Consider the following 72,089-nt stretch of genomic DNA (forward strand, 5'->3'; position numbering starts at 1 on the left):
GGTGAAACAATCTGGTTTTTCTTTAGGGTTTCTCTCTCAAAATTCTCTCTGGAAGCTCTCTTTCAATCGTGGGTTAAAGGGGTATTTATACTGGAGAGGAGAGGAATGTGAAACGTCAGGTTTTTCCAAAACAGGGGTGGCTCGCGGCTTGACCTCGCGGCTTGACCAAGTCGCGAGATCCAGTCGCGAGTTAACCGTATGGCCAGTTGTCCTGTTTTGTCCTGTAGTGCTCCAGCTAGCATGACTGTTCATCTTCCAGCATGCTTGGCACGTGTGCAGCTTCTGGCGGCTTGCAGCCGCGAGTCCACCCGCGAGTCCCAGCCACGACACTCTGTTTTCTTGCACACTCTTGAGCAATCTTCACTCTATCTCACTCACTACCCTTACAACAAACCCACCTAAATACAGGGTTACTAAATGCTGAATTACAAGCAAATTTGGCACGGAATAAAGCCAATTAGATGGTTGAATAAATTCAACCTTACAATCTCCCCCTTTGGCTATTCCGTGACAAAACCCTAAAACAGACTCTAGACTTAACATGTGAGTTGGGAACAGTTGAACAAAACTCACTCACACCTAACTCTAGAAGCTGTGAAGCACTTGAATCATATGAACATAAACTCCTGAAATACAACAATACACCATGATCATTGTAGGCAGAAAAATTATAAATGCATATGAAACAGGCAATATGAGATCAAGCAAAGATGGAGTTAATAAACAAACCATGGCTTGATCAACCAAGTGAACACCACAAGGTAGTGATCACAGTGCTCATTCACACTTGGAATGAACACAAGGACATACAAGTTAACAAGCACAAGGCAAGACACTTGTATGCACAACACTCAACCAATGCATAGCACACAAGGCATATGCGTCTAGGAACAATCCTACAAGGGCACAAGAGTGACAGTACATAAACCAAAATGCACAACATTTAGATTAAAGTACTGATTTCAACATAGCATAAAGGCTGCACTTAAGCAAGGTACATACCATAAAGCCTACAAACTATGCATAAAGCAATAACCCTAAAAGCTTACAAAAGCACATGGGTACAAACCAACAAATACCTGAATAACATCGCAACATATATTAAAGTTTAAACCAAGAGTATAAGTTTAGAGTTAGAAACAACTATACACCAAAACACAGTGTATCAAAACCATAAAAACCATAAGTTTAGAAGATAAGACTAAAAAAATATGACAAAAGTATGTGTGTACTCCCCCTATCACTATGCACACTTCCCTTTGAACTTTTCTCCCCCTTACTGAATGCTCTCCCCCTTTTTGTCAGGAATAGCTAAAGACTCTCGTCCAACTTTCATTGAATCTCATCTAGCTGATTCTCCATAGTCTCGAGGCGCATTTGGACATGGTTGTTTGTGGAGTAGAGAAGTGCCACAAGCTCATCAATGCGTTTCTGAATATGCTCAAGTACACTACCAACTCTGTCAGTATGAGAAGCAGTTTGTGCTTGCGAAATACCAGCCGGTGAAGCTTCAGGAACAGCACGTGATGCAGATGTAGTATGTGCAGATGTCTCTGAGTCAGGGGCAGATGAAGTAACCGGAGAGATGTGAGCACTTCTTGGTGATTTAGAGGAGTGACTTCTGCTCGCTTGAAGAGTGAATAAGGAAATGGGACGTTGACGAGTCAACATTTTACCATCTGCAGGAGGAGTAATGCCGGCACTAAGAATGAGTTTCATGACGAGACTGCAAAACGGAATGATTCCTCGAGCTGTAGATCGACACGCGGTCTTCCTCAAGTTGTAGTAGATGTGAGCACATATATCAATGGGGGCTCCGGTAATGAGATCACACAGAAATATAGCTCTCCCAAGATTGATGAATGTAGTGTTGGACAGTGGGTAGAGATTGGTGAACATGATCAACTTCAGTGTGGTCAGCTCAGGTGCAAACTTTGCGGTGCTGATGGAAGTTCCTGCACTGGATACCTCATGATCGTGTCCTAGGATTTGTAAAATTTCTCCAACCTCTGGATTTCGTTCATCATAGGGAGTTAAATTCACATTCTGAGGTCTGGTGATGCCGAGAAGATCTGCGATGGAGTCTGGGGTAACACTAAACTCTGTTCCTCTGACCCAGAAAATGAGGATAAGTCCAAGATCAGTTGCATTGGAGAAGCATTCTTTGACCAGCTCATCCATTGGATCATCAAAGTTTCCGAACAAGTTTGCCCAGTCTCGTTTTTCAAAGATTCGAGGGATGAAAGTAGTCCCTAAGGTGTTGAACTCTACTACCCGTTCCACTATAGTTGTTGACTTGTCAAACACATTTGAGTAGGCGTGTGAGTTAAGGGGAACTCTGAATCTATCCTCATTGGGATCTTGAGATGCTTGAGATGATAGACGAGTCCTTTTAGCAACTGGTGTTGCTGGTTCGTCAGCAACAATGTCTTTACCCCTGGAAGATCGACGAGACATCTGCAAGAGAACAGGCCAACAGAAAAGAACCAAGCAACAATACCCCACAAAAAGATTGTCAACAAGATTCAGTGTAAACAATATTTCAATATATAAACCCAGACTGAAGATAGTGCAGACCCAACCAAAACTTCCAACAATACACAGAAGCACAAACTAATATGTGCATCAAACTTGGTGAAAGTGCACCAAGACAAAGATAGACATTACAACTGACAAAACTGTCATCTAGACAGGTTAACATGACCATGATATGCAATAAGATACAGCATATGAACATTTAGAGCAGATAACATAAATCACTCCATCAGAGACATGAACATGGGGAAAATATTTCAATCATGAAGAAACCAAACATCCACACTGGAGCACGTGGTTGAGAAACATACATTATGTTATCATATCAACTCAGTAACCAAAACCAAACACCAACATCAATATTCAGGCAAATGTAATGAGTAAGTCAAATAGACAGCAAACCCATTTCAGAAAAGATTCTCAGATTCAATAATAGGCAAAAAAAAAAAAAAACAGAACAATGAAATACACATTGTGACTGCTCAGCATGAAAACAGGTGAGGACAATATCAAACAAGACACTCCATACCCATTACACATAGAGATAAGTATAACGAATACAATACCAGTCCAAACAGTAACAGAAATATGCAGGAAAAGGAAAATGAGATTGAGAAGACAAAACCCATACCTTTTCTTGATGATTTGGATAAGAAACGAAGCACCAAAAGGGTTTGACAAATGGATTCACGAAGTGTTTGGAAGGAGAAAAAAAATTTTAAAGAGAAGATGAACAGTTACAAAAGTTCGAGGGAAAACTGAAAGAGGTTTAAAAACTGCTCCTGTTTCTGCAAAACACGCGATTTTCGCGACTGGATTAAGTCGCCACATAGTCGCCAGCTAGTCGCCAGCTCAAGCCGCCAAAGCACTCAAGAACAAAATTTTGAAAAATTTTTCTAAGTGTTTTTCGCGACTGGAAGGTCTACCCGCGAGTGAGTCGCGAGCTGAGCCGCGAAAATCTCTGAGTGAATCTCGCGACTGAACCTTCCACTCGCAAACAAGTCGCCAAAACTGACCAGGGAAGATGCGACTGAGGCTCGCGACTTGACATACCCGCGACTGAGCCGCCAAAACAGGGCAAAACTGTATTTTTGAAATTTTCAGATTTTTCCAACAAAATACTTTCCAAAAACACCTAAAACACTCAAAAATCTTTTTGTTCTTGAATTAACAAAGATTGAGCATGTGAAAACACATTCTATCAAGTACAATCACACAAATGAATATGGCATTTATTGAACATAAACTTGTGTGTTGTGTGTGGATATCAACAATGAGATAGTCCTTTGTCTAATGTGAAGCTTCAATGATCAATTCAACCAAGGCATACACAATTAGCACTAGATCATGTGACCCATCTCAATTATAGAAATATGTATATATGACCTCCCACACAACTTGATAACATAACTTGGAGCTTTTCATTTGACTCAACTTTCAATCATAACATTTGATCTTTTTGATCTTTTTGAGGCAATCATCTCTCATTGTGAGAGGGATATATAACATTTCTCTTTGAAGAACAGGCCTTTGGCCTTTTTGAATGGACATTCACTTTTAATATAAGGTCGCTTACCCTTTTTCCTAGTCAAATACTAGAATGTGCGACAGGCTTTTGCAGCTCAATATCTCTTTTCATTTGGAGATTTACAATTGGAGAGCTCTTTTACGCAAAACAAAAAATAAAAAGTGGGAAGATATATAGACACAAGTCTATGCATGTCTCAAGATCAACATAACCATTCACTAATCATTCATGACAAGTTTGAAGATCTATTTACAACAATCACATAGATTTCAAGATTTTTCCCACAGAGATATAGGTGCATGAAGACAAGCAATGCTCGGAAATGCACAAAGCCATTAGCACAAAGGTACAGGGCAAAACAAGTTTTGAGACAAAACCCAACAAAGTCAATCAAGCTTTTTGATTTTCTAATTTTTATGTGATTTTTGGATTTTTGACACAAGAAACAAAAAGATTGATAAAACAAAAATTAAGAGATATTCACAAGAAGACAAACAAACAACCAAAATCAAAAAAACAACAAGCATACCAAACAAACATAGTCACAAAGCATAGGAAGTATTAATGCATGGACATGTTGTAATGCTTATGCATGAGTACCCCTTTTCACCCACACGTCACTTGCGTTTGGGGTGATTTCCTTATAGGATTGGGTACGGGAGTTAGGGCTTTCAAACCTTCGTGAGAAGCTTTCCAAGCAGTTGGTGAATGCACCAATCATCTTCATCACGTTCATCATTCCGGGATCTCCATTTTGCTCTCTAGATTGATCACTTGCCCAAGTTCTCCTATCAATTCTGGGTCCTCCTGACCTTTGAGGAGTTGCACTGTTCTTTGCTCTCAGGTTTTGGCAATTTGGTCGAGTGTGCCCTTGAAGTCCGCAATAATGGCACACATACGTTCCTCTAGGACCTCTTTGTGGTCGTGGGCGAGACTTGGCACGAGATTCAGACCTGCCCACAGACTGATTACGATGATTCAGCATCCGTTGGTCAACCACATTCTTCTTCTCCTCCACCTCGAGCTTCACACCAGTAAGTTCAGCCACAACTGGATCTTTGGCCTTTACAAACTTCACTTCTTTAGTGACATTTTCAGATGAACTACTTCCTCCGGTATATCCCAGTCCGGATTTTTCTGAAAAGCTCTTTTGAGAAGATATAACATCATCTAGCTTCTTGGTGGTGACCCTCTCTATTTTAGCATTTGCTTGCACAACCTCATTCTCAAGGAATCTCACTTTAGTGTAAGCTTCGGACAACTCACCATTCAGTGTTTCAATCTCGCATTTGGCCTCCCTATACCGGATTAGGAGACTTTTGTAGTCCTCCACAGCCTTCTTCATTTTTCTCACAGCAGCCTTGGCCATCCTTGTGTATTCACCCGACTTCTCCAAGAGTGAGTTATAATTCTCTTGAAGATTTGCTGTGCTTTCTTCTTCTTCAGCTTCTGATTCTTCAACAATTCCTAGTGATTCATCATCACTATGTTCTCCAAGGTCTTGTACAAGCAAATTCAACTCATCCGACGACTCAACATGAGCAATAGTCATAAAAGCTGAATAATTCCCCTCTCCATCACAGCTCTCTTCAGATTCTGAGTCAGACGAATCTGAGTCACTCAAGGTCGTGGCATACACCTTGCCTTTCGATTTCAAATAATTAGGACATTCCTTCTTAAAGTGTCCATGCCCGTTACATTCAAAACAAGTGACACCTTGTGTGGATTGGGATTCTTTTCCATCTTTCCTTTTGAAATCCCCCTTCTCCCTTCCAGAATTTTGGAATTTTCTCTTATCATCAAATTTTCCATTGTTTTTGAATTTCAAAAACTTTCTGAAATTTTTAACAAGATAGGCTACATCTTTGTCAACCACATCTTCTCCCGATGAGTCTTGATCTTCCACCTTCTCATTAATGGTCTTTAGAGCAAGGGATTTACTCTTCCGTTGATTGGGCAGCGAAATCTCATAAGTCTGCAGAGAACCAACCAGCTCCTGTACTTTGATGTCGTCAAGATCCTTGCTCTCTTCAATGGCTGTCACTTTAGCACGAAAACTTTCCGGCAATGAACGAAGGATCTTCCTTACAATCTTTGAGTCCTCCGTTTTCTCCCCCAAGTTAAACTTACTGACAACCACCTCATTTAGCTTCCCATAGAAAGAGTCGAAAGACTCATCCTCACTCATCTTGAGCTCCTCAAACCAAGTGGTCAGCATTTGTAACTTGGTATCTTTCACTTTCTTCGTGCCTTCATAAGTGGTTTCCAGAATCGCCCATGCTTCTTTGGCAATGGTAATGTGAGAAATCCTGTGAAATTCATCTGGAGACACACCACAGAAAATAGCATTTAGTGCTTTACTGTTAGCATTAGATGCAGCAAGTGCTGCCTTATCCCATGTGGTTTTGGCTGCCTCAGGTTTGGTCCAACCAATCTCAACAGCATCCCACACGGATTCATCAATAGAGCATAGAAAAGCTCTCATACGAACCTTCCAAAACGCATAATTACTTCCATCAAAATATGGAGGTGCATTAAGGGATTGAGACCTATCCATCTCAAAAGGGAGTCAAGGATCACACAAATGGTAATGAAACCAAACAGCAGTGTACCCGCTCTGATACCAATTGAAAGTTCAAAAATGTGTACCAATACACTTTTGAACGTTTAGACCCCCAAAAATTAACTTAACCAACACAAGCAATATGTCAAACAACTATTGTGCGGAAACTTAACATATGCTATAATATGAAATTGGTTAAACAACTATCTAAGCCATAACAAAATTAAACCACAGCAGATAATGTAAAGGCAGAGATAGAGAGGAAGGAAGATGCAAACACAAAGATAACACCCGATGTGTTATCGAAGAGGAAACCGAAGACCTCGGCGAAAAACCTCTCTGCCGCCCTCCAAGCGGTAATCAATCCACTAGAATATACAGCTGGGATACAAGGACAGCAATAGACCCTCCAAGCCTAATCTACCCAGTGCACCTAAGCCCTCCAAGCTTCTTGCTCCAACGAGGTTGCGCCGAACCTTTTTCTTTTCTAGCTTCCCGGATTCCGCTACTAGACCGTAGCATCAACCAATGAAGATTGGCTCCTTCCTAACTGCTTCCCAGAATTCCAAACGACTGTCTCACAGAGATGATAATGGTGAGAACCAGGTTTGGTATAATGCCTCTCAAGGTTTTGACAATGGAGAGGAAGATAGTGAGTAAATTTGAAGAGACTCTAAGGTATAGATTGTGGGTGAAACAATCTGGTTTTTCTTTAGGGTTTCTCTCTCAAAATTCTCTCTGGAAGCTCTCTTTCAATCGTGGGTTAAAGGGGTATTTATACTGGAGAGGAGAGGAATGTGAAACGTCAGGTTTTTCCAAAACAGGGGTGGCTCGCGGCTTGACCTCGCGGCTTGACCAAGTCGCGAGATCCAGTCGCGAGTTAACCGTATGGTCAGTTGTCCTGTTTTGTCCTGTAGTGCTCCAGCTAGCATGACTGTTCATCTTCCAGCATGCTTGGCACGTGTGCAGCTTCTGGCGGCTTGCAGCCGCGAGTCCACCCGCGAGTCCCAGCCGCGACACTCTGTTTTCTTGCACACTCTTGAGCAATCTTCACTCTATCTCACTCACTACCCTTACAACAAACCCACCTAAATACAGGGTTACTAAATGCTGAATTACAAGCAAATTTGGCACGGAATAAAGCCAATTAGATGGTTGAATAAATTCAACCTTACACTGACTATTTCCGACTTTCCGTCAGTTGCTTAAACCTGTTACATAGTCTACTATTTCCGAGTTTTGGGACATTTGGATTTGGGACTGACTGCCTTTGGTTGCATTCATACATAAGAAGGCAATGATAGAGATGAGCATTTAATGGTGGCAGCTCCGTAAGTATTTATTTGGAAAAATAGATTTCTTGTACCAGAATGTCGATACCTTAATTTAATCATCACCTTAGGAACCTTTGTCCAAATGATAATAAAATAATTGCCAGTGCAAAAGTGTGAACTCCATTGTTTCGTGGACTTTTTAATTAAATAGAAAATAGGACTCCAGATGCAGAGTGACCAACATTTTTTCCGCAAAAAGGCAGTGCTCCCTCTTTCGCTTGGAAGAGTATACTGTGGTCCAGGGATTTAATTGAAAAAGGATCCATTTGGAGAATTGGTAGTGGTGAATCAGTCCGGATATACAAAGATGCTTGGTTACCAAGTCTTGAAGGCAGAATCAGCTCCTCGGTTTTGCACCTAGCACCGGAGTCCACTATGGATTCTTTGAAGGCAGAATCATTGATTTGTGCTTTTATCCACCTGAAGCAAAACTTATTAAGTCTCTGACTTTGTGTTCTATCCCACAAACTGACACCTTGGTTTGGAGTTCAAAAAAATCAAGTAGCTACTCTGTGAAGTTAGGGTATAAACTTCTTTGCGAGCTTCATATTCTTGACATGAAACGCCCACAAGCCTCGGATTCTCAGAAAGGTTTCTGGAAAAGCATCCCGAACTTGAAGGTTCCAGGCAAGATAAAGCATTTTCTCTAGAACGCTTGCACTAATTCGCTGCCCACAAAAGAAAACCTATTAAAGCAAAAGATTCTTCATGAATCAGATTGTCCTCGCTACTCTAGAGATTCGGAGACTGTCGTGCATGCTTTATGGAGTTGTGCCTGCATCAAAGTGGTTTGGGAAATGGATTTCAGCTGGGTGGATAGGAGGTCAGTGGCTTTCAATTCTTTCTAGGATGTATTTCAAAAAATCCGAGCCAAACCTGCCTTATTATCTTTATTTGCAACAACGACTTGGTCAATTTGGTATCAAAGAAACAAATCTTGCCTCCAAGAAAATCCCCTGCCCCTTCTCAATATCGTTGGTTTTGCTAAGAACTACCTCAGTGAATTCAAGGGCCTGGACAGTCCCCCTACCCACAGAAGACTGGTTGTTCCTCTTAGGTGGATACCTCCTGCAGCAGGCTTGGTAAAGATAAATTATGGTGGAGCAATGTACAGAGAGTCAGACGAGGTGGGAATAGGTGTGGTAATTCGGAATTGTAAGGGTCAAGTGTTGGCTGCCCTATCTGAGCAAATTATGAAACCTCCAATAGTGGAAATCTTAGAGCTTCGTTTTGCCTGGTGAGCTATCACTTTTACTGCAGAGTCGAGCCATGCTCAATGTGTTTACAAAGGCGATTTTGAATCTGTTGCCAACTCCGTAAAGGGATCAAGCATGGAAAATTCTCGGGGAGGGCATCTCATCAAGGATATCATATCTCATTCAAACTCTTTTTAGAGTATTTCTTTCCCTCACATAGGTCGGCAAGGCAATGTAGTTGCGCATGCTTTAGCCTAGCGAGCGAGACTATCTCTTTCTTCTTTGTATGTTTTTAGACCCCTTAAAACACAATCAGATTAACCTAGTGAGTTAGCCAAGTGATTACTTATTCAAATTATCAAATCTAGGTTAACACAATTATATCATATCATTGTAAAGTGTGGAAAATAAATAATACAACGATATGATAACCCAGGAAAACTAAACCGGTAAAAAACCCGGGGAGGATTTAACCTAGCTATCCTTAAGGTAAAATAGTAGATCCACTATGAAAGAATTGAAGTTTACAAAATAACGACTTAAACAACTAACACCCTATTGCTACCTCAAGTAGGAAACTTACTACCACGACCACATGACAGCTCTGAGTCCACAGACTACCTCTTTCTTGGATTTACAGTAAGCACAAGCACTCACACTTGTATATCCTTAAGCTCTTAAAATAGCAAATGAAACGATCATCAAGCTCTTGACATAATCTTGATCCTTGATAACCCTAGCAACCCTAAAACGTGGCTAGGGTTTTCTGTTTTATACTTAAGGCAAAACATAAAACCCTACACGTCAAATGGGCTTGGGCTAAGTTGGAAAATTCTACAGAAAAACGATATGCACAAGATTTGATCATTCGAGTCTAATTATCGATTGATCGAGCCAGGCAGATTTACACAATAAATCTTGTAGAACACTTAATTCCAACTTTATATAAAAACATACTCGGAGCAAGTCTAAACAAGACTAAAACGTTTTGATCATGGTTTGCCAACATTACAAAATGAAGTTCTAATACATTAGTTCCTAATTTCTTAGAACCTAACATTCTCAAATTTGGTTGGAGTGTGTTCCAATGGATATTAAGTCTTTTGTTTTAGATGATTTTCCCCATTCTTGATTGTTAATACAACAAGTATTCACTTCTCAAAAAAAAAAAAGAAAAAAAAAGTGGGGAATGGTTACATGCACAATCCAATTGCATCTGCCTTTGGTGCAGTTCTAACTCCAACTGCTAAGCACTTGACACCCTTTGATGGTGTTGAATTCAACCTTCTGAGGTCTGTCCAAAGAATTTTATCATCTTTGATCTAACTGATCAACGAAGCCAAGCTATGTTCCACCCTGCAATAGCCCACAAATTTAGTGCTCTTAGTGTAATCATCGTTGCTATGTACGTTGAAGACAATTTTAAGGTAAAAGAAGCTGATCATATAGAAAGAGAAATATCCTCTCCACTAAAAGAAGATTCAGATGATATTGATGCGTTGTTGAGTTTGGAAGAGGATAAGCAAGAAGAATATGATGACGAAGTAGTTAGCATAGCACGGATTGATGAAAATTATCAAACTGCGTCTCCTAATTCTTTCTTGAACTATGGTTCAAAACCAAAGAAGAATAGATTGTCTTTGTTTAATCAGATATCCTCAAGCAGCGGTGATAGCTGCAGTAGTGAAAGGAAACAAAAGAAATTGAAGAAGATGGTGAGGGCACTAAATACTACCTGGTGGCGATCAAATGAATACTGTAGCTATACTAGATGAAGCTGTTAGGTACCTCAAGTCTCTCAAGGTTGAATTATAGAAGCTCGAAGTTAGGGATCTAAAGAATTTGTCTTAAGACTGCCATGGTAAGGGACTGAACTCTGTTTCTAAATTAAGCTTCATGTATTATGTGGGTCTCTCCTGCCTGTCTCATTTGCCTCAAGATGGTATTAAGTTAATAATAATTACAGGTATTCAATACTCATGGTTGTGTAAGAAAATCCTTTATACTTGTATTTTTGGAGTGTATCAGACTAAAGATGAGACCAACAAGATCAGGGAGCTAGAGTAGGAAGGAAAAAGGTTGATCAAGTCAAAATAGAGTAGTAAAATGACAGCTTAGTTGTATTAGTTTTATTGTATATACAATATGTACTTTAGTAGATGAATTGTTTTACTTAAGTGATGACACGTGAGAGAGTTTGTTAGTGGACGTGTGAAGATTGGTTTCAAGTTAGTTACTTATGTTTCTGTAGTTAGGTAGTTACTTGGTTCATTGCTTGTATATATATACAAATTTGTACTCAGTCTTTCTAATTAATGAAAATACAATTTTTCTCTCCTTCATTTCGTGATATGGTAACAGCCAAATCTTTCTAGGGTTTTGCATTTCTTTTAGTTCAATTTTCTTTCTCAATTTTTCTCAAGAAAGTCAGTCTATTTTTTATTCTTGAGAAAATTTTTATTCTTGTTACACAGCCTTTGACAGGTGGAGAAAATTACTCAGCCTATGCTCGAGCTGTGAGGAAATTTTTTCTCACTAAGAACAAGTTAGGGTTCATCGATGGGACTTTGACTCTCTCATCACCATTGGTATCTACTCTCTCAACTATACAAGCATGGATCAGGTGTGACAATATGGTGGGCACATGGTTAACCAACTCAGTCTCACCAAAGCTTCAAGAAAGTATCATTTATGAAGACACTGCCTTAGAGATCTGGAATGATTTGAAGAATCGTTTTGCTCAAACTAATGGACCAAGGGTTTTCAATCTTCAAAAGGAAATTTTAGAACTTCATCAAGGTGAGATGTCTGTCACTGATTTCTTTGCTCAGTTGAAGGTGTTTTGGGATCAATTGCAAAACCTTAGTCCATTTCCTTCATGCACTTGTGGAAAATATGTTTGCAATATTAACAAGTGGCTCATTGATTTACAAGTTAGAGAGTTTGTGATGAAGTTTTTCATGAGATTCAATGATTCTTACTCCCAAGTTAGGACTCAACACTAGCTTATGGATTCAATTCCTTCTCTTAGTAAGGTTTACTCTTTGTTAATTCAAGAGGACACACAAAGATCAGTTCCTAATGCTTCTATTGCTAAGGTTGATTCCACTGTTTTAGCTATCAAAATGTCAAATGATAATCATGGTACAAATCTTGCAAGTACTAGTTCTGGTGGCAAAGGAAAGGACAGACCAGTTTGCACTCACTGTGCAAGACTGATCACACAGTGGATAAATGCTATAAATTGCATGGTTTTCCACCAGGGTTTAAGTTCAAGAACAAACCCTCCATGGCACATCAAGTCTCTTCAGAATTCTTGCCTCTTACTTCTCCAACGCATCACCAGAATTCTACCTTCACACCTGAACAATGCCAACAACTTCTTGCTTTGTTTGGTGCTTCAAACTCATTTCTTGCAATACCATCTCAGGCCAAAGAAACCTCAGTGGCTAATGTGGCATCTTCCAATTTTGCAAGTGTGCCAATGACAGGTATTGATCTCTCACATAGTGTTTTTTCTACACAAGTGATCAATAGAAGGGCTTATGATAGGTGTACTTGGGTATTTGATACTGGAGATACTGACCATTTTGTCTGTTCAGTTGATTTGTTAACTTCAATTATTGCTACAATGCAATCCTTGGTTTAATTGCCTAATGGGGAATCAGCACAAGTCACTCACATTGGCACTGTTATTCTTTCTTCTTCCCTCACTCTCATTAATGTTTTTTGTGTTCCTTCCTTTAGTTTTAATTTGTTATCTGTTAGTACCCTTACACATTCTCAACCCTATCTATTAGTATCCTTTAGGTTTCCACTTACTGTTTTATCCAAGACCTTTTATCTTGGAAAACAATTGGGTGGGTAAGGTAGTTGATGGCTTGTACTTGTTGTAGTGTGACAGTCTCTAGCATACTCCTGCTTCTTCACTTGCTGATTTCTTGATCAATCACAAGTTCAATGATGCTTCTTCACTTGTAACAGTAGATGATTAACAAGTTGTGGGATGTCATGATAGTGTTGGGCTATTGGGGAAACACCACTTTTGGAACTTAAAAAGCTCTAAGCAATGGGTTTTATTTATTTCATTTTATTTTTATTTTTAGCCCCAGCAAGTAGTGGTTATTTTATCATCTTCCCCATAAATAGGATTAAGCTTCAACTTGGGTTGGTATTTTATATGATAGTGCAGACATAGTAGCATATTCCTCTTCCATTTATCTCATGTTCGCTTTGTTTTTCCCTCTACCTTTTCTTAAACTTACAATTTTTCGTCTTAAATGGGGTACAGGTTTTCTTCTCCAGAATCAGACTTGCAGGGTTGGGTAGGAAATGAAAGTTTTGAGAATCAGGTCCAACAGATGCAAGAACCTAAAATAAGGTTCGCACTAAACTTTCTTTTGCAATTTTCAAATTAAATATGGCCTCTTATTTGAAGATAATTAGTTTCCCGAGTGCCACCACATTCATTTGCCATTCACCAATTATCATAATCTTAGTTTGCTTATTGCAATATGAGGATATAATGTCTTCTAGATTTACTATGCTAGGCTTATATTCATTAACTAACTTGAAGAAGTTTTTCATCCATATTCCTTATCATTACCACTGTATCCTTGCACATAATGGATTTGAACCTTTTTCAATAATCTCATATAAAAAGGATTGTTCAAAGTGCCTACATGTAAGAACTTTGGAGTCACAATTGCTTAGGTAGATGTCAGGCTTAATTATCAAAAGTCAATTCATTAAGGGTAGTTATATGTTTATACTATGTAGTAATTCTTTTGTCTTCTAAAATTATTAGTACTTATCAGAGAAAATAATAAGAGAACTTTTATAGCAATGGATTTAAATATATATGTATTGCATTCATGTAGCCTAAGTTTAGTTATCATTTTCAAGTCGTAGTACCTTCAAGTAAACTAAATAGTTTTAATATTTATTTAACTATCCTGTGCATCACATGCGTTAGCAACAAATGTGTATATATATATATATATATATAGTCCTGAGGTTTATCACTAGTGTATTCCTATGTGCGATGTTGTTTTTTTGGTTTTTGGTCTCATAAAATCTAATGGACCCATAATAAGAAAGTGGGTTTGATTTTCAGATTAAAATTGGGTTGGACTTGGGTATGTGAGCACAAAGTTCTTTGTCCGTAATACAGGTATTCTGAGAAGAGAGAGACCCCTAGGAGCAGAGGCTGAGAGGCAGTGTTGGTTGCTGGAGACTGGAGTGAGTAGACTCATCCATAGCTGTTGGCTTAATTGTATTTTGAAAACTTAAGACTTTGAAGTAGAAAAGAGCTTAGCTTGAGACACAGAGAGATATCAGACATGGTGGGGCTTGTTGGGAGACTGTGGAACTTACAATATAAGAACATAGTGAAAGAAGCATCGGGAAAAACCCTTGCAGTGGCAAAGTTCTTCTATGTACTCCACGTCACCAACACCTACCTCTGCACCTTTACCCTCGTAAAACATTTTTCCTTAAACTTTACTAAACATGTTTTAGAAAGAAATGATAATAATTGAGTGGTTGCAGGCCTATGGTCCCAGCATGGTCCTGACCTTCAATCTAACCGGCAATATGTTCCTGGCGGAGCGGCTTTCCATCAAATTTGGCAAAGTGGGCCCCAGAGATATTGTCCTCTTACGCTTTCCTGAATCTCCTCGAAAAGTCATGGTGAAGCGCATGTTGGGATTGGAGTCTCATTCTGTCACCTATGTTGTTGACCCCATGAAAAGTGATAGATGTGACACTATTGTGGTATCTATTACCATTCATCACTTTAACTTTGTTCTTTTGGAATTTGGATTTTGTTGCTAAAGCTTTTAGTTATAGATTATGCTTTGTTATTGCTAGTGTTAGTATTGTCATAGGTTCCAAAGGGACATGTTTAGGTAGAGGGAGACAACATTTATAATTCCAGAGATTGAAGACAATTTGGTCCTGTTCCCTATGGCCTCCTTGAAGGCAAAGTATTCTGTAAGGTGACTACATTTCTTTCTTTAGCCCATTTAATGTTGAATTTTGATGCTGTTAATTGTACTTTGTCTTTGTCCCAGCAAGAAAACAAAAGGAGGGTATAATTTAAGTTATTTTTCTGTTAAGAAATTCTGTTCTTTTGGCAATGGAACGTATGGTAATCGCCTATGATTTTCTTTCAATTTACATTTGGGGGCAAATTGAAAGTGATGCTCAATTAAGTTCCTGTCAGTGCATATGGTTTTGTTGTCAAAGATAGTGTGATTAAGTGTACATTTTTTCTACATTGGTTTTTGATGAATTTACTAGGCCTAAATCATGGATGGTACATTTCTAATTGACAATTTTTTTAGGGATCAATAATAGGGAAGATTTATTAGCAAGATGAGAAACCTAGAATATGCCATTCTGAAATTCTAGTTGATAGAACTAGCATATGCATTAAATTTAATGAAAACTATGAAGATATAACTTAGCATTGAAGAATGTTTGGATAGGTGGGCTTAAAGATAGAAAACAGAAGTCAAAAGTAGAAGTGAAGAACTACTTAAAATTAGTAACCAATTAATACCTTTATTGTGTGTTTGGTTAGAGGATTTGGAAAGGGAATTTGAGGGAGAGCCAGAATTTGAGGAATGGAATTTTATAATTCCTTTGTTTTGCTTGATAAAACAATAAGGTGCAAATTAATGGGGGAAATAAAAATGGGGTTTGCGGGGGTGACAAATCCTGGGTTTAAATCCAATCAAAATAAGCGTAATTTGATAGATTCACTGAACGTGGGATTTTCTTCTGAGCGCACCAAATCTAAATTGCCTTTAAGCATGATCAACACATCCATCTTATCTATGGTGATCCTAACCACCTTATCTCTATTTATCCCTTGCTCTTCACTAAAGATTCATCGTAAGCCTCAATTATACAAATTTCGTCCTCATAGTTACTTGGGGTAAGTCTCAGGTCTTGTTATGTTGTTTGATTATATGGATCATTGTATTTTTTTTTTTTTCTCTATTGTGGTGTGGATTCTTTATTAATGAAACCTCAAAAGATGATATAGTGTAGATTTCTAGCACATGCAATATTTGTTCTGAATAGGTATTTTCAAAGGCGGTAAAAAAAAAGTACTACCTGGATTTTATGTTTTGAATGTATATTTTGGATCAGAATGGTTTGGATGGATCTGAAGCTTTTTGTCTGGAAATCATTCTCTTGTAAAATTTATTTTTGAATAGGTGTTTTTTTTTTTTTTTTTTAAATGGGTATATGTGTTCTTAATGGGTAAAATTTGTAAAAAGATTGTTGTATGATTCTTTGTTCTTGATATTCATTTTATCAATTTCAATCAATAGCAATCCTTGTACAATTTCAATTGTTATATATGGATTGCTGAGCAATCAAGAAAAGCTCAGAGTAGCTGGATAAAGATTGAGAGGATGAGAGGCAATGCAAGACGTATGTAAGAAAAACATACATGCGTCTTGTCATGAATTCTATGTAGCTTTGGAAGTTCACCAACTCAAGCAAAGATGGAGAAAAAACTTCTAGGATGAGGAAGCATCAACTAACAGAAGGATTTATGTAGTTGATTCAACATAGTTGAGATTACACATAAAATGCACTTGTCCACACTCTACACAGTATCAATATGAAGTGCATGGTAAATCATTGCATTCGGGACAAGAGAATTTGATATGATATATGTGCGAATAACACCAATAACCTCTTTAGCTCACTTTATACTCATGGTGTAACAATTATAATGCTAATGTTCTAGTTGGCTGGTTCTGGTCTAGAAAGCACAGACGCGGCTAGGAGGGTGACGCACCTGAGTCTGACGAGGCCCAACATGGGAAGCGGCGTCTGATGCGGTTGCCCGCGTGTTAGTGCCATGTCTGAGTTTTTTTTTTTTTTTTTTTTTTTTTTTTTTTTTTTTTTTTTTTTTTTTTTCTAGAATTCATGTCGACGCGGCTTGATTCGCGCCAAATCGGCTTTGATTCGCGCGAACTGGGCTGATTCAACCAGAATCGGGCCATATCGGCCGGCGACCAAAACGGCCAAAACAAGCCGAAATCGGCCTTGAATCTAGCCGAAAAAGCCGAAATTCTCACCTGAAAGGCATAGTAATGTGTTTCTTGCATTCTTCTTTCTTTGTTTTGTGAATGAAGGCATAGTAATGTGTTTTTTAAGAATATTTTAATAGTAAAAATATATAGAAAATATAAATAAAAATATTTTTAATAATTTTTTAATCACCGAGTCCCGCCACACCAGCACCCTACTTTTTCAAAAATTGCGGAGTCCCGCACCCGCACCCAAGTCCCAAAACGCATCTGTGCTTCTTAAGTTCTGGTTCACCTTAATGAAAATCAGTGAATTTGCAAAGTCTTGGTTTCTGAAGTCCTAAGCCTAGGAGGATGATTGCTTAAATTTCTACATGTATTTTATGTTTTGGATGGATATTTTGGATCAGAATGGTTTGGATGGATCTGAAGCTTTTTGTCTGGAAATCATTCTCTTGTAAAATTTATTTCTGAATAGGATTTTTTTTTTTTTTTTTTTTAATAAAAGAAAGGGTATATATGATGTTCTGAATGGGTAAAATTTGTAAAAAGATTGTTTTATGGTTCTTTGTTCTTGATATTCATTTTATCAATTTCACCAATAGCAATCCTTGTACAACTTCAGTTTTTATATATGGAATGCTAAGCTATCAAGTAAAGTTCAGAGTAGCTGGATAAAGACTAAGATGGATGAGACTTGAGAGGCAATGCAAGACATATGTAAGAAAAACATACATGCAGTCTTGTAATGAATTCTACATAGCTTTAGAAGTTCACCAATTCAAGACAAGATGAACAAAAGACTTATAGGATGACGAAGCATCAAGTGAAAGAAGGATTTATGTGGTCAATTCAACATAGTTCAGATTCCACATAAAATGCACTTGTCCACACTCTACGCAGCATCCATATGAAGTGCATGGTAAATCATTGCATTTGGGACGAGAATTTGATGTGATCTATGTGTGAATAACCTGATAAGATCATATACCTCACTTTATACTAATGCTTTAACAGTTATAATGCTAATGTTCTGATTGGCTGGTTCACCTTAATGAAAATCAGTGAAATTGTCAGAGTCTTGGTTTCTTGAGTCCTAAGCCTAGGGGGATAATTGCATAAAGTTGACAGCCAGTTGCAGAAGCCATTGGTTATAGCCTTTAATTGAAGTCCTGAAAGTATGGACAGCTAATGAAATATTTGTTATTATTATTCTTATTATCCCCAACATTTGAGTGGGTGATTGAAACTGTTATCAAGATGTATCAAGTTCATGTTCATGTCATGACCTGTAGGACTTTAATGTCACTGGTTGGTGTTTGATATTCAACCCTTCATAATTATCATCCTGAAAATATCACTGTCAATCTGTTAAATTTTATCATTGCAAAGTTGTAGATATGTGTTCATTTGTATGTAGATATGGCCTCCTAAAGAATTTGGATCACTGATGAAGAGCAGAATGAAGGATCCAGATTTATAAGGTACTTTTCTTGAGAATTCATGCTCTTAATGTTCCATTTAGGTGTACATTTACCTAAACTTGATTTATCATTGCTCATGTGCTAATTTATGAGAGCTCTTTGTAAAGAAAAGGGGCAAAACCATTTTATGTGCTTTGTCATAGTACACTTATTCCCTCCTTGTATAAGTGTTTGAGTGGTCTTTCGCCCTTGGCACAAGTGATATAAATTCTGTTGTAGATATATTGATTTTCTCTCTCTTCATACGTAAGGATCATGTAATTCTCTAGGGGAACTTTGTGTGCACACTTGTGCATAATGTTTCTCCACTAATATAATGGAATATTATTACTTATAAAAAGAAAGGCACTTGATTACTACATATCCTAATTCTAATGGCCTTTGCCATATAATCATTAACTCATTTCACAAAGTGGCCAAATTTTCTTTTTGTGAATAGCACATTGTGTCGGTTTGGGTTTTAATACATTCATGGTTGAGTAGAGTGAAGTGTGTGAGAGAATGAAAGGAGATTAGTATATCTTAATTATGTTACCTTATTAATTACATGAATTATGTGAAGCTATGTATATTCAAAGAAGAGCCTTATGTGGTTTCTCACTCTAAATTGTTGCTCTTATCTTGATCAGGCTTTGTGGTGGATGCTACTTAGCTTTACAATACTAATAACAAGTTACCTTTGGTGTCTTTTCCTGGACTTATGTCCTAATTAGCTAAGACTAAAAAAGTAAGCACTTCTACAGTTCAATCAACTGTCTTTCTGTGTTATAGAGCTTTTTTTCTTTTCCTTTTTTGGTCCTATGATATTCAATATCTTTCAGGCTTAAATATTTGGTTCAAACCTTAATTTTGCAATATATTGTCTACATTACCTAATGATTCATTTGCTGTTTTCTGTTTTTTCTTGTTTCATTCCAATTAATCCAATGAATTGCAACCTTGTGATTTATTTTATTTTTATTGGGTGGGGCTCTTTTTGGTTGCTACTGCAAAGATGTGTGGATGGAAACCGAAAAGTGATTGGAAAAAAAAAAAGGTTTTGGGGAGGTCTATCTAGAAATGGTGAGAAGTAGTTTATTTATGGCTTAGTTTGTGTCAAAATTTCAAGTCAAGGAAAACTTTAACAGAGAGAGAGAGAGAGAGAGAGAGAGAGAGAGAGAGAGAGAGAGAGAGAGAGAGAGAGAGAGAGAGAGAGAGAGAGAGAGAGAGAGAGAGAGAGAGAGAGAGAGAGAGAAAGAGAGAGTGATGTACAATTAACGATTATAGATACATTGTGATCTTGAAGTCCAGGAGGTTTTTGAAGTTGGTTTTCTTAACAATATTTTTACTTGTTTGGAATAAGGTTTAATTGATTGCAGTCATAATTGATTAAAACTTAATACACTGACTATATCCTTTGAAAGTTCAAAAACGTGTACAAAACACCTTTGAACGTTTAGATCCCCAAAAATACAACTTAACCAACTCAAGCAATATGTCAAACAACTAGTGTGCGGAAACTTAACACATGCTATAATATGAAATTGGTTATAAACTATCTAAGCCTTATCAAAATAAAACCACAGCAGATAATGTAAAGGCAGAGATAGAGAGGAAGGAAGATGCAAACACACAGACAACACGAGATGTGTTATCGAAGAGGAAACCGAAGTCCTCGGCGAAAAACCTCTCTGCCGCCCTCCAAGCGGTAATCAATCCACTAGAATATACAGCTGGGATACAAGGACAGCAATAGACCCTCCAAGCCTAATCTACCCAGTGCACCTAAGCCCTCCAAGCTTCTTGCTCCAACGAGGTTGCGCCGAACCTTTTTCTTTTCTAGCTTCCCGGATTCCGCTACTAGACCGTAGCATCAACCAATGAAGATTGGCTCCTTCCTAACTGCTTCCCAGAATTCCAAACGACTATCTCACAGAGATGATAATGGTGAGAACCAGGTTTGGTATAATGCCTCTCAAGGATTTGACAATGGAGAGGAAGAGAATTGAGGAATATGATGAGACTCTAAGGTATAGATTGTGGGTGAAGTAATCTGATTTTTCTTTAGGGTTTCTCTCTCAAAATTCTCTCTGGAAGCCCTCTTTCAATCGTGGGTTAAAGGGGTATTTATACTGGAGTGGGAGAGGAATGTGAAACGTCAGGTTTTGGCAAAACAGGGGTGGCTCGCGGCTTGACCTCGCGGCTTGACCAAGTCGCGAGATCCAGTCGCGAGTTAACCGTATGGCCAGTTGTCCTGTTTTGTCCTGTAGTGCTCCAGCTAGCATGACTGTTCATCTTCCAGCATGCTTGGCACGTGTGCAGCTTCTGGCGGCTTGCAGCCGCGAGTCCACCCGCGAGTCCCAGCCGCGGCTCTCTGTTTTCTTGCACACTCTTGAGCAATCTTCACTCTATCTCACTCACTACCCTTACAACAAACCCACCTAAATACAGGGTTACTAAATGCTGAATTACAAGCAAATTTGGCACGGAATAAAGCCAATTAGATGGTTGAATAAATTCAACCTTACAATCTCCCCCTTTGGCTATTCCGTGACAAAACCCTAAAACAGACTCTAGACTTAATATGTGAGTTGGGAACAGTTGAACAAAACTCACTCACACCTAACTCTAGAAGCTGTGAAGCACTTGAATCATATGAACATAATACTCCTGAAACACAACAATACACCATGATCATTGTAAGCAGAAAATTATAAATGCATATGAAACAGGCAATATGTGATCAAGCAAAGATGGAGTTAATAAACAAACCATGGCTTGATCAACCAAGTGAACACCACAAGGTAGTGATCACAGTGCTCATTCACACTTGGAATGAACACAAGGACATACAAGTTAACAAGCACAAGGCAAGACACTTGTATGCTCAACACTCAACCAATGCATAGCACACAAGGCATATGCATCTAGGAACAATCCTACAAGGGCACAAGAGTGACAGTACAAAAACCAAAATGCAGAACATTTAGATTAAAGTACTGATTTCAACATAGCATAAAGGCTGCACTTAAGCAAGGTACATACCATAAAGCCTACAAACTATGCATAAAACATTAACCCTAAAAGCTTACAAAAGCACATGGGTACAAACCAACAACATCCTGAATAACATCATCAAAATATATTAAAGTTTAAACCAAGAGTATATGAAATGAGTTAGAAACAGCTATACACCAAAACACAGTGTATCAAAACCATAAAAACACTAAAAGTACCCAAATCATAAACATATATAAACAAAGTTTCTGTTTTTGGCAACTCCCCCTCAACTAATTACTCCCCCTTAAGAGCTGCTTTTCTGCTTCTCAATCATCAATGAACTTCTCCCCCTTTTTGATAGGAATGGCCAAAGGGTCACTAGTCATGCTGAGTTGTGAAGCTGTCAAGTGTAGCAGCCAAGACATCAATCTGGTCTTGCATGGCTCTCATCCTGTCAGAGTGCTCAGTTTGGACTGCCCTGATCCCATCAAGCCTTTCCAGAATGATCTGGAAAGCATCTGGAGGTGTGTCTGTAGAAGTTGAAGCTCTGTGTCTTTTGCCACTCCTCCTAGGTGTTGAGGATGATGCAAGCCCTGCTGCCTCTGCTTCAGTCTTCATTGGGACAGCCTCTCCTTCATCACCTTCATCTTCTTCTCCTGGAAGCCTAACACTTATCCTTTTGCAGGTAAGCTTGTTGATTGCAGAGGGTGTGGACATGGGACTGATGTCTTGAGGGATTGGAACACCCTTACTTCTAAAAATCCTCATTAGCAAACTGGGAAAGATCAATTTAGGCCTAGAGGTTGTTCTAGTCTCATCCACAATGGTGTCATAAATGTGGGAACTTATGTCTATGAAGTTCTTTTCTTTGAGATCCATCAGAAAGACTGCTCTAGCACAATTGATTGTAGTCAATTTCTTAATGGGATAGAGGTTGAACATCATAATTATTGTAAGGCACCTCATGTCCACTGGAAAGGCAGTGGTATTCAAACATTTCCCTTCTCTCTGCCCACCTATCCTTTGTTGAACTGTATCAATAGAAACACTCCTATCCTTGTAATTGATAAATTCCTCATCATCTAATCCTTCAAGCCCTAATGCATCATCTATGACATGAGCATCCAAGACAAATTCTTTACCCCTCACCCAGCAACTTAATTCATTATCCTTTATCACAGCATTTGAGTAAAATTCCCTAATTAAGGGTTCACACACAACAGGGAAACCACCCAGAAGCTTTTCCCATCCTCTTCCTTCAAAACAGCTGGGAATAAATGTTTGCCTTAAGTCCTCCAAATCTACAAATCTCTCTTGAATGATTCCTGCATTCAAGAAGTTATCCTTGTATCTCTCAAAGTGGTGAACTGGCCTAAACAGTTTAGAATCCATCTTTAATCTTTTGTCAGCCTTCTTTGCAGTAGATTTCTTCTTCTGAGGTGAGGGAGCCATCTGTGAACAATCAGAAAAGGCCACAACAACATAGAGCAATATATGTGCATAACCAGTCAGTACCATGTAATTAACAAAGAGATATCAACCATACAAATGAACTTTAAAAACTTAAACAACAAGCTACTCAGTTCAAACACATGGATAAACCAAGCCTAGGATAGGAAACACATGAACAACATGGTGAAACTATCCTAAAGGCAGATAAATGACATTGAGATAGATAATGGAAAAATGATATGACACACAAACAGTATATTGAGCCTAACAGAAGCTTCCCACAGATTAACACACTAAAACATGCAAATATAGCACAGTAAAACTCACAACCTCAAAATGAACCAATAGAAACAACTCAACAGCTCAAAGTTCAGATTAAAATAAAAGAAACACTCAGCTAAGCACAAGATGAAGAGTAATAAGGATATGACAATCATCACCACAAACTATAGTAACAGCAACCACAAGCTAAGCATGAACAAGGAGCATAAACCGAAACAAAAACCCATTTCAAAAACACAATCATATGCGAAAAATCAAAGGGTAAAAGCACAAAATCAAGTAGAAAAGAGTGTAAAACAGAAAACCCATACCTGTAACTTGACGATTTTGAGCTACAAGAGTGCAACACTAGAGATTGGAAAAGGGAGCACGGAGCGTTTGGGAGGGAGAGAGTTTAGAGAGAAGATGAACAGTCACAAAAATTCGAGGGAAAACTGAAAAAGTTTAAAAACTGCTCCTGTTTCTGCAAAACACGCGATTTTCACGACTTGATTAAGTCACCACACAGTCGCCAGCTCAAGCTGCCAAAGTACTCAAGAACAAAATTTTGAAAAATTTTTCTAAGTGTTTTTCGCGACTGGAAGGTCTACCCGCGAGTGAGTCGTGAGCTGAGCCGCGAAAATCTCTGAGTGAACCTCGCGACTGGGCCTTCCACTCGCGAACAAGTCGCCAAAAATGAACAGCGAAGATGCGACTGAGGCTCGCGACTGAGCCGCCAAAACAGGGCAAAACAGTATTTTTGAAATTTTCAGATTTTTCAAACAAAATACTTTCCAAAAACACCTAAAACACACAAAAATCTTTTTGTGCTTGAATTAACAAATATTGAGCATGTGAAAACATATTTTATCAAGTACAATCACACAAATGAATATGGCATTTATTGAACATAAACTTGTGTGTTGTGTGTGGATATCAATAATGAGATAGTCCTTTGACTAATGTGAAGCTTCAATGATCAATTCAATCAAGGCATACACAATTAGCACTAGATCATGTGACCAATCTCAATTATAGAAATATGAATATATGACCTCCCACACATCTTGATAACATAACTTGGAGCTTTTTATTTGACTCCACTTTCAATCATAACAACTGATCTTTTTGATCTTTTGAGGCAATCATCTCTCATTGTGAGAGGGATATATAACATTTCTCTTTGAAGAACAGGCCTTTGGCCTTTTTGAATGAACATTCACTTTTAATATAAGGTCGCTTACCCTTTTTCCTAGTCAAATACTAGAATGTGCGACAGGCTTTTGCAGCTCAATATCTCTTTTCATTTGGAGATTTACATTTGGTGTGCTCTTTTTAGCAAAACAAAAATAAAAAGTGGGAAGATATATAGACACAAGTCTATGCATGTCTCAAGATCAACATAACCATTCACTAATCATTCATGACAAGTTTGAAGATCTATTTACAACAATCACATAGATTTCAAGATTTTTCCCACAGTGATATGAGTGCAAGAAAACAAGCAATGCTCGAAAATGCACAAAGCCATTAGCACAAAGGTACAAGGCAAAACAAGTTTTGAGACAAAACTCAACAAAGTCAATCAAGCTTTTTGATTTTCTAATTTTTATGTGATTTTTGGATTTTTGACACAAGAAACAAAAAGATTGATAAAACAGAATTAAGAAATATTCACAAGAAGACAAGCAAACAACCAACATCAAAAACAGCAAAACAAATCAAACAAGCACTGTCGCAAAGCATAGGAAGTATTAATGCATGGACATGTTGTAATGCTTATGCATGAGTACCCTTATTCACCCGCACGTCACTTGCGTTTGGGGTGATTTCCTTATAGGATTGGGTACGGGGGTTAAGGCTTTCAAACCTTCATGAGAAGCTTTCCAAGCAGTTGGTGAATGCACCAATCATCTTCATCACGTTCATCATTCCGGGATCTCCATTTTGATCTCTAGATTGATCTCCTGCCCAAATTCTCCTATCAATTCTGGGTCCTCCTGACCTTTGAGGAGTTGCACTGTTCTTTGCTCTCAGCTTTTGGCAATTTGGTCGAGTATGCCCTTGAAGTCCGCAATAATGGCACACATAAGTTCCTCTAGGACCTCTATGTGGTCGTGGACGTGACTTGGCACGGGATTCAGACCTGCCCACAGACTGATTACGATGATTCAGCATCCGTTGGTCCACCACATTCTTCTTCTCATCCACCTCGAGCTTCACACCAGTAAGGTCAGCTACAACTGGATCTTTGGCCTTTACAAACTTCACTTCTTTAGTGACATTTCCAGATGAACTACTTCCTCCGGTATATCCCAGTCCGGATTTGTCTGAAAAGCTCTTTTGAGATGATATAACATCATCTAGCTTCTTGGTGGTGACCCTCTCTATTTTAACATTTGCTTGCACAACCTCATTCTCAAGAAATCTCACTTTTGTGTAAGCTTCGGACAACTCACCATTCAGTGTTTCTATCTCACATTTGGCCTCCCTATATCGAATTAGGAGACTTTTGTAGTTCTCCTCAGCCTTCTTCATTTTTCTCACAGCAGCCTTGGCCACCCTTGTGTATTCACCCGACTTCTCCAAGAGTGAGTTATAATTCTCTTGAAGATTTGCTGTGCTTTCTTCTTCTTCAGCTTCTGATTCTTCAACAATTCCTAGTGATTCATCATCACTATGTTCTCCAAGGTCTCGTACAAGCAAATTCAACTCATCCGAAGACTCAACATGAGCAATAGTCATAAAAGCTGAATAGTTCCCCTCTCCATCACAGCTCTCTTCAGATTCTGAGTTAGACGAGTCTGAGTCACTCAAGGTCGTGGCATACACTTTGCCTTTCGATTTCAAATAATTCGGACATTCCTTCTTAAAGTGTCCATGCCCGTTACATTCAAAACAAGTGACACCTTGTGTGGGTTGGGATTCTTTTCCATCTTTCTTTTTGAAATCCCTCTTCTCCCTTCCAGAACTTTGGAATTTTCTCTTATCATCAAATTTGCCATTATTTTTGAATTTCAAAAACTTTCTGAAATTTTTAACAAGATAGGCTACATCTTTGTCAACCACATCTTCTCCCGATGAGTCTTGATCTTCCACCTTCTCATTAATGGTCTTTAGAGCAAGAGATTTACTCTTCCGTTGATTGGGCAGCGACATCTCATAAGTCTGCAGAGAACCAACCAGCTCCTGTACTTTGATGTCATCAAGATCCTTGCTCTCTTCAATGGCTGTCACTTTAGCACGAAAACTTTCCGGCAATGATCGAAGGATCTTCCTTACAATCTTTGAGTCCTCCGTTTTCTCCCCCAAGTTAAACTTACTGACAACCACCTCATTTAGCTTCCCATAGAAAGAGTCAAAAGACTCATCCTCACTCATTTTAAGCTCCTCAAATCGAGTGGTCAGCATTTGTAACTTGGTGTCTTTCACTTTCTTCGTGCCTTCATAAGTGGTTTCCAGAATCTCCCATGCTTCTTTGGCAATGGTAATGTGAGAAATCCTGTGAAATTCATCTGGAGACACACCACAGAAAATAGCATTGAGTGCTTTACTGTTAGCATTAGATGCAGCAAGTGCTGCCTTATCCCATGTGGATTTGGCTGCCTCAGGTTTGGTCCAACCAATCTCAACAGCATCCCAAACGGATTCATCAATAGAACACAGAAAAGCTCTCATACGAACCTTCCAAAAAGCATAATTACTACCATCAAAATATGGAGGTGCATTTAGGGATTGAGACCTATCCATCTCAAAAGGGAGTCAAGGATCACACAATGGTAATGAAATCAACAGCAGTGTACCCGCTCTGATACCAATTGAAAGTTCAAAAACGTGTACAAAACACCTTTGAACGTTTAGACCCCCAAAAATACAACTTAACCAACTCAAGCAATATGTCAAACAACTAGTGTGCGGAAACTTAACACATGCTATAATATGAAATTGGTTATAAACTATCTAAGCCTTATCAAAATAAAACCACAGTAGATAATGTAAAGGCAGAGATAGAGAGGAAGGAAGATGCAAACACACAGACAACACGCGATGTGTTATCGAAGAGGAAACCGAAGTCCTCGGCGAAAAACCTCTTCGCCGCCCTCCAAGCGGTAATCAATCCACTAGAAAATACAGTTGGGATACAAGGACAGCAATAGACCCTCCAAGCCTAATCTACCCAGTGCACCTAAGCCCTCCAAGCTTCTTGCTCCAACGAGGTTGCGTCGAACCTTTTTCTTTTCTAGCTTCCCGGATTCCTCTACTAGACCGTAGCATCAACCAATGAAGATTGGCTCCTTCCTAACTGCTTCCCAGAACTCCAAACGACTGTCTCACAGAGATGATAATGGTGAGAACCAGGTTTGGTATAATGCCTCTCAAGGATTTGACAATGGAGAGGAAGAGAGTTGAGGAATATGATGAGACTCTAAGGTATAGATTGTGGGTAAAGCAATCTGATTTTTCTTTAGGGTTTCTCTCTCAAAATTCTCTCTGGAAGCCCTCTTTCAATCGTGGGTTAAAGGGGTATTTATACTGGAGTGGGAGAGGAATGTGAAACGTCAGGTTTTGGCAAAACAGGGGTGGCTCGCGGCTTGACCTCGCGGCTTGACCAAGTCGCGAGATCCAGTCGCGAGTTAACCGTATGGCCAGTTGTCCTGTTTTGTCCTGTAGTGCTCCAGCTAGCATGACTGTTCATCTTCCAGCATGCTTGGCACGTGTGCAGCTTCTGGCGACTTGCAGCCGCGAGTCCACCCGCGAGTCCCAGCCGCGACTCTCTGTTTTCTTGCACACTCTTGAGCAATCTTCACTCTATCTCACTCACTACCCTTACAACAAACCCACCTAAATACAGGGTTACTAAATGCTGAATTACAAGCAAATTTGGCACGGAATAAAGCCAATTAGATGGTTGAATAAATTCAACCTTACATCCTTTGAGAACCTTTTCAATTGCAGGTGTAATATTCTTACCATCTCTAAAGTTCATAATGGCTTACAACTTACAAGTTCAGAGGGGGGAATTATCAGCTCTTTGCGTTTGGATTTTCTACCTTGTTTACTATGTCTAGCTACCAGCCTTGTAACTTAGTGATTGACATTACCTTTTCTCCTTTATGAGGAGAATCAAGGTTCCAATCCCTCTCTACTGCACTTGTTATAACAATTGGATTAAAAAAAAAAAAAAACACAATGTTTACTTTGTCTCTGTTTGCTAGAATGCTACTGCTAAAACGTATGAAGTAAATTAGATTTGTTATTATTGAACTCAATTGAAAGATTGTTGCTTCCTAGGTATTGAACTAATTCATGGCTTTTATACCTTTTTGTCGCCCCCATCTCGCCAAACGGAAGGGAAATGGGAACGTGAAAAAAGTAAAATATTTGCATTTGTCTTTATGAAAATGACATGCATTTGTTAATTTAAGACTTGGGATAAATTTTTTAGTTATTTACATATTGTCAGTAAAAGGCTACAATGAGAGTACTCTCGTTATATCGATGATGGACTGTTTCAACTTATGTACACCAAATACTTATGGGGCAGGAATATGGCGACAATTGTATCAAGATGGACTCATTGGAAAAAGTTAATCAAAGATATGCAACTTTGCATGCAATAATCAAATAATCATTCCCCTAATTATAAGATTTAAGAAAGCAAGCAAAATGTGGATGATATCAAATATCACTGGCCCCTTTTGTAAATCAATCAGTTCTTCATCAAACCTGCCTAAGGAGGAGTAAAACTGAAACTAATTATATTTCAACTTCGTATTCCCAGTTCAAGATTAGTGGTAGACATTTTGACAATGTTTTCAAACATCACTACTAGTTGGCAACTGGCAATCTCGAAAGCTATGGAAATTGTCAATGAATTGATTGATGAGAGATCCAATGGATGGGTAAATGAGCATATTTTTTCAAAAAAAAAAAAAAAAAAAAGGAGTGCCCAATCCATTTATAAAGATTGTCTACGATGTAGAAATTCATTAACGCAATGGCAAGAAAGGCTATTTCTTATAACAAAAGGCATTGACTTCCATATTTCTTAATTCATATTTCATGCAATGCGGAAAAGGAAGGACTGGGTTTGGTGGCAACCTTTATTTACAGGGGACCATTAACATTTTATGGACTTGGAAGGATTTTCAAAGGGAAAACTTCCAATAGTTGATTGCTAAAGAAAATATACTTTTTACGAAGAAATCTATGTATACTTGCAAATACTGAGAGAACATGCTATCTATTCTCTTGTACCTTAGTGCTTCATAACATATAAATAAACTCAAATTTAATTGTTCCTTATATTGCACTATTATTAATGGGAGGTATTTCACCGACTCTGATTGATTTTGGAGATATATGTCTTTATTTTGACAATGTTATGGAAGCAACTACATTCATATCAAAGTTATACCGGTCCATATAAAAGAAGTTTGATGCGCTTAGAAAAATATGAATAGCTTTAACCTAAACCCCAACATAACTTTAATATGATGGGCAATGTATACTTTGAAGTTTGAACTTGCAATGTTTACTTTGAAGTAAAAAAATGAAAAAAAGTTTACTTTGAAGAAGTAAATTATATTTTTTACTTTGAAGAAATATAAGTAAATCATATAGACCGGAATAACTTTGATATGAAATGTTTACTTTTAAACATTGCATCAGAGTTTTGTAAACTTTGCATCGACATATGATTTACTCATATTTTTTTACTTTCAAACATTGCATCAAGTTTACTTTTAAGAGTTTACTTTGAAAAAGTAAATCATATAGACCGGTATAACTTTGATTTACTTTTAAAAAATTATGATTTACTTATAACTTTAACATCGTATTTTTTTACTTTGAAGAAGTAACTCAAGTGCCGCACAGCTAAAAAATGAAAAAAGTTTTAAATCATCATTCTCACCATAAAATTGCCCCCTCCAGAAGAATTTGTTAGGATGATAAGGTTCAATAAAATAAATAGGAAGAGACCTGCATAACTAATTCTTTAATGATCATGTCAACAATAAATTGTTTAAATTCAAGTTTTTGTAGTTTAAAATAATACATAAAAGATGAGTTTATGGATTGAATGATAAATAATATCCAATTAACATGAAAATTGGTATAAATATAAAGAACATATAAAGCGTGTAATTTAAGGGTGAGATTTTTAAAACATGTATTTTATATCAAGTTATTCGATGTAATATTACTTAGAGTTATACTAAGTGTACTTGAACTCAACGCATTGAAAGATAGGTTTTTAAACTAGATCAATACTAGAGCTCTCTTTTTGCAAATTTCTTCAAGAGACTAAATGTTTAGATTAGGTTATTTTTCATGTAATTTGAGTAGAATATATTTTAGGACATTCAATTTACTCCTGTTGTTTTGTCAACAAATTATTAAATGGGGAGATTGTTAAGGTCATATTTTTGCATATTGGCAAACACATGATGAAATACACTTTATATGTAGTTGAATCTTAGTTTAAGTGTGTTCAAGGATTGTCCAATTGGTATTATTTGAAGACACAAGACTATACAAAAAACTATTCAAGAAAACAAGACTTTGATACCTCTCTCTACCTGTTGATCTATCGAGAATAAATGAATCTCGATACTTAGCTTGACACCTCTCGAACTATAGAGTTACGAGAAAACTTAATAGTAATTTTTGTTTCAACCTATGATAACTTGGTCCAACTTAGGATTCGTGCACTAGGGTTCCAGAACATATAATTTGATTGAGAGAGAGTAAGGGAGAGGATTGCTTTTAAATCAGAGTCTTGCATTTGTTCCTTAAGATTTTGCCTCTAAAGTTCAAATTTTAAATTGTTTGAAGACTGCACCAAACCAAATATGTATAGGGTATGCTGCTTATAGTCACAGCCTCTTCTTTAGAAATAATGAGATATACCATTATTGGTGTAGGTCAAGGTGGATATCCAATGTGGAATGAGAAAAATACATTCAGGGTAGAGCATCCAAACAAGGAGACCAATACAAACTTATTCTAAACATCATGGATAAGGACGCATTCTCTGCTGATGACTTCATTGGGCAAGCCACGGGATACATCATAACATCATGTCTCTTTGTTACATTCTATGTACCTTATTAAGAGTTTCATAAATACTTCTCCAAAAGGTATAATTTCTTATGTGGCTTGGAGCCATTAGAAAAGACATTTAGACTTAAACAGTGAGGTAATTGATAGGAGAGACTGGGGGATAATGTAGAGCATGAAAAGCAAATCTTGATGTGCAATATATATATAGGGGATATTGGGCTTTTGCCCTTATTTTGTAAAAAATCTAGCATAATGTCCTTGTTTTGAAACTATTTAAGTTTGTGTCGTTGTTTTAGTACTCAATTTTCGATTTTAAATAATCGAGTTACAAGTGGAACTCAACATTAGCAATGTTGAGTTCTATGCATATTTTTCCACTTAATTTAAAAAAATAAATAAATTAAGGTGAAAGTTCAAAAACGTGTACAAAAACACTTTTGAACGTTTAGACCCCCAAAAACCAACTTAACCAACCCAAGCAATATGTCAAACAACTAGTGTGCGGAAACTTAACATATGCTATAATATAGAATTGATTAAACAACTATCTAAGCCACAACAAAATAAACCACAGCAGATAATGTAAAGGCAGAGATAGAGAGGAAGGAAGATGCAAACACAGAGATAACACCAGATATGTTATCGAAGAGGAAACCGAAGACCTCGGCGAAAAACCTCTCCGCCGCCCTCCAAGCGGTAATCAATCCACTAGAAAATACAGTTGGGATACAAGGACAGCAATAGACCCTCCAAGCCTAATCTACCCAATGCACCTAAGCCCTCCAAGCTTCTTGCTCCAACGAGGTTGCGCCGAACCTTTTTCTTTTCTAGCTTTCCGGATTCCGCTACTACACCGTAGCATCAACCAATGAAGATTGGCTCCTTCCTAACTGCTTCCCAGAACTCCAAACGACTGTCTCACAGAGATGATAATGGTGAGAACCAGGTTTGGTATAAAGCCTCTCAAGGATTTGACAATGGAGAGGAAGAGAGTGAGGGAATTTGATGAGACTCTAAGGTAGAGATTGTGGATGAAACAATCTGGTTTTTCTTTAGGGTTTCTCTCTCAAAATTCTCTCTGGAAGCTCTCTTTCAATCGTGGGTTAAAAGGGTATTTATACTGGAGTGAAGAGGAATGCGAAACGTCAGGTTTTTCCAAAACAGGGGTGGCTCGCGGCTTGACTAAGTCGCGAGTTCCAGTCGCGAGTTAACCGTATGGCCAGTTGTCCTGTTTTGTCCTGTAGTGCTCCAGCTAGCATGACTGTTCATCTTCCAGCATGCTTGGCACGTGTGCATCTTCTGGCGGGTTGAAGCCGCGAGTCCACCCGCGAGTCCCAGCCGCGACACTCTGTTTTCTTGCACACTCTTGAGCAATCTTCACACTATCTCACTCACTACCCTTACAACAATCCCACCTAAATACAGGGTTACTAAATGCTGAATTACAAGCAAATTTGGCACGGAATAAAGCCAATTAGATGGTTGAATAAATTCAACCTTACAATCTCCCCCTTTGGCTATTCCGTGACAAAACCCTAAAACAGACTCTAGACTTAACATGTGAGTTGAGAACAGTTGATCAAAACTCACTCACACCTAACTCTAGAAGCTGTGAAGCACTTGAATCATATGAACATAAACTCCTGAAACACAACAATACACGATGATCATTGTAAGCAGAAAATTATAAATGCATATGAAACAGGCAATATGAGATCAAGTAAAGATGGAGTTAATAAACAAACCATGGCTTGATCAACCAAGTGAACACCACAAGGTAGTGATCACAGTGCTCATTCACACTTGGAATGAACACAAGGACATACAAGTTAACAAGCACAAGGCAAGACACTTGTATGCTCAACACTCAACCAATGCATAGCACACAAGGCATATGCATCTAGGAACAATCCTACAAGGGCACAAGAGTGACAGTACATAGACCAAAATGCAGAACATTTAGATTAAGTACTGATTTCAACATAGCATAAAGGCTGCACTTAAGCATGGTACATACCATAAAGCCTACAAACTATGCATTAAACAATAACCCTAAAAGCTTACAAAAGCAAATGGGTACAAACCAACAAATACCTGAAAAACATCATCAACATATATTAAAGTTTAAACCAAGAGTCTATGAAATGAGTTAGAAACAGCTGTACACCAAAACACAGTGTATCAAAACCATAAAAAAACACTAAAATACCCAAATCATAAACATATATAACCACATTACTCCCCCTCAACTAATTACTCCCCCTTAAGAGCTGCTTTTCTGCTTCTCAATCATCAATGAACTTTCTCCCCCTTTTTGACATGGAATGGCCAAAGGGTCACTTGTCATGCTGAGTTGTGAAGCTGTCAAGTGTAGCAGCCAAGACATCAATCTGGTCTTGCATGGCTCTCATCCTGTCTGAATGCTCAGTTTGGACTGCCCTGATCCCATCAAGCCTTTCCAGAATGATCTGGAAAGCATCTGGAGGTGTGTCTGCAGAAGTTGAAGCTCTGTGTCTTTTGCCACTTCTCCTAGGTGTTGAAATTGATGCAAGCCCTGCTGCCTCTGCTTCAGTCTCCATTGGAGCAGCCTCTCCTTCATCACCTTCATCTTCCTCTCCTGGAAGCCTAACACTTATCCTTTTGCAGGTGAGCTTGTTGATTGCAGAGGGTGTAGACATGGGACTGATGTCTTGAGGGATTGGAACACCCTTATTCCTAAAAATCCTCATAAGCAAACTTGGAAAGATCAATTTAGGCCTAGAGGTTGTTCTAGTCTCATCCACAATGGTGTCATAAATGTGGGAACTTATGTCTATGAAGTTCTTTTCCTTGAGATCCATCAGAAAGACTGCTCTAGCACAGTTGATTGTGGTCAATTTCCTAATGGGATAGAGGTTAAACATCATAATTATTGTAAGGCACCTCATGTCCACTGGAAAGGCAGTGGTATTCAAACATTTCCCTTCTCTCTGTCCACCTATCCTTTGTTGAATTGTTTCAATAGACACACTCCTATCCTTGTAATTGATAAATTCTTCATCATCTAATCCTTCAAGCCCTAATGCATCATCTATGACATGAGCATCTAAGACAAACTCTTTACCCCTCACCCAGCAACTCAATTCATTATCCTTTATCACAGCATTTGAGTAGAATTCCCTAATTAAGGGTTCACACACAACAGGAAAACCACTCAGAAGCTTTTCCCATCCTCTTCCTTCAAAACAACCGGGAATAAAAGTTTGCCTTAAGTCCTCCAAATCCACAAATCTCTCTTGAATGATTCCTGCATTCAAGAAGTTATCCTTGTATCTCTCAAAGTGGTGGACTGACCTAAACAATCTAGAATCCATCTTAAGTCTTTTGTCAGCCTTCTTCGCAGTAGATTTCTTCTTCTGAGGTGAAGGTGCCATCTGTGAACAATCAGAAAAGGCCACAACAACATATAGCAATATATGTGCAGAACCAGTCAGAACCATGTAGTAAACAGAGAGAGATATCAACCAAACAAATGAACTTCAAACACTTAAACAGCAAGCTATTTAGTTCAAACATATGGATAAACCAAGCCTAGGATAGGAAACACATGAACAACATGGTGAAACTATCCTGAAGGCAGATAAATGACATTGAGGCAGATAATGGAAAAATGATATGACACTCAAACAATATATTGATCCAAACAGAAGCTACCCACAGATAGACACACTAGAACATGCAAATCTAGCACAGTAAAACTCACAACCTCAAAGATCAAAGATCAGATTGAAATACAAGAAACACATAGCTAAGCACAAGATGAAGAGCAAAAAGCATATGACAATCATTTAACACACACTATAGCAACAGCATCCACAAGCTAAGCAAGAACAAGGAGCAGAGACCGAAACACAAACCCATTTCAGAAACTCAATCATATGCGAAAAATCAAGGGTAAAAGCACAGAATCAAGTAGAAAAGAGTGAAAATCAGAAAACCCATACCTGTAACTTGACGATTTTGAGCTGCAAGAGTGCAACACAAGAGATTGGAAAAGGGAGCACGGAGTGTTTGGGAGGGAGAGTGTTTAGAGAGAAGATGAACAGTCACAAAAATTCGAGGGAAAAACTGAAAAAGTTTAAAAACTGCTCCTGTTTCTGCAAAACACGCGATTTTCGCGACTGGATTAAGTCGCCACACAGTCGCCAGCTCAAGCCGCCAAAGCACTCAAGAACAAAATTTTGAAAAATTTTTCTAAGTGTTTTTCGCGACTGGAAGGTCTACCCGCGAGTGAGTCGCGAGCTGAGCCGCGAAAATCTCTGAGTGAATCTCGCGACTGAACCTTCCACTCGCGAACAAGTCGCCAAAACTGACCAGCGAAGATGCGACTGAGTCTCGCGACTTGACACACCCGCGACTGAGCCGCCAAAACAGGGCAAAACAGTTTTTTTTTTTTTTTTTTTTTTTGAAATTTTTCAGATTTTTCAACAAAATACTTTCCAAAAACACCTAAAACACTCAAAAATCTTTTTTTGCTTGAATTAACAAAGATTGAGCATGTGAAAACACATTTTATCAAGTACAATCACACAAATGAATATGGCATTTATCGAACATAAACTTGTGTGTTGTGTGTGGATATCAACAATGAAATAGTCCTTTGTCTAATGTGAAGCTTCAATGATCAATTCAACCAAGGCATACACAATTAGCACTAGATCATGTGACCAATCTCAATTATAGAAATATGAATATATGACCTCCCACATAACTTGATAACATAACTTGGAGCTTTTCATTTGACTCCACTTTCAATCATAACATATGATCTTTTTGATCTTTTTGAGACAATCATCTCTCATTGTGAGAGGGATATATAACATTTCTCTTTGAAGAACAGGCCTTTGGCCTTTTTGAAAGAAATTTCACTTTTAATATAAGGTCGCTTACCCTTTTTCCTAGTCAAATACTAGAATGTGCGACAGGCTTTTGCAGCTCAATATCTCTTTTCATTTGGAGATTTACATTTTGTGAGCTCTTTTTAGCAAAACAAAAATAAAAAGTGGGAAGAGATATAGACACAAGTCTATGCATGTTTCAAGATCAACATAACCATTCACTAATCATTCATGACAAGCTTGAAGATCTATTTACAACAATCACATAGATTTCAAGATTTTTCCCATAGTGATATGAGTGCATGAAAACAAGCAATGCTCGAAAATGCACAAAGCCATTAGCACAAAGGTACAAGGCAAAACGAGTTTTAAGACAAAACTTAACAGAGTCAATCAAGCTTTTTGATTTTCAAATTTTTATGTAATTTTTGGATTTTTGACTCAAGAAACAAAAAGATTGATAAAACACACTTAAGAAATATTCACAAACAAACAACCAAAATCAAAAACAACAAGCATACCAAACAAACATAGTCACAAAGCATAGGAAGTATTAATGCATGGACATGTTGTAATGCTTATGCATGAGTACCCCTTTTCACCCACACGTCACTTGCGTTTGGGGTGATTTCCTTAAAGGATTGGGTACGGGAGTTAGGGCTTTCAAACCTTCGTGAGAAGCTTTCCAAGCAGTTGGTGAATGCACCAATCATCTTCATCACGTCCATCATTCCGGGATCTCCAATTTGCTCTCTAGGTTGATCCCCTGCCCAAGTTCTCCTATCAATTCTTGGTCCTCCTGACCTTTGAGGAGTTACACTGTTCTTTGCTCTCAGCTTTTGGCAATTTGGTCGAGTGTGCCCTTGAAGTCCGCAATAATGGCACACATACATTCCTCTAGGACCTCTTTGTGGTCGAGGACGTGACTTGGCACGAGATTCAGACCTGCCCACAGACTGATTACGATGATTCAGCATCCGTTGGTCCACCACATTCTTCTTCTCCTCCACCTTGAGCTTCACACCAGTAGAGTCAGCTACAACTGGATCTTTGGCCTTTACAAACTTCACTTCTTTAGTGACATTTCCAGTTGAACTACTTCCTCCGGTATATCCCAGTCCGGATTTGTCTGAGAAGCTCTTTTGAGATGATATAACATCATCTAGCTTCTTGGTGGTGACCCTTTCTATTTTTGCATTTGCTTGAACAACCTCACTTTCAAGAAATCTCACTTTAGTGTAAGCTTCGGAGAGCTCACCATTCAAAGTTTCAATCTCGCATTTGGCCTCCCTATACCGGATTAGGAGACTTTTGTAGTCCTCCTCAGCCTTCTTCATCTTTCTCACAGCAGCCTTGGCCACCCTTGTGTATTCACCAGATTTGTCCAAAAGTGAGCTGTAATTTTCTTGAAGAGTTGCTGTGCTTTCTTCTTCTTCAGCTTCTGATTCTTCAACAATTCTTAGTGATTCATCATCACTATGTTCTCCAAGGTCTTGTACAAGCAAATTTAACTCATCCGATGACTCAACATGAGCAATAGTCATGAAAGCTGAATAGTTCCCTTCTCCATCACAGCTCTCTTCAGATTCTGAGTCGGACGAGTCTGAATCACTCAAGGTCGTGGCATACACCTTGCCTTTCGATTTCAAATAATTAGGACATTCCTTCTTGAAGTGTCCATGCCCGTTGCATTCAAAACAAGTGACACCTTGTGTGGATTGGGATTCTTTTCCATCTTTCCTTTTGAAATCCCTCTTCTCCCTTCCAGAATTTTGGAATTTTCTCTTATCATCAAATTTTCCATTGTTTTTGAATTTCAAAAACTTCTTGAAATTTTTAACTAGATAGGCTACATCCTTGTCCACCATATCTTCTCCCGATGAGCCTTGATCTTCCACCTTCTCATTAGTGGTCTTTAGAGCAAGGGATTTGCTCTTCCGTTGATTGGGCAGCGACATCTCATAAGTCTGCAGAGAACCGACCAGCTCTTGTACTCTGATGTCGTCAAGATCCTTGCTCTCTTCAATGGCTGTCACTTTAGCACGAAAACTCTCCGGCAATGATCGGAGGATCTTCCTTACAATCTTTGAGTCCTCCATCTTCTCCCCCAAGTTAAACTTACTGACAACCACTTCATTTAACTTCCCATAGAAAGAGTCGAAAGACTCATCCTCACTCATCTTGAGCTCCTTAAACCGAGTGGTCAGCATTTGTAACTTGGTATCTTTCACTTTCTTCGTGCCTTCATAAGTTGTTTCCAGAATCTCCCATGCATCTTTGGCAATGGTAATGTGAGAAATCCTGTGAAATTCATCTTGAGACACACCACAGAAAATAGCATTTAGTGCTTTACTGTTAGCATTAGATGCAGCAAGTGCTGCCTTATCCCATGTGGATTTGGCTGCCTCAGGTTTGGTCCAACCAATCTCAACAGCATCCCACACGGATTCATCAATAGAGCATAAAAAAGCTCTCATACGAACCTTCCAAAACGCATAATTACTTCCATCAAAATATGGAGGTGCATTAAGGGATTGAGACCTATCCATCTCAAAAAGAAAGGGAGTCAAGGATCACACAATGGTAATGAAACCAAACAGCTGTGTACCTGCTCTGATACCAATTGAAAGTTCAAAAACGTGTACAAAAACACTTTTGAACGTTTAGACCCCCAAAAACCAACTTAACCAACCCAAGCAATATGTCAAACAACTAGTGTGCGGAAACTTAACATATGCTATAATATAGAATTGATTAAACAACTATCTAAGCCACAACAAAATAAACCACAGCAGATAATGTAAAGGCAGAGATAGAGAGGAAGGAAGATGCAAACACAGAGATAACACCAGATATGTTATCGAAGAGGAAACCGAAGACCTCGGCAAAAAACCTCTCCGCCGCCCTCCAAGCGGTAATCAATCCACTAGAAAATACAGTTGGGATACAAGGACAGCAATAGACCCTCCAAGCCTAATCTACCCAATGCACCTAAGCCCTCCAAGCTTCTTGCTCCAACGAGGTTGCGCCGAACCTTTTTCTTTTCTAGCTTTCCGGATTCCGCTACTACACCGTAGCATCAACCAATGAAGATTGGCTCCTTCCTAACTGCTTCCCAGAACTCCAAACGACTGTCTCACAGAGATGATAATGGTGAGAACCAGGTTTGGTATAAAGCCTCTCAAGGATTTGACAATGGAGAGGAAGAGAGTGAGGGAATTTGATGAGACTCTAAGGTAGAGATTGTGGATGAAACAATCTGGTTTTTCTTTAGGGTTTCTCTCTCAAAATTCTCTCTGGAAGCTCTCTTTCAATCGTGGGTTAAAAGGGTATTTATACTGGAGTGAAGAGGAATGCGAAACGTCAGGTTTTTCCAAAACAGGGGTGGCTCGCGGCTTGACCTCGCGGCTTGACTAAGTCGCGAGTTAACCGTATGGCCAGTTGTCCTGTTTTGTCCTGTAGTGCTCCAGCTAGCATGACTGTTCATCTTCCAGCATGCTTGGCACGTGTGCATCTTCTGGCGGGTTGAAGCCGCGAGTCCCAGCCGCGACACTCTGTTTTCTTGCACACTCTTGAGCAATCTTCACACTATCTCACTCACTACCCTTACAACAATCCCACCTAAATACAGGGTTACTAAATGCTGAATTACAAGCAAATTTGGCACGGAATAAAGCCAATTAGATGGTTGAATAAATTCAACCTTACATAAGGGAACCTCGACTTCGCTAAAGTCAAGTTTCAATTAAAAATTTACATATAACTTGATTTTGAGGATATTGAGTTTTATGTCAAACTCACTTTTGTTAAAATCTACATCCAAATTAGTACAAAGTCTGTTAAAAAAGACACCATACAATTATCCTCCAAAGCCTTAGCTAAGTCCATAGTCGGATTTGCAAACATAATGTAATCTAGCTCTTGGTCAGCCCCTAGTCTAGCCATCAAATCAGTGAACTGGTTAGCCTGGCGGTAGCAATGTTTAACTTGAACTTGCTGAAATATGGTCATCAAATGCCTGCAATCATCCAAAATAGGAGATATTATATGATTTACATAGTCAGAATTTTGAAAGACATCCACAACCACTTTGGCATCTATCTTAACAATAAGGTAGGGGATATTCAAGCTACAACACAACATAAGACCATCCCTAAGCCCCCAAAGTTCAGTAGCAAAACTATTGGTTGTTCCTACATGTCTTGTGAAACCTGCAACCCAATTCCCATGCTCATCCCTAACTACTCCTCCACATCCAGCCTGCTCCATGCAACCTATAACCGAGCCATCAGTGTTCAATTTTTTCCACCCTATAGGTGGTTTCTCCCACCGGATTCTCTTGCTAATTTTGCAGGCTGGGTTTCGTGGTGAAGTGATACAATACATATACTCTGCAGCTTGGTTGTAAATCTCCCTATACAAGTTGTCCTTCCTCACATACTAGAAGAGTTTTCCATTTGTAACAACTATGTGGAGGATTTAATGGCAGTAGGAGTGGAGAATGGAACTGCTGAGTTATACCCTCACAAATATAGTGTGGTTTGCAAAGTCCAAAGTTATTGTGGAGAGATTGAAGTTTGTAAGGTTGAATTTATTCAACCATCTAATTGGCTTTATTCCGTGCCAAATTTGCTTGTAATTCAGCATTTAGTAACCCTGTATTTAGGTGGGCTTGTTGTAAGGGTAGTGAGTGAGATAGAGTGAAGATTGCTCAAAAGTGTGCAAGAAAATAGAGACTCGCGGCTGGGACTCGCGGGTGACTCGTAGCTGCAAGCCGCCAGAAGCAGCACACGTGCCAAGCATGTTGGAAGATGAACAGTCATGCTAGCTGGAGCACTACAGGACAAAACAGGACAACTGGCCATACGGTTAACTCGCGACTGGATCTCGCGACTTAGTCAAGCCGCGAGCCACCCCTGTTTTGTAAAACCTGACGTTTCACATTCCTCTCCCACTCCAGTATAAATACCCCTTTTACCCACGATTGAAAGAGAGCCTCCAGAGAGAATTTTGAGAGAGAAACCCTAGAGAAAAACAAGATTGATTCATCCACAATCTTCACCTAAGAGACTCTTCAAATTCCTCTACTCTCTTCCTCTCCATTGATACATCCTTGAGAGGTTCTTGGCCAAATCCTTTTCTCACCATACCCATATCTGTGAGAAGGTTTATTTGGTGCTTTGGGAAGCAGTTAGGAAGGAACCAATCTACATTGGTTGATGCTATGGTCAAGTAGCGGAATCCGGTAAGCTAGAAAAGAAAAAGGTTCGACGCAACCTCGTTGGAGCAAGAAGCTTGGAGGGCTTAGGTGCACTGGGTAGATTAGGCTTGGAGGGTCTATTGCTGTCCTTGTATCCCAACTACATTTTCTAGTGGATTATTGACCGCTTGGAGGGCGGCGGAGAGGTTTTACTCCGAGGGCTTCGGTTTCCTCTTCGATAACACATCGTGTGTTGTCCTTGTGTTTGCATCTCTCTTCCCTTTAGCTTTGCCTTTTATTTTCTGCTATGAATGTGATTTATAATTGGCTTAGATTGATTTTCAATTCTGTTTATAGCTTATGTTAAGTTTTCGCACACTAGTTGTTTGACATAAAGCTTGAATTGGTTAAGTTGTAATTTGGGGGTCTAAACGTTCAAAGGTGTTTATACACGTTTTTGAACTTTCAAAGTTGGTGTCACTTTCACTCGAAATGTATTTTTGAATCTTATATATATGAGCTAGGAGCTGGTTGCTTCGACTATTAAAATAAGAATAGCAAAAAACATTGTGCTGTATATATGCACCTTCTCCTCTTGAAAGAATAGAGTGAACGGTGAGATTTTCATTTCAAGGCCTATTGAATGAGTGCCTGTTAACTTAGAAAAGTGTGTTTAGGTACAATTCAATTCAATTTAGAAATATAAGGTATGATTGTTAAGGAACTATATCTAAGTTTTGCTGATTTATGATATTGTACCTCTACTACAAAATTACATATTTACTTCTAAGATGTATGCTACTCATATACTTATAATAAATAGTGATTTATATATATATACACACACTTATAATAAATAAAAATAATGCTGTAATTTCTTTTTTTCTTTTTTTCTTTTTTTGGTGATAAAAAGTTCCGTTAATTATGTTTTTGCTTGAGATTGAAATGGTTGGTGCATGGAGTGATAAATGATGCATTGAGTTCCATAAGCCAAAGGAGTACATGACATCTTAATTACAATTTCTTGTTTGATTAATGTGGTTTTTCATTTTTTAAATATTGTAGGTAGAAAAGCATTATCATGGAGAAGAGTTGGGAGGATGGAAGCAAAGCTATGACTGCTAGTTTATCAAATATAGTTTGGTGCATGGTTGTCAAAATCCCAATCTGGATCCTACAATCCTATGATTTTACAATCCCACCTAATATAGAGAGAGTGTCAATTGGACCCAAATAAAAAGTATTCCAATAGAGTGTCACGTTTTGAGATTTTTGGCCTCTTTAGATGATGCATACAAATGGATGTAGTGATGTATTGTAATTATATCAATGAATATATAATTTATGTGATTATTTAATATACCATTGTGTATTTTTTTTTTTCTCAAATAATGTAGGATCTTATGATCAATGATCCGATCCTATGATCCATGTTTCCGCCTACTTCCCACGATCCTACGAAGGATCCCGATTTTGAAAACCTTGGTTTGGTGATTTAATTGTCTTAATTGGATTTGTATGTAATTTGGGATAAGGGTAACATGAGTCTAGTTCAAAGCTTTTGGAATATTTTTCTACCTAAAAATATCTTTTAACTTACTCAACAATTGATTTTCTTGGAACTAAAATAAAATAATTAAAAAAAAAAATCAAAGGCACCAAAAAAAAAAAAAAAAAAACCCATATAGAAAGGAACAAAAATTCAAATTTTGCCATTATTATATTTTAGCATGAAATGTAATGCAATGGCCACAAACTATTGATGTGACCAGCTTTTTATTGGTTTTCATTTACATGTACCATGAAAACAATAATCTAGTACGCCACCTTTTCCGACAAAACAGAAGGTATAACCTATTGTTTCATCTTTGTATGATTCATCCCCTTCAAGGTAACAACGAGACTCGGCAGTTTGAATATCATTTGGCGAGCGAACTAATTGATTATTGGCACCTACATATTGTACATTAGTCATGTAAGCAGTTCATTGATATTCACCATTATCAAATTTTCCACTACCCATTTGAGGGCTAGCATTATCATTTGGCCCAGTGAAAACATAGCCTCCCCATTTTAATGTGTCTGCTCCAGAATTTAACTCAAAAAATAGTTTGTTTGGAAAATATCCAACTGGATGAGGTTCAGTACTAAAATACACCCACCATTTTCCAGTTCTAGGTGAATCTGCTCCATCCTGTTGTTATCATATAACCAAAAACAATAAAAAGGAAAAGGGAAAAAAAATGGAAATCAGAAATTTTGCAAAAAAATTATTTGATAAACTAAATTTCTAATTGTAAACATGCATTCAAATCCTATGTTAAAAAAGAAAAAAGAAGAAGTAACTATTACCCAAATCATGGAGAAATGCAAAACCACTTGATCAGCGGTACCGAAATTAGAGACCTTCTCTATAACACTCCAACTGGAACTTTTGTTTATATATATATATATAACAATAATTTATGAGTTGAGTTCTTGATTCTTAATATTAGCACCAATTTGATTGGTTTTTGGTAATTGCAGTCTCTCTCTCTCTCTCTCTCTCAGCATGTTTATTATTTGTTTTTGCTGTTCTTTTTATCTTAAGGTGCTCCATTATTTTCTCACGTTCAGGTTCTTGTGACTCTCCACCAGGCCGTCATTCCTTATCTGTCTAATCCCATAATGTTATGGTAAAATTTACGTACTTAGTAGACTTCGTATTGTTTCATATTTTACATCTTGCGTCTTTTTCTCTTTTGAATGGTGAACTTGTGTCTAATTTACTCCCTGACAATGTGCAGTGATTTTTTGACGAGATCATATGGCATTGTTGGTGTTGTCAGTGTCATGGCTCTTAGCAGTCTCTTCATCCTCGTGACACAGTATGGTTTAGAGTACCCTAACTTTTATGAAAAGCTTTATGGTTTATTGGTCCCTTCTATCTTCATGGCAAAACATCGGGCAAAATTTTTCCAGGTAACTACATAGTTCATCTTTACGCTTTATGCTTTACCGTTGGAATTTAGGCTCTTCTTGAGCAATTTCTTATTTTCTAAGTAAATGCAATGTATTTTCTGTAGCTTCTTGATTCTTGCTTAAAGTCTACACTTCTCCCGGCATATTTGGCAGCTGCTTTTGCTAAGAAATTGAGTCGGCTGTCACTTTCAGTTCCTGCTTCAGGATCATTGGTTATTATAGCTCTGATTCACAATCTTTTACGAAGACATCCTTCAATCAACTGTTTAGTGCACCAGGTAGCAATACAATCTTACTATTTACTATCAATTATATTTTTTTGGTTCAATTTTCCCATGATCCATTTGACCTTTGTGCAAGTGGGGTTCACTGGGTTTATTATTATGAGTGGGATTGTAGGTAGATTCTATATTGTGCATTGCATAAATTGCATCTCCTTTGCTTGTTTCTTGAAACTTTTTCTCTGTTTGTTGCCTAATGCAGAATAACATAACATAAAAATTGGAATTAAATAGGTTGTTTTCCACGTGGTAAATACCAGTATGTTAGATAGGCTTTATAATTGTGGTATGGAGGAAAACATGCTGGGTTTTAGAATATCAAGGTTTTCTACGTAGTATAATGATAAAGTTGCCACCTGATTGTGTGATTGGTAGTACAAGAAAATTTAGAGGGGCAGCACGTACTTCAATGATACAATTAGACCAAGTCATATTATTGGCCCCCACTATGTTTTTACAATTATTAATTGAAGACTTGGCATAGGTGTTTGCAGCTCCATGATGTATTTTGCTGCCAAAGTTGTAGCTTTTGTCCATGAAGTTGACAAGAGTTGCTAAAATTTATGTTAGTTATGAAAAATACACTTTGGCATCAACAGTAAAAGGATCAAATGTAATGTACGAAATGAAATATATGGATGATTGAGAGTCAAACAGAGGAAAGAGTGAGAGTAACTCTTTTAGCAGGAGTTTTGGACACATTGCATTATGCTGCATATGAAGCTTTATCTGTTTACTATTTTGAACTATGAATGGAAATGGCAAACTTTTTCTTGGAGTCCTATTATGTTCTGGTTGTGTGTTCAGTAATTAATAGCTGTCAGTTTAGTCACACTAGATTGGTTGGTTTCCAGTATGTTCAATCCAATGAAGAAAAAGCACATAAGGTTCACCAAATTAGATTTGGCCACTCGGATTTTTACTTTCTAAACTTTGGTGAATGAATGGTTTTGACCCTGTATCCACTAATTCTTTAAATATCATAATTTTAAGTTCAACTAATAACTCTTTCCAATGGTTTAAATATATATATATATATATATTATATATTTTTACCTTTCATGTATTCTGTAAGAAGGGCTAAATTAGAAGTTTGTGCAGGAAGTTCAAGAGGAAACCGCAAAAGAAACATATGCAGATCTGTCCAGCAGGAAACTAGGCATTGATCATTTTGACAATGAGGAAAGTAAACCTACAAAGTCCAAGGCCATAAGTAAGTATCTTCTTGAATCTTTTTCTATTCCTCTCATCTATATATTACTAAAAGCTGAAGCGTAGCGTTTAATGCTACAGCTCTCACATTACGCCACATCAGCTGCCACATCATTTTCTTTAAAAAAAATATAATTTTCCCTTCAATTTTAAAATAGTTTTTACAATTTTCAGCCCTATAAATCTCAGCCTTATAAATGTAGCCCACTACTTATTTATTTACTCCCACTATCATCCTATAATAAATTTGTATAATTAATCCAGCCCACCTCTTATTTATTTAGTTCCACTATCAAGCCCAACCCAAAACCTTTTCAATTCAGCTTAAAGGAAAAAGAAATTAAAAATATAAAACGTTCAAGCCGGTTTGGAAGAAAGGAAAAAAAGAAGGGGGGGGGGGGAGCGTTCAAGGGCCTTTTCAATGTAGCTTAAAGGAAAAAGAAATAAAAAATATAAAACGTTCAATCTGGGTTGGAAGAAAGAAAAAATAAAAAAGGAGGGGGGAAGCGTTCAGGGTTTTGCTTGAAACAGGGTTTGACAAAAGGTATTGTGTAAGAAACACATCGTGGGGAATGGGAAACAGACCGTTTGAATTTCTCCCACCTTTTTGTTCTATGGTTACGCACAAATAGATGGTTTGAACTTCTGCTCTACAGTTTCACATCGTTTCACAGTAAAGGGGAAAGAATCTGATACGATTTGAAGCTGTGAAAATTTCCCCACGTTCCTGCTCTACGGTTTCACAGTAACAGCCGCCTATCTGACTTCCTTTTGTGAATTTTTAGACCCCTTAAAATATAATTGGATTAACCTAGTTAATTAGCCAAGTTATTACTTAGTCCAAATTCCAGATCTAGGTTATCATGATCAAACAATCATATCATTCATAGCAGCGGAAAAATAAATAACCCAATGATATGATGACCTAGGAAACCAAACTGGTAAAAACCTGGGAATGATTTAACCTAGCTATCCTCAAGGTAAACCTGAATCTACTATGAAAGAATCGAAGTTTTTCAATAGGACTTAGACCGCTAACATCCTATTGCTACCCACCAATAGAAACTTACTGACACGACCATGTGTAAACTCTGAGATCATGGACTCCTCCTTTCTTGGATTCTCCAGCAAGTACAAGCACACTCGCTTGTGTTTCTTTAAGCTTCTTAGTGCAGCAACTGAATGATCATCAAGTTCTTGAACGAATCTCCTTTTGATAACCTTAAACTTGTGTAAAGGAAAGCTCCTCACAAATCTCACAAGAGATTTACACAAACCACAATATGAGCGTAAGGTTGAATTTATTCAACCATCTAATTGGCTTTATTCCGTGCCAAATTTGCTTGTATTTCAGCATTTAGTAACCCTGTATTTAGGTGGGCTTGTTGTAAGGGTAGTGAGTGAGATAGAGTGAAGTTTGCTCAAGAGTGTGCAAGAAAACAGAGACTCGCGGCTTGGCCTCGCGGGTGACTCGCGGCTGCAAGCCGCCAGACGTAGCACACGTGCCAAGCATGCCGGAAGGTGAACAGTCATGCTAGCTGGAGCACTACAGGACAACTGGCCATACGGTTATCTCGCGACTGGATCTCGCGACTTAGTCAAGTCGCGAGGTCAAGCCGTGAGCCACCCCTGTTTTGTAAAACCTGACGTTTCACATTCCTCTCCCACTCCAGTATAAATACCCTTTTTACCCACAAATGTAAGAGAGCTTCGAGAGAGAATTTTGAGAGAGAAACCCTAAAGAAAAACAAGATTGATTCACCCACAATCTATACATTAGAGTCTCTTCAAATTCCTCAACTCTCTTCCTCTCCATTGTCAAATCCTTGAGAGGCATTTTACCAAACCTTGTTCTCATCATATTCATCACTGTGTGAGAGCTGTTTGGATTTCTGGGAAGCAGTTAGGAAGGAACCAATCTTCATTGGTTGATACTACGGTCTAGTAGCGGAATCCGGGAAGCTAGAAAAGAAAAAGGTTCGGCGCAACCTCGTTGGAGCAAGAAGCTTGGAGGGCTTAGGTGCACTGTGTAGATTAGGCTTGGAGGGTCTATTGCTGTCCATGTATCCCAACTATATTTTCTAGTGGATTGTTTACCACTTGGAGGGCGGCGGAGAGGTTTTACGCCGAGGGCTTCGGTTTCCTCTTCGAAAACACATCGCTTGTTGTCTTTGTATTTGCATCTTCCTTCCCTTTTATCTTTGCCGTTTATTATCTGTTGTGAGTTGTGATTTAATTTGGCTTAGATAGTTTTTCCAATTCCATATTATAGCTTATGTTAATTTTCCGCACACTTGTTGTTTGACATAATGCTTGAATTGGTTAAGTTGTAATTTGGGGGTCTAAACGTTCAAGGGTGTTTATACACATATTTGAACTTTCAATTGGTATCAGAGCGGGTACACTTGTTGTGGTTTTATTACCTAAGTGTGATCCTAGACCCCTGTGTTGTGGTAGCTGTTATGGAAAATACCATGCTGAATTGTAGCTTAAGTGTTTGTGAAAATGACTCTATGCATATGTGTGAAGGGTGTTTTACTAATGATCTTGTAGAGTTGTTAAAAACTAAGAAACATGCTAGAATATTTGTTCACATGCTGGAATATTTTGAAAATCAGAATCATGTCTTACACAGTAGCATATCTGAATCTAAATCATTGATTAAGAAATATAAAAGAAAGAATAGAATGTTGTGTGAGATGATTGAGAGTCTGAAAATGAAAAGTCAATCTGAAAGAAGCAAGAAAACTGATAATGAGTTTGTGTTTGAAGGTCAAGAATGTTTGTCTCATGTGAGCTTATTTGTGCATACCTCATTGAAGGTGTTTAATGCATGTTTGTGGTATCTTAACAGTAGGTGTTCTCGCCATATGACAGGGGATAAGTCACTGTTTAAGACACTCAAAGAAAAGGTTGGTGACTATGTGACCTTTGGTGATGGAAGTCATGCTCAAGTCCTAGGCAAAGGAACCATTGAGATACCTGGATTACCGCTGTTGAAAGATGTGTTATACATAAAAGGGCCGAAGGCAAATCTGCTGAGCATCACTCAAATTTGTGATGATGATTTCCTGGTACAATTCTCTAAGAAGGGATGCTTGATCATCAATGAAGATGGGATTCAGGTTTTGGAGGGAAATCGTACTACAGATAACTGTTATGGAATAGTTCCCACGACACCCATATCGTGTAGAAGTGCTCGTGTGGATATGTTGGAGCTGTGGCATCACAGATTTGGGCATGCCAACTTCAAAGAAGTAGCAAAAGTGTCCAAACTTGAAGCAGTTAAGGGACTTCCTAAGTTTGGAAAGGTGAAGAAGACCGTTTGTGGTGCATGCCAAATGGGGAAGCAAACAAAGGCAAGTCATCACAAGGTGAATGTGATTGCTACTTCTCGGTGTTTGGAGTTACTTCATGTTGATCTAATGGGGCCTACCAGAACTGAAAGCCTAGGGGGAAAGAGATACATTATGGTCATTGTGGATGATTACTCAAGATACACTTGGGTTGAATTCTTTAGAGAAAAATCAGAAGCATGTGAGAGGTTGGAGATTCTGTGCAAGAAACTACAAAACGAAAAAGGGGTTCCCTATTGCCAAAATTAGAAGTGATCATGGGAGGGAATTTGAGAATGCAAGATTCGAGTATTTCTGTGAAAAGAATGGAATCAAAAGAGAATTTTCAGCCCCCAAAACTCCACAACAAAATGGAGTGATAGAGAGAAAAAATCGGGTGATTCAGGAAATGGCAAGAGTCATGTTGCTTAACAAGCAAATACCTCAAAAATTTTGGGGAGAAACTGTCAACACCTCGTGTTACATTGGCAATAGAATATTTTTCCGAGTAGGAACAAAGAAGACAGCCTATGAGATTTGGAATGGAAAGAAGCCTAGAGTGAAGTATTTTCGAGTGTTTGGAAGTAAATGCTATATCCTAAATGATCGGGAGAATCTTGGGAAGTTTGATGCGAGAAGTGATAAGGGTATTTTTCTTGGGTACTCTACTACGAGTCGAGCGTAAAGAGTTTTTAACAAGAGAACTAAGACAGTGATGGAGTCCATAAATGTCAAGATTGATGATGCCTTATCTAAGGTGGAGATGATTGATGATGGAGAAGGGCTGAGCACCAAAGAGCCCGATGTTAAGGTCGAAGCTCTTGATATAGAAGGTGAAGAACCTACACCAGAAGAAGAATCGACTCCCATCAACCCAAGAATGGAAACGAGATCGATGTCTAGAACATCAAGTCCTCTTACTCCTCCGGAAGTTCATCCTTCTATCTCTCGAAGTGATGAAGTCTCCACATCAAAGAAACCATCTTCAAGAGTAATTACGAACCATCCGGAAAGCAACATCATAGGGTCTCTAGATGAAGGCCTTCGCCTCAGAAAAGGAAACATCCTGTTAGCCAATTGTAAGGTTGAATTTAATCAACCATGTGTTGGCTTTATTCCATGAAAAATTTGCTTGTAATATAGCACTTAGAAACCTTGTATTTAGGTGGGAATCATGTAAGGGTAGTGTGTGAGAGAGTGTGAAGAAATGCTCAAGACAGTGCAGTGAAGAAGAGACTCGCGGCTAGGACTCGCGGGTGGCTCGCGGCTTGCAAGCCGCTAAAAGTTGCTCATGTGCAGAGCATGCAGGGGAGCTGAACAGTCACGCCACCTGGAGCACTACACGACAAAAATCCAGACTGGCCATTAAGTTAGCTCGCGACTTGAACTCGCGACTCAGTCAAGTCGTGAGGTCAAGTCGCCAGCCAGCCCTGTTTTTGGAAAAACTGACTCTTCGTATTCCATTCTCACACCAATATAAATACCCCTCATTCCCACAAGATATGTGTGGATATTCAGAAAGAAAAACCCTAAGAGAGGTTTCTTCAAAACACCCACCCAATTAGAGAGAGCTACTCATTCTTAGAGAGAAATCTTTGTAGTCTCTTCTCATTCCCTCTCTCATTGTCATACCTATTGAGAGGAGATTTCTATCCAAACACTACCCACACCCATTCAGAGTGTTGAGTGTTTTTGGAGCTTTGGGAAGCATTGGAAGATGCCAAGGATGGCGGATGCTACGGTCCAGTAGCGAAATCCGGTAAGCTAGAAAAGAAAAAGGTTCGGCGCAACCTCGTTGGAGCAAGAAGCTTGGAGGGCTTAGGTACATCAGGTAGATTAGGCTTGGAGGGTCTATTGCTGTTCATGTATCCCAACTACATTTTCTAGTGGATTATTGACCGCTTGGAGGGCGGCGGAGAGGTTGTACGCCGAGGGCTTCGGTTTCCTCTTCGATAACACATCGTGTGTTGTCCTTGTGTTTGCATCTCTCTTCCCTTTATCTTTGCCTTTTATTTTCTGCTGTGGATGTGTTTTTAATTGGCTTAGATTGTTTACCAATTCTGTATTAAGCTTTTGTTCATGTTTCGCACATTAATTGTTTGATTTAAAGCTTGTATTGGTAATTTGTATATTGGGGGTCTAAACATTCAAGGGTGTTTATACACATATTTGAACTTTCATTTGGTATCAGAGCGGGTACACTTGTTGTGGTTTAAATACCTAAGTGTGATCCTTGACCCCTTGTGTTTATTTGCCATGGATTGTGCTTTGTATGCCTCTTTGCATGATTTGGTTGGTGATGAATGTAACATGCCACATGTTTGTGAAAATGCCTCTATGAGTGTTAATCCTCATAAGTGTGATGACATGTTATTTGAATCCATGGGTGTTGTTGACAAACTCTTGAAGAAAAATGCTAAGAAGTTTCAAAAGAATTTGAGCAAGTTATTTTGTGAAAAGGATGATTTGATTGCTAAACTCAATGAATCCAACAAATTGGTTGAGAAATATAAAAAACTTGCTGAAATTTCTCTTGAAAAACTGAAAGAATTTGAATGTTTGAATATGGACTTGGATGCTAAACTTGTTTTGTCTAACAAACTTGTTGATGATCTTAAATGTGAAAATAAATCTCTTAAGATGCATGCCAAGTGTTTGATTGCTGAACCCATTGATAAAATGGATGATAATATTTGTTGCAATCATGTTGTGGTACCCGATTTTGTGCCTAGTGTGTGTTCTACCTTAAAGGACAAATCGGCGTACATTCCTCCACATAAAAGAAATCAAAAGGTGGAGAGAAAGGCTGTTAAGTCAAAACCTTCGTTTAGGTCTCAACCTAAGGCTTTGGATGGATCTAAGTTTGTTCCAACTTGCCACCATTGTGGTGTGATTGGTCATATAAGACCTCAATGTCATAAGTTGAAGAGGGAACAAAACCATGTTGCTAGATCCATTCCCAAAAGGCCTAGTGGACCTAAACACATTGTTTGTCACCATTGTGGTGCCTTTGGTCATCTAAGACCTCATTGCTCTAAGTTTCAAGCTCTTAAGAGAATTAAAAGAAAAGAAAAACTTGAGTTTTTTGGAAGTTGTGCTAAAAAGAGTAAACCGGTTTTGAGTGAAAATAGTATGTTGTTAAAGAAAATGTTTAATGCTCTTAACTCCTTGACTATGTGCATCTCCGGTTCTCATTCGTCCAACCCTCGTCTCGCTTCTCGTGAGACACTCATTCCAAACAATCGTTCCGTTTGGATGAGGAAGGGTTCCTATGGTTGAGCTTTTGCTCTTTTGGTCCTTGATCTAATTCTTTCGATTTTTGTAGGACCCTTCATGCGTTAAATGTCATATCTTCATGCATTTTGTGCATCTTGCATTTATTTGTATGCATTGTTTCGTTTTTTATCTTACTTTTATGTTTCTATTTTGTGTGAGTAAAAATCCAAAACCACATAAAAAGTGAAAAATTCAAAAAGTTTGATCGTATATGTTTGAGCACATATCACATGTGAGTTTGGCCTTGTACCTTTGTACAAATGGCTTTGTGCATTTACGAGCTTAGCTTGTTATTTTTGCACTTATATCTTTGTGGGAAAAATCTTGACATCTTTGTGTGATTCTTGTAAATCGATCTTCAAGCTTGTCATGAATGATTTGTCAATAGTCATGTTGGTTTTGATACATGCGTAGACTTGTCCTTATATCTCTTCCCACTCTTTTATTTTTATTGCTTAAAGAGCTCAATAAATGTAAATCTCAAAATGAAAAGAGATAATGAGCTGCAAAAGCCGTCGCACATACTAGTATTCGACTAGGAAAAAGTGAAAGCGACTTATATGAAAATGTATGATGCCCAAAAAGCCAAAGGCTTGTTCATCAAATTGAAATATCAAAAATTTCAGGCATCAATCTCAAAAATGAGATGTATTGCTCAAAATGAGTTGTATTGATTCAAAATGATCAAATGATATGAATTGTAAGAAGCCAAATGAAAAGCTTCAATCTTATGTAATCATTTTCTTGTGGGAGATCATATATGTTCACTTCTATAATTGAGATAGACCACTTGACTTAGTACTAGTTGTGTATGACTTGATTGAATTGATCATTGAAGCTTCACTCTAGACTAAGGACTATTCCACATTTGATACACACACATAACACACTTGCCTTATGTTCAATGAATGTCTTATTCATTTGTTAGATTGTACTTGTCTAAATGTGTCGTGTGTGTGCTCAATCTTATATGGATTAATCCAAAAATATTTTTGATCATTTTATATGTTTTTGGAAGTGATTTTTATCACTTTTTGTGTTTATGTTTAGTGCTTACTTTGTTTTTCAATGTTTAAACATGTTCTGTTTTGAAAAACAAGTGTCAGAATTTTTGGCCACTCATTTTGGCTACTTGTGTGAGCTGCCAGCAAGCTGCCAGTTTTGGCTACTCGGTTTGGCGGCTTGCAAGCCGCGAGTTTAAGCTACGAGTTCATACAGAGAGGTTTCGCGGCTCACTCGCGACTTGGCTCGCGACTCGCCAGTCGCGAGACGCCCAGAATCAGCTTTTTAAAGAGCTCTTTTTCGTGGGAAACTTGTTTTAAACCTCTCCCATCCTCTCTAAAGCCCATCTTTCAATATTTTTACATCAAAACCCAACCAATTTGAATGGTTTTTCAATTCATTAACATCTCTAAGGTAATTATAAACTCTTTTCATTGATTTTGATCCTTAGATTATGTTTTGGAGAGTTTTGTGCTCTTGGTTGGGATTTTCATCATAGGGGTTGGGAAAACTTATTTTTTTTTCAATTTTCTTCATGGGATTGGTTTCTTTTGTTGATATGCATTGGATGTTGGCCCTTTGCGGCAGAAAGAACATGTATTAAGGGTGGATTTCATGATGTTCATGCATTGTATCACATTTTTGTTCATAGTGTGCATGCTAGGTGTTTGATAAAATGCCTCTTAGACATTTTCTCGCTTGTTTGGACTCCGATGAGTACCAAACTTTGGGGTTTCTCATGTTTCCTCATTAGGAACATGTTTAGTTCATTGGTTGTGTATTTTAACACACTTTGCCCCACATGTGCATTTTTCATGCATTGGTCATGCATGCACTTAGCCACCTCTTGCACACACCTTTGCTACCCTTGTCATGCATTGGTCTTTACCTTATTTCTTCATCCTAGCATGTCATGTTTACCTTATGCTTTGTAGCATGTTACTTTATCTTAGATTTGAGCTTCATTTTCTCATTCATCTTGCACCCCTCATGCATCATTATCATTGTTCGTTCATTCATCTCTTGCCCTCTTTTCTCCTTGACCCTTTGTCTATTCTTGACAAAAAGGGGGAGAGTATACTCTAGAGAGTATTCCGGAGTGTTTTGTCATTTCTATATGACTCTTGTTATGACTCTTGTGCACATTTGTAGGGGGAGAGATTTTCCATAGTGGAGATGCATATACCAAGGGGGAGAAGACATTATGTTAACTAGAAAACTTTGTTATGTTTGTTTTCTTGTTGGCTTTATGGTGCTTTGAGTTATGCTTTGTTGTTCTCATTGCATCATGTTTGTGCTTTGGACATGCATACTTCCTTATGCTATTGTGCTTCATTGAATGCATGTTTGGATGATCAATTGCTTTGCTATGTGTTCATTGTAGTCATTTCTATATGACTGTTTTGGTGTTTGATCAAGTTGCTCATATGTTTTACATCATGTTTACTTGATCGCAATTTTCTTGTTACATTATACTTGTCCTTTTATTACTTGCTTTACCTTGAGGGTCTAATGTGTTTTGTGCAAGTGTTTCAGGTTACAAGTATATATGTTCCAAGTGCATCACAGCTTCTCATCACTTTGAAGGGGAGAAACTTTATGCACTTTTAGTTTTTATTGTTTAAGTTTTTATTCAATATAATGTGTTTGTACCCATGTGCTTTTATAGCTTTTAGGGTTAATGTTTTATGCATAGTTTGTAGGCTTTATGGTATGTACCTTGCTTAATGCAGCCTTTATGCTATGTTGAAATCAATACTTTAATCTAAATGTCTTGCATTTTGATTTATGTACTGTCACTCTTGTGCCCTTGTAGGATTGTTCCTAGATGCATATACCTTGTGTATTATGCATTGGTTGAGTGTTGAGCATACAAGCATCTTGCCTTGGGCTTGCTAACTTGTATGTCCTTGTATTCATTCCAAGTGTGAATGAGCACTGTGATCACTACTGAAAGTTCAAAAACGTGTACAAAAACACTTTTGAACGTTTAGACCCCCAAAAACCAATTTAATCAATACAAGCAATATGTTAAACAACTAGTGTGCGGAAACTTAACATATGCTATAACATGGAATTGATTAAACAACTATCTAAGCCACATCAAAATAAACCACAGCAGATTAATGCAAAGGCAGAGATAGAGAGGAAGGAAGATGCAAACACAGCGATAACACCAGATATGTTATCGAAGAGGAAACCGAAGACCTCGGCGAAAAACCTCTCCGCCGCCCTCCAAGCGGTAATCAATCCACTAGAAAATACAGTTGGGATACAAGGACAGCAATAGACCCTCCAAGCCTAATCTACCCAATGCACCTAAGCCCTCCAAGCTTCTTGCTCCAACGAGGTTGCGCCGAACCTTTTTCTTTTCTAGCTTTCCGGATTCCGCTACTACACCGTAGCATCAACCAATGAATATTGGCTCCTTCCTAACTGCTTCCCAGAACTCCAAACGTCTGTCTCACAGGGATGATAATGGTGAGAACCAGGTTTGGTATAAAGGCCTCTCAAGGATTTGACAATGGAGAGGAAGAGAGTGAGGGAATTTGATGAGACTCTAAGGTAGAGATTGTGGGTGAAACAATCTGGTTTTTCTTTAGGGTTTCTTTCTCAAAATTCTCTCTGGAAGCTCACTTTCAATCGTGGGTTAAAAGGGTATTTATACTGAAGTGGAGTGGAATGCGAAACGTCAGGTTTTTCCAAAACAGGGGTGGCTCGCGGCTTGACCTCGCGGCTTGACTAAGTCGCGAGTTAACCGTATGGCCAGTTGTCCTGTTTTGTCCTGTAGTGCTCCAGCTAGCATGACTGTTCATCTTCTAGCATGCTTGGCACGTGTGCATCTTCTGGCGGGTTGAAGCCGCGAGTCCCGCCGCGACACTCTGTTTTCTTGCACACTCTTGAGCAATCTTCACACTATCTCACTCACTACCCTTACAACAATCCCACCTAAATACAGGGTTACTAAATGCTGAATTACAAGCAAATTTGGCACGGAATAAAGCCAATTAGATGGTTGAATAAATTCAACCTTACAATCTCCCCCTTTGGCTATTCCGTGACAAAACCCTAAAACAGACTCTAGACTTAACATGTGAGTTGGGAACAGTTGATCAAAACTCACTCACACCTAATTCTAGAAGCTGTGAAGCACTTGAATCATATGAACATAAACTCCTGAAACACAACAATACACCATGATCATTGTAAGCAGAAAATTATTAATGCATATGAAACAGGCAATATGAGATCAAGCTTAAGATGGAGTTAATGAACAAACCATGGCTTGATCAACCAAGTGAACACCACAAGGTAGTGATCACAGTGTTCATTCACACTTGGAATGAACACAAGGACATACAAGTTAACAAGCACAAGGCAAGACACTTGTATGTACAACACTCAACCAATGCATAGCACACATGGCATATGCATCTAGGAACAATCCTACAAGGGCACAAGAGTGACAGTACAACAATCACAATGCAGAACATTTAGATTAAAGTACTGATTTCAACATAGCATAAAGGCTGCACTTAAGCATGGTACATACCACAAGGCCTACAAACTATGCATAAAGCAATAACCCTAAAAGCTTACATAAGCATATGGGTACAAACCAACAAATACCTGAATAACAGTTTTACAAAACATAATATATCAACTTAAAGAGAAGAAGGAAACAACAAAAAAAATAAAGACACTCCCCCTTAGATAGTGACACTCCCTTAGGGTAATATCCTCCCCCTCTGATTATGCCTATCACTCCCCCTTTTTGTCATGGAATAGGCTAGTCATCCTCTTCTAGTTTTCTCTGAATTTGATCCAACTGAGTCTGAAGAGAAGTAAACTTCATATCCCATCGGTTGTTTTGATGGTGTAGAGAAGCAGTGAGTCCAGACATCTTTGTATTCAACTCGTGGACAGAGGAAACAATGCGATCAAGTTTCTCATCGAGGGAGAGAGTGCTGAACGGAGAGTCACTGTGAGATGCAGAAGTTTCTGGTTTGGCTCTCTTCCGACTATGTCCAACACTTGCATTGTATGTGCGCATGTTGATCGGACTCGGTTTGGGGATAGGAGACTCATCAGCCGTTGGATAAATCCCCTTGAGCTTCAAGATCCGTGAAATGAGACTGCAGAAAGGAATGCAGATCCGAGACTCACTGCGAAGAACCGTTTTGCGCAGAACATGAAAGATGTGAGCACAAATGTCAATTTCTTCATCAGAAACCAGATCATGAAGAAACAAAGCACGTCCGAGATTCATATACCCAGTACTTGATAAAGGGTACAAATTGTGAAACATCACAATTGTAAGCACTCGCAGTTTCGGAGAAAGGGAGGAAACACTGATGGATTTGCCATTGGGTGAGAACTCCAAGTCTTGACCAAGACTTTGTTTGAGAAGCTCCTCATCAGGACATAGATCATCATAGACTGGTGAATGACGAAAAATGGGTCTGTTGATGTGAAGAATTTCTGCCAGGTATGTAGGAGAAACAGAAAAGCTCTTTTGCCGAACCCAGCACTTAAGTTCATCTCCCTCCACAATTGCATTAGCATAAAATTCTTTAACCAACTCTTCATACACGATATCCGGATCCGAGAGAAGGTAATTCCAATCCTTGTGAGCAAAACATATCGGAATGTCAGTGTTATGAAGTGAAGGCAGATCCACCGCTCTCTCTAGTAGTGGTGTGGCATGAAGAAAGAAATTCTCATATGACTGATATGCTGAATAGGATCTGAACTTATTGGGATCGAATCGCTGTGATGAAGAGCGAGTCACTTTCGGGAGAGGTGTGTCTTCATCAACATCAATTACGGGTTCCTTCCCTTTGGAAGAACCTCCTTTCACAGCAGCCTTTTTGAATGGAGACATGACCAGTCTGTATTATAACCAAGGGAAATGACAAAAACACAATCCAACAGACTATATCAGCAGTGGGTTAGTGAAAATGTAGGAACAATGAAGAAACCCTAACAGCTGGATGAGTATGGTCAGAAAGTAACAATGAAGGACATCAAAGGCCCAAATTAGAACTACACAGTAGAGAGATCAAATATAACCACATAATCAGCTGCAAAAGGACCAAAATCAACACCACATCAACAAGATACCACACAAGATCAAAGTGCAGCAGGATAGCAACACCAGATCAGACAAAAATTAGCTAACCCTAGCTAAGCACATGATAAAGAACACAACCAATCAAAAGAAATTAGCTCAAAAACCAGAAGAACAGGTTACCATAAGCTAACGATGACATCACAAAACCCATCACAAAATCACACTCAAAAGAGAATAATCCAGAGGGAAAACCATAACAACAGGAAAATTAGAGTGCAAGACAAGGAACCATACCTGTGAGTCGACGATTTTTTAGCTGAGAAGAAGCAAACAATGGAGATCGACAATGGAGGCACGGTGAGAAAGGGAAAGTGCAGAAGAAAAAGACAATGAACAGTCACAAAAAGATCGAGGGAAAACAGAAAATTTTAAAAAAACTGCCCCTGTATGTCCAAAACACGCGATTTTCGCGACTGAGACAAGTCGCCACACAGTCGCCATATTAAGCCGCCAAAGAACACAAAAACAAAATTTTGAAAAATTTTTCTAAGTGTTTTTCGCGACTGGAAGGTCTACCCGCGAGTGAGTCGTGAGCTGAGCCGCGAAAATCTCTGAGTGAATCTCGCGACTGGACCTTCCACTCGCGAACAAGTCGCCAAAACTGACCAGCGAAGATGCGACTGAGTCTCGCGACTTGACATACCCGCGACTGAGCCGCCAAAACAGGGCAAAAACTGGATTTTTGAAAATTTTCAGATTTTTCAACAAAATACTTTCCAAAAACACCTAAAACACTCAAAAATCTTTTTGTGCTTGAATTAACAAAGATTGAGCATGTGAAATCACATTTTATCAAGTACAATCACACAAATGAATATGGCATTTATTGAACATAAACTTGTGTGTTGTGTGTGGATATCAACAATGAGATAGTCCTTTGTCTAATGTGAAGCTTCAATGATCAATTCAACCAAGACATACACAATTAGCACTAGATCATGTGACCAATCTCAATTATAGAAATATGAATATATGACCTCCCACACAACTTGATAACATAACTTGGAGCTTTTCATTTTACTCCACTTTCAGCCTTAACATTTGATCTTTTGAGGCAATCATCTCTCATTGTGAGAGGGATATATAACATTTCTCTTTTGAAGAACAGGCCTTTGGCCTTTTTGAAAGAAATTTCACTTTTAATATAAGGTCGCTTACCCTTTTTCCTAGTCAAATACTAGAATGTGCGACAGGCTTTTGCAGCTCAATATCTCCTTTCATTTGGAGATTTACATTTGGTGAGCTCTTTTTAGCAAAAAAAATAAAAAGTGGGAAGAGATATAGACACAAATCTATGCATGTTTCAAGATCGACATAACCATTCACTAATCATTCATGACAAGCTTGAAGATCTATTTACAACACTCACATAGATTTCCAGATTTTTCCCATAGTGATATGAGTGCATGAAGACAAGCAATGCTCGAAAATGCACAAAGCCATTAGCACAAAGGTACAAGGCAAAACGAGTTTTAAGACAAAACTCAACAAAGTCAACCAAGCGTTTTGATTTTCAAATTCTTTATGTAATTTTTGGATTTTTGACTCAAGAAACAAAAAGAATGAATCAAACACAAACATAACCAGCAGCAAACACAAAAGAACAAGCAAATAAGAAACAAGTTGCAAAAAGAAGTGTGTGCTCCAACACAGACAGATATATAAACAATGAAGCACACAACACACATGAGAGTCAAGGAATTGTACCGACACCAATGGTCTTACGGAGTGATTCAAACCGTGGACCATCGAGAGGCTTGGTGAAGATATCCGCCTTTTGATTGTCAGTGTGTATGAACTCAAGATACACAACTCTTTCCTCTACCAAGTCCCGAATGAAATGGTAACGTATCTCTATGTGTTTGGATTTTGAATGCTGAACAGGATTTTTGGAAAGATTGATGGCACTGGTGTTGTCACAGAAGACACACATCGTTTCTTAAGGAATTCCATAGTCATGAAGTAATTTCTTCATCCAAAGAAGCTGAGTGCAGCAACTTCCAGTAGCTATGTACTCTGCTTCTGCAGTAGATAGAGACACTGAATTCTGCTTCTTGCTCATCCACGAAACAAGATTGTTACCAAGATAAAAACAGCCGCCTGAAGTGCTTTTCCGATCGTCTACACTTCCAGCCCAGTCAGCATCCGAATACCCAGCAAGACACGCATTTGAGTCTTTTGAATACCACAGACCATAGTTTGCAGTACCACTCACATATCGAATGATTCGCTTAGCAGCAGTCAGATGAGATTCCTTCGGATTAGCTTGGTACCTGGCACAAACGCCCACACTGAAAGCAATGTCCGGTCTACTTGCTGTAAGGTAGAGCAAACTTCCAATGATGCTCCTATACAATGTGGGACTTACTTCAACTCCTGATGAATCCACATTCAGTTTAGTGGCAGAGCTCATGGGAGTGGAGGCATGTTTTTTGGAGTCTAGGCCAAACTTCTTGACAATATTTCTGGCATACTTCTCTTGAGATACAAATATACCCTCCTTCTGTTGTTTGACTTGAAGACCCAAAAAGAATGTGAGCTCCCCCACCATGCTCATCTCAAACTCCTTCTTCATCTCCTCAGAAAATTCAGTAGCACGATCTTCGATAGTTGCTCCAAACACTATGTCATCAACATAGACTTGTGCCACAAGGAGATAATCTTCATCATTTTTGACAAATAGAGTTCGATCAGCATACCCTCTCTTGAAACCTCTATCTAGAAGATAATGTGTGAGACGATCGTACCAGGCTCTAGGCGCTTGTTTTAAACCATACAGTGCTTTCTTCAATCTTAATACATGATCTGGAAAATGAGGATCCTCAAATCCTTTTGGTTGCTCAACAAAAACCTCTTCATTTAGATATCCATTCAGAAAAGCACACTTAACATCCATTTGATAAAGTTTGAACTTCAAAGTGCACGCAATGGACATGAGGATTCGAGTCTTGCCACCGGAGCAAATGATTCATCAAAATCCACCCCTTCTACTTGTGTGTAGCCTTGAGCCACCAACCGAGACTTGTTTCGAATTATCTCTCCATCTTCATCAGTTTTGTTTTTAAAAATCCACTTTGTGCCTATAACATGAACGTTCTCAGGCCGTGGAGCAAGTTCCCACACGTCATTCCTCACAAACTGATTCAACTCGTCATGCATTGATTCAACCCAATTCTCATCTAGAAGAGCCTCTTCAACCCTCTTTGGTTCAAACTGTGCAAGATAACAGTGATATGTTACATGATTGGCTAGCAGAATATTTCCTTTCCTGAGGCGAAGACCGTCATCAAGTGATCCTATGATATTACTTTCCGGATGATTCTTGAGAATTCTTGAGGAAGGCCTTTTTGAAGTGGAAGCTTCATCACTACGAGAGATAGGAGGATGAACTTCTGGAGGAGTAAGAGAACTTGAAGTTCTAGACATCGATCTCGTTTCCCTTCTTGGGTTGATGGGAGTCGATTCTACTTCTGGTATAGGTTCTTCACCTTCTATATCCAAAGCTTCTACCTCAACATCAGGCTCTTCGGTGCTCGGCCCTTCTACATCATCAATCATTTCCACCTTAGGTAAGGCATCATCAATCTTGACATTTATGGATTCCATCACAGTCTTTGTTCTCTTGTTGAACACTCTATATGCTCGACTTGTAGTAGAGTAGCCAAGAAAAATACCCTCATCACTTCTTGCATCAAACTTCCCAAGATTCTCTCGATCATTTAAGATATAACATTTACTTCCAAATACCCGGAAATACTTCACTTTAGGCTTCTTCTCATTCCATATCTCATATGCAGTCTTCTTTGTACCAGCTCGAAAGAAAATCCTATTGCCAATATGACACGAGGTGTCCCCAAAAATTTTGAGGTATTTGCTTATTAAGCAACATGACTCTTGCCATCTCCTGAATCACACGATTTTTTCTCTCTACCACTCCATTTTGTTGTGGAGTTTTAAGAGCTGAAAACTCTCTTTTAATACCATTCTTCTCACAGAAGGACTCGAATCTTGCATTCTCAAATTCTCTCCCATGATCACTTCTAACTTTGGTTATCGGAATCCCCTTTTCATTTTGTAGTTTCTTGCACAGAATCTCCAGCCTCTCACAAGCTTCTGATTTTTCTCTAAGGAATTCAACCCAAGTGTATCTTGAGTAGTCGTCCACAATGACCATAATATATCTTTTTCCCCCTAGGCTTTCAGTTCTGGTGGGCCCCATCAGATCAACATGAAGTAACTCCAAACAACGAGAGGTGGCTATCACATTTACCTTGTGATGACTTGCCTTAGTTTGCTTCCCCATTTGACATGCACCACAAATGGTCTTCTTTACTTTTCCAAACTTAGGAAGTCCCTCGACTGCTTCAAGTTTGGAGACTTTGGCTACTTGTTTGAAGTTGACATGCCCAAATCTGTGATGCCACAGCTCCAACATATCCACCCGAGCACTTCTACATGATATTGGTGCCGTGGGAACTATTCCATAACAGTTATCCGTAGTCCGATTTCCTTCCAAAACCTGAATCCCCTCTTTATTGATGATCAAACATCCTTTCTTGGAGAATTGTACCAGGAAGTCGTCATCACAAATTTGAGTGATGCTCAGCAAATTCGCCTTCAGCCCTTTTATGAACAGCACATCTTTCAACAGAGGCAAACCGGGTATCTCGATGGTTCCTTTGCCTAGGACTTGAGCATGGCTACCATCCCCAAAGGTCACATAGTCACCCACCTTTTCTTTGAGTGACTTAAACAATGACTTATCCCCTGTCATATGGTGAGAACACCCACTATCAAGATACCACAGACATGCATTAAACACCTTTAATGAGGTATGCACAAATAGGTTCACATGAGACAGACAATCTTAACCTTCAAACACAAACTCATCATCAGGTTTCATGCTAATTTTAGATTGATTTTTCATTTTCAGATTCTCAATCATCTCACACAACATTCTATTCTTTCTTTATTTCTTAATCAATGATTTTGATTCAGATATGCTACTGTGTAAGACAAGATTCTGATTCTCAAGAAATTTCAGCATGTGAACAAAAACTCTAGCATGTTTCTTAGTTTTTAATAACTCTACAAGGTCATCAGTAAGACACCTTTCAGTCATATGCATAGAGACATTTTCACAAACACTTGAGCTACAATTCAGCATGGTATAAACCAAAAACAACAACCACAACTCAGGGGTCTAGGATCACACAAATGGTAATGAAACCAAACAGATGTGTACCCGCTCTGATACCAATTGAAAGTTCAAAAACGTGTACAAAAACACTTTTGAACGTTTAGACCCCCAAAAACTAATTTAATCAATACAAGCAATATGTTAAACAACTAGTGTGCGGAAACTTAACATATGCTATAACATGGAATTGATTAAACAACTATCTAAGCCACATCAAAATAAACCACAGCAGATTAATGTAAAGGCAGAGATAGAGAGGAAGGAAGATGCAAACACAGCGATAACACCAGATATGTTATCGAAGAGGAAACCGAAGACCTCGGCGAAAAACCTCTCCGCCGCCCTCCAAGCGGTAATCAATCCACTAGAAAATACAGTTGGGATACAAGGACAGCAATAGACCCTCCAAGCCTAATCTACCCAATGCACCTAAACCCTCCAAGCTTCTTGCTCCAACGAGGTTGCGCCGAACCTTTTTCTTTTCTAGCTTTCCGGATTCCGCTACTACACCGTAGCATCAACCAATGAATATTGGCTCCTTCCTAACTGCTTCCCAGAACTCCAAACGTCTGTCTCACAGGGATGATAATGGTGAGAACCAGGTTTGGTATAAAGGCCTCTCAAGGATTTGACAATGGAGAGGAAGAGAGTGAGGGAATTTGATGAGACTCTAAGGTAGAGATTGTGGGTGAAACAATCTGGTTTTTCTTTAGGGTTTCTTTCTCAAAATTCTCTCTGGAAGCTCACTTTCAATCGTGGGTTAAAAGGGTATTTATACTGAAGTGGAGTGGAATGTGAAACGTCAGGTTTTTCCAAAACAGGGGTGGCTCGCGACTTGACCTCGCGGCTTGACTAAGTCGCGAGTTCCAGTCGCGAGTTAACCGTATGGCCAGTTGTCCTGTTTTGTCCTGCAGTGCTCCAGCTAGCATGACTATTCATCTTCCAGCATGCTTGGCACGTGTGCATCTTCTGGCGGGTTGAAGCCGCGAGTCCAGCCGCGAGTCCCAGCCGCGACACTCTGTTTTCTTGCACACTCTTGAGCAATCTTCACACTATCTCACTCACTACCCTTACAACAATCCCACCTAAATACAGGGTTACTAAATGCTGAATTACAAGCAAATTTGGCACGGAATAAAACCAATTAGATGGTTGAATAAATTCAACCTTACAACTACCTTGTGGTGTTCACTTGGTTGATCAAGCCATGGTTTGTTTCTTAACTCCATCTTTGCTTGATCACATATTGCCTGTTTCATATGCATTTTATGATTTTCTACTTACAATGATCATGGTGTATTGTTGTGTTTCAGGAGATTCATGTTCATATGATTCAAGAGCTGCACAACTTCTAGATTTAGGTGTGAGTGAGTTTTGCCATTATTCCCAAACTCACGTTTAAGTCTAGAGTCTGTTTTAGGGTGTTTTGTCACGGAATAGCTAAAGGGGGAGATTGTAAGGTTGAATTTAATCAACCATGTGTTGGCTTTATTCCATGAAAAATTTACTTGTAATATAGCACTTAGAAACCTTGTATTTAGGTGGGAATCATGTAAGGGTAGTGTGTGAGAGAGTGTGAAGAAATGCTCAAGACAGTGCAGTAAAGAAGAGACTCGCGGCTAGGACTCGCGGGTGGCTCGCGGCTTGCAAGCCGCCAAAAGTTGCTCACGTGCAGAGCATGTAGGGGAGCTGAACAGTCACGCCACCTGGAGCACTACACGACAAAAATCCAGACTGGCCATTAAGTTAGCTCGCGACTTGAACTCGCGACTCAGTCAAGTCACGAGGTCAAGTCGCGAGGTCAAGTCGCCAGCTAGCCCTGTTTTTGGAAAAACTGACTCTTCGTATTCCATTCTCACACCAGTATAAATACCCCTCATTCCCACAAGATATGTGTGGCTATTCAGAAAGAAAAACCCTAAGAGAGGTTTCTTCAAAACACCCACCCAATTAGAGAGAGCTACTCATTCTTAGAGAGAAATCTTTGTAGTCTCTTCTCATTCCCTCTCTCATTGTCATACCTATTGAGAGGAGATTTCTATCCAAACACTACCCACACCCATTCAGAGTGTTGAGTGTTTTTGGAGCTTTGGAAAGCATTGGAAGATGCCAAGGATGGCGGATGCTACGGTCTAGTAGCGGAATCTGGTAAGCTAGAAAAGAAAAAGGTTCGGCGCAACCTCGTTGGAGCAAGAAGCTTGGAGGGCTTAGGTACATCGGGTAGATTAGGCTTGGAGTGTCTATTGCTGTTCATGTATCCCAACTACATTTTCTAGTGGATTATTGACCGTTTGGAGGGCGGCGGAGAGGTTTTACGCTGAGGGCTTTGGTTTCCTCTTCGATAACACATCGTGTGTTGTCCTTGTGTTTGCATCTCTCTTCCCTTTATCTTTGCCTTTTATTTTCTGCTGTGGATGTGTTTTTAATTGGCTTAGATTGTTTACCAATTCTGTATTAAGCTTTTGTTCATGTTCCGCACATTAATTGTTTGATTTAAAGCTTGTATTGGTAATTTATATATTGGGCGTCTAAACGTTCAAGGGTGTTTATACACATATTTGAACTTTCACCAATCATGTAACATATCACTGTTATCTTGTGCAATTTGAACCAAAAAGGGTTGAAGAGGCCCTTTAAGATGAGAATTGGGTTGAGTTAATGCATGAAGAGCTGAATCAGTTTGTGAGGAATGATGTGTGGGAACTTGCTCCAAGGCCTGAAAACGTTCAGGTTATAGGCACAAAATGGATTTTCAAAAACAAAACTGATGAAGATGGAGAGGTAATTCGAAACAAATCTCGGTTAGTAGCTCAAGGATACACTCAAGTAGAAGGAGTAGATTTTGATGAATCCTTCGCTCCTGTGGCAAGACTCGAATCCATTTGAATTCTCATGTCCATTGCATGCACTTTGAATTTCAAACTCTATCAAATGGATGTAAAGTGTGCATTTCTGAATGGATATCTAAATGAAGAAGTGTTTGTTGAGCAACCAAAAGGATTTGAGGATCCTCACTTTCCAGATCATGTATTGAGATTGAAGAAAGCGCTTTATGGCTTAAAACAAGCGCCTAGAGCCTGGTATGATCGGCTTACACATTACCTTCTAGATAGAGGATTCAAAAGGGGGTATGCTGACCGAACTCTGTTTGTCAAAAATGATGAAGATTATCTCCTTGTGGCACAAGTTTATGTTGATGACATAGTGTTTAGGGCAACCATTGAAGATCGTGCTATTGAATTTTCTGAGGAGATGAAGAAGGAATTTGAGATGAGTATGGTGGGGGAACTCACATTTTTCTTGGGTCTTCAAGTCAAACAACAGAAGGAGGGTATATTTGTATCACAAGAGAAGTATGCTAGAAACATTGTCAAGAAGTTTGGACTAGACTCCAAAAAACATGCCTCCACTCCCATGAGCTCATCCACTAAACTGAATGTTGATTCTTCTGGAGTAGAAGTAAGTCCTACCTTATATAGGAGCATCATTGGGAATTTACTCTATCTTACAGCCAGTAGACCGGACATTGCATTCAGTGTTGGCGTTTGTGCTAGATACCAAGCTAATCCGAAGGAATCTCACCTGACTGCTACTAAGCAAATAATTCGATATGTGAATGGTACTTCAAACTATGGTCTGTGGTATTCAAAAGACTCAAATGCTTGTCTTGCCGGGTATTCAGATGCTGACTGGGCTGGCAATATAGACGATCGGAAAAGTACTTCAGGCGGCTGTTTCTACCTTGGTAACAATCTTGTCTCGTGGATAAGCAAGAAACAAAATTCCGTGTCTCTACCTACTGCTGAAGCAGAATACATCGCCATTGGAAGTTGCTGCACTCAGCTTCTTTGGATGAAGAAATTACTTCATGACTATGGAATTCCTCAAGAGACGATGTGTGTCTTTTGTGACAACACCAGTGCCATCAATCTTTCCAAGAATCCTGTCCAGCATTCAAAATCTAAACACATAGAGATACGTTACCATTTCATTCGGGATCTGATAGAGGAAAGAGTTGTGTGTCTTGAGTTCATACACACCGACAATCGAAAGGCGGACATCTTCACCAAGCCTCTCGATGGTCCACGGTTTGAATCACTCCGTAAGACCATTGGTGTTGGTACAATTCCTTGACTCTCTTGTGTGATGTGTGCTTCACATATTTATAATATGATAAGCTTGTTTGTGTTGGGGCACACACTATTTTGTTAGCTCTTTGTGCAGCATGATTATTGTTTGTTTGTCTATTTGTGAATACTGTTGCTCCTTCTTATGTTTGTTCAATCTTTTTCTTTTTTTATGTCAAAAATCCAAAAATCACATAAAAATTAAAAAATCAAAAAGTTTGATTGACATTGTTGAGCTTTTGTCTCAAAACTTGTTTTGCCTTGTACCTTTGTGCTAATGGCTTTGTGCATTTTCAAGCATTACTTGTTTCTTTGCACTCATATCACTGTGGGAGAAATCTTGAAATCTATGTGATTGTTGTAAATAGATCTTCAATCTTGTCATGAATGATTAGTGAATGGTTATGATGATCTTGAGACTTAAAAAGACTTGTGTCTATATATCTTCCCACTCTTTATTTTTGTTTTTGCAAAGAAGAGCTCACCAAATGTAAATCTCCAAATGAAAAGAGATTTTGAGCTGCAAAAACCTGTCGCACATTCTAGTATTCGACTAGGAAAAAGGGTAAACGACCTTATATTAAAGTGAATGTTTATTCAAAAAGCCAAAGGCTAGTTCTTTAAAGTGAAATATCAAATATCACTCTCACAATGAGAGGTGATTGTCTCAAAAGATCAAAATGATCAAATGTTATGTTTGAAAGTGGAGTCAAATGTAAAGCTCCAAGATATGTTATCAAGTTTTGTGGGAGGTCATATATACATATTTCTATAATTGAGATGGATCACTTGATCTAGTGCTAATTGTGTATGCTTTGGTTGAATTGATCATTGAACCTTCACATTAGACTAAGGACTATCTCATTGTTGATATCCACACACAACACACAAGTTTATATTCAATAAATGCCATATTCATTTGTGTGATTGTACTTGATGAAATGTGTTTTCACATGCTCAATCTTTGTTAATTCAAACACAAAAAGATTTTTGAGTGTTTTAGGTGTTTTTGGAAAGTATTTTGTTTAAAAATCTTAAAATTTAAAAAAAAAACATGTTTTGCCCTGTTTTGGCTACTTAGTCGCGGGTAAGTCAAGTCGCGAGCCTCAGTCGCGTCTTCGCGGGTCATTTTTGGTGATTTGTTCATGAGTGGAAGGTCCAGTCGCGAGGGTTACTCAGAGATTTTCGCGGCTCAGCTCGCGACTCACTCTCGGGTAGACCTTCCAATCGCGAAAAATACTTAGAAAATTTTTTCAAACTTTTGTCTTTGAGTGTTTTGGCAGCTTGAACTGGCGACTTTGTGGCGACTCACTTCAGTCGCGAAAAACGCGTGTTTGGCATAAATAGGGGCAGTTTTTAAAAAAAAAATTTCCCTCGATCTTTTTGTGACTATTCATTGTCTCTCTCAACTGCTCTTACCCATTCACACCGTGCCTACATTTTCGATCTCCATTGTTGCTTCTTTTTAGCTCAAAATCCTCAAGTAACAAGTATGGGTTTTCTGTCTTGAACTCTATTTTACTTGGTTTTGTGTGTTTTCCCTCTCGATTAATCGCATTTGTTTGTGTTTTTGAGATGGGTTTTTAGCTCGGCTATTACTCTTTGTCCATGCTTAGCCTGTGGAAGCTTTTGTTTCAGTTTTGAGCTTTATTAAATTGTTGGTTTTGCTCTTCATCATGTGCTTAGCTAGGGTTTGTTATTTGTTGGTTTCTCATCTTGCCTGATCCATTGTTGATGTGTTGATTCAAAATGTTCCTGTGTTGACTGTGTGTTTTTCTAAGCTGATTGTGTGGTTTTAATCTTACCCACTCTACTGTGTATCTACATTTGGGCCATTTTTGTCCCTCATTGCTATTTTCTGGTCATTTTCATCTAGCTATTAGGGTTTCTTCATTATCCCTAAATTACCACTAACCCACTACTAATAATGTCTGTTGGATTGTGTTCTGTCATCTCCTCTATTCATGATTCAGACTAGACATGTCACCATTCAAGAAAGCAGCTGTGAAAGGAGGCAGTTCCAAAGGGAAGGAACCCGTCATTGATGTTGATGATTACCCACCTCAAACAAAAGAGACTCGTTCTTCATCAAAGAGATTCGATCCCAACAAGTTCAGATCCTATGCAGCCTATCAGTCTCATGAGAATTATTTTCAAAATGCTACACCATTACTAGAAAGAACTGTGGATCAATCATCACTTCATGACACTGACATTCCGAAATGGTTTGCTCACAAGGACTGGAATTACCTTCTCTCTGATCTGGATGACGCGTATGAAGATTTGGTAAAGGAATTTTATGCCAACACGATTGTGGAAGAAGATGAACTTAAGTGCTGGGTTAGGAAAAAGAGCTTTTCAGTCTCTCCTGCATATCTGGCAGAAATCCTTCACATCAACAGACCTATATTCCGACACTCACCGGTTTATGATGATCTTTGTCTTGATGAGGAGCTTCTCAAAGAAAGTCTTGGACAAGACTTGGAGTTCTCACCCAATGGAAAATCCATCAGTGTTTCCTCTCTTCCTCCAAAACTGAGAGTGCTTACAATTGTGATGTTTCACAATTTGTACCCTTTATCAAGCACTGGGTATATGAACCTCGGACGTGCTTTGTTTCTTCATGATCTAATCTCTGATGTAGAAATTGACATCTGTGCTCATATCTTTCATGTTCTGCGCAAAACGGTTCTACGAATTGAGTCTCGAACATGCATTCCTTTCTGCTGTCTCATTTCAAGGATCTTGAAGCTCAAGGGAATTTATCCAACGGCAGATGAATCTCCTCTCTTGAAACCGAGTCCAATCAACATGCGTACATTCAATGCAAGCATTGGACATAGTCGGAAGAGAGCCAAACCAGAAACTTCTGCATCTCACAGTGGCTCTCATTTCAGCACTCTCTCCCTTGATGAAAAACTTGATCACATTGTATCCTCTGCACACGAGTTGAATACAAAGATTTCCGGACTCACATCTACTCTACACCATCACAGCACTCGATGGGATATGAAGTTTACCTCACTTCAAACTCAATTGGATCAAATTCAGAGAAAGCTGGAAGAGGATGTATAGCCTATTCCATGACAAAAAGGGGGAGTGATAGGCCTGATCAAAGGGGGAGGATATTACCTTGCTTAATGCAGCCTTCCAAACTCAATTGTATCCTTTGCATTCTTCTTCAGTTTTAAGTTGATACATTTTTCTGATATATTGTGTTTTGTACCCATGTGCTTATGTAAGCTTTTAGGGTTAATATTTTTATGCATATTTTGTAGGTTTTATGGTTTGTACCTTGCTTAATGCAGCCTTTTATGCTATGTTGAAATCAATACTTCTATCTAAATGTCTTGCATTTTGATTTATGTACTGTCACTCTTGTGCCCTTGTAGGATTGTTCCTAGATGCATATACTTTGTGTATTATGCATTGGTTGAGTGTTGAGCATACAAGTATCTTGTCTTGTGCTTGTTAGCTTGTATGTCCTAGTGTTCATTCCAAGTGTGAATGAGCATTGTGGTCACTACCTTGTAGTGATTACTTGGTTGATCAAGCCATGATTTGTTTCTTAACTCCATCTTTGCTTGATCACATATTGCCTGTTTCATATGCATTTCACGATTTTCTGCTTACAATGATCATGGTGTATTGTTGTGTTTCAGGAGTCTTATGTTCATATGATTCAAATGCTTCACAGCTTCTAGAGTTAGGTGTGAGTGAGTTTTGCTCAACTGTTCCTAACTCACATGTTAAGTCTAGAGTCTGTTTTAGGGTTTTATCACGAAATAGCCAAAGGGGGAGATTGTAAGGTTGAATTTATTCAACCATCTAATTGGCTTTATTCCGTGCCAAATTTGCTTGTATTTCAGCATTTAGTAACCCTGTATTTAGGTGGGCTTGTTGTAAGGGTAGTGAGTGAGATAGAGTGAAGTTTGCTCAAGAGTGTGCAAGAAAACAGAGACTCGCGGCTTGGCCTCGCGGGTGACTTGCAGCTGCAAGCCGCTAGACGCAGCACACGTGCCAAGCAT

At 38.7% G+C, this 72,089-nt stretch overlaps 1 protein-coding gene and 3 pseudogenes across 1 annotated transcript; all 4 read left to right on the forward strand.

Moving 5' to 3' along the window:
* The first annotated feature begins 7,819 nt into the window (after positions 1–7,819).
* Positions 7,820–11,072, forward strand: LOC126726440 (transcription factor bHLH144-like; annotated as a pseudogene).
* A 3,274-nt stretch (positions 11,073–14,346) lies between these two features.
* LOC126726441 (uncharacterized) lies at positions 14,347–18,696 on the forward strand (annotated as a pseudogene).
* A 12,596-nt stretch (positions 18,697–31,292) lies between these two features.
* Positions 31,293–42,673, forward strand: LOC126728422 (16 kDa phloem protein 1-like; annotated as a pseudogene).
* A 290-nt stretch (positions 42,674–42,963) lies between these two features.
* On the forward strand, positions 42,964–44,992 carry LOC126728423 (protein NUCLEOLAR COMPLEX ASSOCIATED 4-like). Its single transcript, XM_050434245.1, has 5 exons — positions 42,964–43,023; positions 44,150–44,208; positions 44,320–44,494; positions 44,599–44,772; positions 44,978–44,992. Exons 1-5 carry the CDS (start codon positions 42,964–42,966, stop codon positions 44,990–44,992), a joined length of 483 nt encoding a protein of 160 aa, XP_050290202.1.
* Positions 44,993–72,089: the final 27,097 nt, after the last annotated feature.

The sequence above is a fragment of the Quercus robur genome, chromosome 5, assembly GCF_932294415.1.
Source record: "Quercus robur chromosome 5, dhQueRobu3.1, whole genome shotgun sequence".
Taxonomy (NCBI): domain Eukaryota; kingdom Viridiplantae; phylum Streptophyta; class Magnoliopsida; order Fagales; family Fagaceae; genus Quercus; species Quercus robur.

Bases quoted from the DNA above. Each gene is read 5' to 3' on its own strand.
- LOC126728423 (XM_050434245.1), top strand. From the start codon at position 42,964: ATGTTTCCGCCTACTTCCCACGATCCTACGAAGGATCCCGATTTTGAA. The intron at 44,209-44,319 runs GTAAAATTTACG...GACAATGTGCAG, and splicing joins TCTAATCCCATAATGTTATG to TGATTTTTTGACGAGATCAT. The intron at 44,495-44,598 runs GTAACTACATAG...TATTTTCTGTAG, and splicing joins ATCGGGCAAAATTTTTCCAG to CTTCTTGATTCTTGCTTAAA.